The sequence below is a fragment of the Heptranchias perlo genome, chromosome 42 (genome assembly GCF_035084215.1).
Source record: "Heptranchias perlo isolate sHepPer1 chromosome 42, sHepPer1.hap1, whole genome shotgun sequence".
In the NCBI taxonomy this organism is placed as follows: Eukaryota; Metazoa; Chordata; class Chondrichthyes; order Hexanchiformes; family Hexanchidae; genus Heptranchias; species Heptranchias perlo.
Window position 1 is genome coordinate 2,359,279 of NC_090366.1, and position 72,089 is coordinate 2,431,367.

Sequence of the window (72,089 nt, forward strand, 5' to 3'; positions counted from 1 at the left end):
TCGATAAAGTCCCCCACAGGAGACTGGTCAAGAAGGTACGAGCCCATGGAATCCAGGGTGCCTTGGCACTTTGGATACAAAACTGGCTTAGTGGCAGAAGGCAGAGGGTGATGGTCGAAGGTTGTTTTTGTGACTGAAAGCCTGAGGCCAGTGGGGTAACACAGGGATCGGTGCTGGGTCCCTTGCTGTTTGTGGTCTACATTAATGACTTGGATATGAATGTAAAAGGTATGATCAGTAAGTTCGCTGATGATACAAAGATTGGTAGGGTGGTAAATAGCGAGGAGGATAGCCTCAGTCTGCAGGACGATATCGATGGGTTGGTCAGATGGGCGGAACAGTGGCAAATGGAATTTAACCCAGAAAAGTGCGAGGTGATGCACTTTGGAGGGACTAACAAGGCAAGGGAATACACAATGAATGGGAGGACCCTAGGCAATACAGAGGGTCAGAGGGATCTTGGTGTGCAAGTTCACAGATCCCTGAAGGCGGCGGAACAGGTAGATAAGGTCGTAAAGAAGGCATATGGGATACTTGCCTTTATTAGCCGAGGCATAGAATATAAGAGCAAGGAGGTTATGATGGAGCTGTATAAAACACTGGTTAGGCCACAGCTGGAGTACTGTGTGCAGTTCTGGTCGCCACACTACAGGAAGGATGTGATCGCTTTGGAGAGGGTGCACTGGAGATTCACCAGGATGTTACCAGGGCTGGAGCGCTTCAGCTATGAAGAGAGACTGTGAAGATTGGGTTTGTTTTCCTTGGAGCAGAGGAGGCTGAAGGGGGACATGATTGAGGTGTACAAAATTATGAGGGGCACAAATAGGATGGATACTAAGGAGCTTTTTCCCTTCGTTGAGGGTTCTATAACAAGGGGACATAGATTCAAGTTAAAAGGCAGGAGGTTTTGAGGGGATTTGAGAAATAACTTTTTCACCCAGAGGGTGGTTGGAGTCTGGAACTCACTGCCTGAAAGGGTTGTGGAGGCAGGAACCCTCACAACATTCAAGAAGCATTTGGATTAGCACTTGAAATGCCATAGCATACAAGGCTACGGACCAAATACTGGAATATGAGATTAGAGTAGACAGGGCTTGATGGCCGGCGCCTTCAGGGATCTGTAAACTTACACACCAAGATCCCACTGACACTCTGTATTGCCTTGGGTCCTCCCATTCATTGTGTTTTCCTTGCTTTTTTAGTCCCTCCAAAGTGCATCACCTCGCACTTTTCCGGGTTAAATTCCATTTGCCACTGTTCCGCCCATCTGACCAACCCATCGATATCGTCCTGAAGACTGAGGCTATCCTCCTCGCTATTTAGCACCCTACCAATTTTTGTATCATCAGCGAACTTACTGATCATACCTTTTACATTCATATCCAAGTCATTAATGTAGACCACAAACAGCAAGGGACCCAGCACCGATCCCTGTGGTACCCCACTGGCCACAGGCTTCCAGTCACAAAAACAACCTTCGACCATCACCCTCTGCCTTCTGCCACTAAGCCAGTTTTGTATCCAAAGTGCCAAGTCACCCTGGATTCCATGGGCTCGTACCTTCTTGACCAGTCTCCTGTGGGGGAATTTATCGAAGGCCTTACAGAAATCCATGTATACCACATCCACTGCGTTACCCTCATCCACACGCCTTGACACCCCCTCAAAAAATTCAATCAAATTAGTCAGACATGATCTTCCCTTGACAAAGCCATGTTGACTATCCCTGATTAATCCTTGCTTCTCCAAGTGGAGACTAATTTTGTCCTTCAGAATTTTTTCCAATAATTTTCCGACCACTGATGTTAGACTCACTGGCCTGTAGTTCCCGGGTTTTTCCCTACTCCCCTTCTTGAATAATGGTATTACATTAGCGGTTCGCCAGTCCTCTGGCACATCCCCTGTGGCCAGAGAGGTTCTGAATATATGTGTCAGAGCCCCCGCAATCTCCTCCTTTGCCTCACAAGAGCAAGGAGGTTATGATGGAGCTGTATAAAACACTGGTTAGGCCACAGCTGGAGTACTGTGTGCAGTTCTGGACGCCACACTACAGGAAGAATGTGATCGCTTTGGAGAGGGTGCAGTGGAGATTCACCAGGATGTTACCAGGACTGGAGCGCTTCAGCTATGAAGAGAGACTGGGAAGATTGGATTTGTTTTCCTTGGAGCAGAGGAGGCTGAGGGGGGACATGATTGAGGTGTACAACATTATGAGGGGCACAGATAGGATGGATACAAAGGAGCTTTTTCCGTTCCTTGAGGGTTCTATAACAAGGGGACATCGATTCAAGGTAAAAGGCGGGAGGTTTAGAGTGGATTTTAGAAAGAACATTTTCACCCAGAGGGTGGTTGGAGTCCGGAACTCACTGTCTGAAAGGGTTGTGGTGGCAGGAACCCTCACAACATTCAAGAAGCATTTGGATGAGCACTTGAAATGCCATAGCATACAAGGCTACGGACCAAATGCTGGAATATGGGATTAGAGCAGACAGGGCTGATGGCCGGCGCGGACACGATGGGCCGAAGGGCATCTATCCGTGCTGTATAACTCTATGACTCTATGACTCTATTAGAACATAAGAACATAAGAAATTGGAGCAGGAGTAGGCCAATCGGCCCCTGGAGCCTGCTCCGCCATTCAATAAGATCATGGCTGATCTGATCCCAACCACAAATCTAAAGAACACAAGAAGTCGGAGCAGGACCCGGCCAAATAGCCCCTGGGCCCTCTCCGCCACCCACAGGGCATTGACCGATCCGAACTCAGCTTCATGTCCAATTTCCTGCCCGCTCCCCATAACCCCTAATTCCCTTTACTTCTAGGAAACTGTCTATTTCTGTTTTAAATTTATCTAATGATGTAGCTTCCACAGCTTCCTGGGGCAGCAAATTCCACAGACCTACCACCCTCTGAGTGAAGAAGTTTCTCCTCATCTCAGTTTTGAAAGAGCAGCCCCTTATTCTAAGATTATGCCCCCTAGTTCTAGTTTCACCCATCTTTGGGAACATCCTTACTGCATCCACCCGATCAAGACCCTTCACAATCTTATATGTTTCAATAAGATCGCCTCTCATTCTTCTGAACTCCAATGAGTAGAGTCCCAATCTACTCAACCTCTCCTCATATGTCCGCCCCCTCATCCTCGGGATTAACCGAGTGAACCTTCTTTGTACTGCCTCGAGAGCAAGTATGTATTTTCTTAAGTATGGAGACCAAAACTGTATGCAGTATTCCAGGTGCGGTCTCACCAATACCTTATATAACTGCAGCAATACCTCCTTGTTTTTATATTCTATCCCCCTAGCAATAAAAGCCAACATTCCGTTGGCTTTCTTGATCACCTGCTGCACCTGCATACCAACTTTTTGATTTTCTTGCACTAGGACCCCCAGATCCCTTTGTACTGCAGTACTTTCCAGTCTCTCGCCATTAAGAAAATAACTTGCTCTCTGATTTTTCCTGCCAAAGTGCATAACCTCACATTTTCCAATATTATATTGCATCTGCCAAATCTCCGCCCACTCACCCAGCCTGTCTATATCCACTTGCAGGTTTTTTATGTCCTCCTCACTCTCTACTTTCCCTCCCATCTTTGTATCATCTGCAAATGTTGATATGTTGCACTCGGTCCCCTCCTCCAAATCGTTAATATAGATTGTAAAGAGTTGGGGACCCAGCACCGACCCCTGTGGAACACCACTGGTTACTGGTTGCCAGTCCGAAAATGAACCATTTATCCCAACTCTCTGCTTCCTGTTCGATAACCAATCCTCCACCCATGCCAGAATATTACCCCCAATCCCGTGATTTTTTATCTTAAGTAATAATCTTTTATGTGGCACCTTGTCGAATGCCTTCTGGAAGTCTAAATACACAACGTCCACTGGTTCCCCTTTATCCACCCTATACGTTATATCCTCGAAGAACTCAAGCAAATTTGTCAGACATGACTTCCCCTTCATAAAGCCATGCTGACTTTGTCCTATTAAATTATGCTTATCTAAATGTTCCGTTACTGTCTCCTTAATAACAGACTCCAAAATTTTACCCACCACAGATGTTAAGCTAACTGGCCTATAATTTCCAGCCTTCTGCCTACTACCCTTTTTAAATAACGGTGTTACATTAGCAGTTTTCCAATCTGCCGGGACCTCTCCTGAGTCCAGGGAATTTTGGAAAACTATCACCAAAGCATCCACAATCCCTACTGCCACTTCCCTCAAGACCCTAGGATGGAAGCCATCAGGTCCAGGGGATTTATCCGCCTTGAGTCCCATTATTTTACTGAGTACCATCTCTTGAGTGATTTTAATCGTATTTAGCTCCTCCCCCCCGAGAGTCCCCTGTTTGGCCAGTGTTGGGATATTCTTAGTGTCCTCTACTGTAAAGACTGAAACAAAATATTTGTTCAGCATTTTTGCCATCTCCATGTTTCCCACCATTAATTTCCCGGTCTCATCCTCTAAGGGACCTATGTTTGCCTTAGCCACCCTTTTTCTTTTTATATAACTATAGAAACTCTTACTATCTGTTTTTATATTTTTTGCTAATTTCTTTTCATAATCTAACTTCCCTTTCTTAATCAATCCTTTAGTTACTTTTTGCTGTCTTTTGAAGAATTCCCAATCTTCTATCCTCCCACTAAGTTTGGCTACCTTATATGTCCTTGTTTTTAGTCGGATACTATCCTTGATTTCTTTACTTAGCCACGGATGGCTGTCATTTCTTTTACACCCTTTTTTCCTCAGTGGAATATATTTATTTTGAAAGTTGTAAAATAACTCCCTAAATGAACACCACTGCTCATGTACCGTCTTACCCTTTAATCTATTTTCCCAGTCCACTTTAATCAATTCCGCTCTCATACCATCATAGTCTCCTTTATTCAAGCTCAGTACGCTTGTTTGAGAATCAACCTTCTCACCCTCTAATTGGATATGGAATTCAACCATGTTGTGGTCGCTCGTTCCAAGGGGATCCTTAACTAGGACATTATTAATTAATCCTGACTCATTACACAGGACCAGGTCCAAGGTTGCCTGCCCCCTTGTAGGATCAGTTACATACTGCTCAAGAAATCCATCCCTGATGCACTCAATGAACTCGTCCTCAAGGCTGCTCTGCCCAATTTGATTTGTCCAGTTAATATGATAATTAAAATCCCCCATAATTATGGCTGTTCCCTTATTACATGCCCCGACTATCTGCTGATTAATACTTCTTCCAGCAGAGTTGCAACTATTAGGAGGCCTATATACTACGCCCACTAATGTTTTTTTTTCCCTTATTATTCCTTATCTCCACCCAAACTGTTTCATTATCTTGATGCTTTGTCCCAATATCATTTCTCTGTATTACAGTGATTCCTTCCTTTATTAACATAGCCACCCCACCTCCCCTTCCTTCCTGCCTGTCCTTCCTGATTGTTAAATACCCTGGCATATTTAATTCCCAGTCGTTGTCACCCTGCAGCCATGTTTCTGTAATGGCCACAAGATCATACCCATACGTAGTTATTTGTGCCGTTAACTCGTCCATTTTATTACGAATGCTACGTGCATTCAGATAAAGAACTTTCAAATCTGTTTTGTGACGCTTAGTTCCTGCTTTTTCCTTTTTTAACACTTTACCTATTACTCCATACCTTCTGTCCCTTCCTGTTATGCTTTCCTCTCTCTCCCTGCTCAGGTTCCCAACCCCCTGCCACTTTAGTTTAAACCCTCCCCAACAGCACTAGCAAACACTCCTCCTAGGACAGCGGTCCCGGCCCTGCCCAGGTGCAGACCATCCGGTTTGTACTGGTCCCACCTCCCCCAGAACCGTTTCCAGTGTCCCAGGAATTTGAATCCCTCCCCCTTGCACCATTCCTCTAGCCACGTATTCATTTGAAATATCCTCCTATTTCTACGCTGACTAGCATGTGGCACTGGCAGCAATCCTGAGATTACTACGCCATCATCCGTGGTTTTGCCCTCTCCTTCATTCTGCCCATGTCCCTTTGTAACTTCCTCCTCCCATCATAGTTGTCCATGACCACCACAAAGCTCATTCCAAGAATGTCACCTGGGCTCTCTGCACTGCATTCCTGCGGTGTCTGAGTGACTAAATTCAAAGCTGCGTGTAGAGTTTGACTGCACTCACTCTCGCACCAACTCCGACAGAATTGAAATTCTACTCAGTCCACATCCTCCTCTCTTTTCCTGTCTCGTCTTCCAGAAATCTATGAAGTTAAATGAAGCATAAATGCAGAATATATCGGTCCAAATGTACGAGCCGAAAGGGATAGATTCAGAACACATAAAGCAGCTCAAAACTGGTCATCCATGAGGCACTGTGGGCCATCAGCAGCAGCAGAATTGGATTCCAGCACAATCTGTAACCTCATGGCCCGGCATATTCCTCACTCTACCACTAGCAACAAGCCAGGGGATCAACCCTGGTTCAATGAGGAGTGTAGAAGAGCATGCCATCATGCCAGGAGCAGCACCAGGCGTAAATAAGGTGCTAACCTGGCGAAGCGACAACTCAGGACTACATGAATGCTAAACAGTGGAAACAACATGCTATAGACAGAGCTAAGCGATTCCACAACCAACGGATCAGATCAAAGCTCTGTAGTCCTGACACATCCAATCGTGAATGGTGGTTGACAATTGAACAACTAACGGGAGGAGGAGGCTCTGCAAACATCCCCAGCCTCAATAATGGCGGAGTCCAGCACGTGAGTGCAAAAGACAAGGCGGAAACGTTTGCAACCATCTTCAGCCAGAAGTGCCAAGTGGATGATCCATCTCGGCCTTCTCCCGATATCCCAACCATCTCAGAAGCCAGTCTTCAGCCAATTCGATTCACTCCACGTGATATCAAGAAACGGCTGAGTGCACTGGATACAGCAAAGGCAATGGTCCCGACAACATCCCAGCTGCAGTGCTGAAGGCTTGTGCTCCAGAACCAGCTGCGCCTCTAGCCAAGCTCTTCCAGTACTGCTACAAAACTAGCATCTATTAGACAATGTGGAAAATTGCCCAGGTATGTCCTGTCCCCAAAAAGCAGGACAAATACAATCCGGCCAATTACCGCCTCATCATTCTACTCTCAGTCATCAGCAAATGATGGAAGGTGTCGTGGACAGTGCTATCAAGCGGCACTTACTCGCCAATAACCTGCTCACCGATGCTCAGTTTGGCTTCCGGCAGGACCACTCAGCTCCAGACCTCATTACAGCATTGGTCCAAACGTGGACAAAAGAGCCGAATTCCAGAGGTGAGATGAGAGTAACTGCCCTTGACATCAAGGCAGCATTTGACCGAGTATGGCACCAAGGAGCCCCAGTAAAACTGAAGTCAATGGGAATCAAGGGGAAAACTCTCCAGTGGCTGGATTCATACCTTGCACAAAGGAAGATGGTCGTGGTTGTTGGAAGCCAATCATCTCAGCCCCAGGTCATTGCTACAGGAGTTCCTCAGGGCAGTGTCCTCGGCCCAACCATCTTCAGCTGCTTCATCAATGACCTTCCCTCCATCATAAGGCCAGAAAATAGGGATGTTCGCTGATGATTACACAGTGTTCAGTTCCATTCGCAACCTCTCAAATAATGAAGCAGTCCGTGCCCGCACGCAGCAAGACCTGAACAACATCCAGGCTTGGGCTCATAAGTGGCAAGTAACATTCGCGCCAGATAAGTGCCAGGCAATGACCATCTCCAAAAAGAGAGAGTCTAACCATGTCCCCTTGACATTCAACGGCATTGCCATCGCCGAATCCCCCACCATCAACATCCTGGGGGTCACCATTGACCAGAAACTTAACTGGACCAGCCATATTAACACTGTGGCTACAAAAGCAGGTCAGAGGCTGGGTATTCTGCGGCGAGTGACTCACCTCCTGACTCCCCAAAGCCTATCCACCATCTATAAGGCACAAGTCAGGAGTGTGATGGAATACTCTCCGCTTGCTTGGATGATTTCAGCTCCAACAACACTCAAGAAGCTCGACATCATCCAAGATAAAGCAGCCCGCTTGATTGGTACACCATCCACCACCCTGAACATTCACTCCCTTCACCACCGGCGCACAGTGGCTGCAGTGTTTACCATCAACAGGATGCACTGCAGCAACTCGCCAAGGCTTCTTCGACAGCACCTCCCAAACCCGCGACCTCTAGCACCTAGAAGGACAAGAGCAGCAGGCACATGGGTACAACACCAATTGCAATTTCGCCTCAAGTCACACACCATCCCGACTTGGAAATATATCGCCTTTCCTTCATGGTCGCGGATTCAAAATCCTGGAACTCCCTTCCTAACAGCAATTTGGGAGAACCGTCATCAAACGGACTGCAGCGGTTTCAGAAGGCGGCTCACCATCACCTTCTCAAGGGCAATTAGGGATGGGCAATACATGCCGGCCTCGATAGCGACGCCCACATTCCATGAACGAATAACAAAAAAAATCCACATGTTCCGCTGAAAATTCTTTGCTGCCAGCAAGTTGCCCAACGCGGCCTTTCCTACTTGCCCCTTTGTAATTCAGGTAATTTTCGTGCCAGACAAGCTGCTCGCACAAAATGGCATTTTCTTATCGAACACCTATCGCGACAGAAGGGCATGTTCAGGGCAGGATACCACCAAGTGCAAGTCGGCATGTGCATGAAATGGACAGTGAGGTAAAAGACTGCCACAAGCTGCTGATGGACATGTTTCCTTTTCCAAAATTCACGCACTGAATCAATACAACTCCTGGAACAGTTGAGAGGCAACGCAGGTCTATCGTGAATCATTTGAAGCAACTGCCAGTTTAAAGTGACATTTCCTGCTGCTTCTGTCGGGATGAGGGAAACATTGTCGGTATCTGTGTACAGTTTGATTTTGTATAAGATTGTTCAGGGAAAGAACAAATATACCGGGGCTGTGAGATCATAGAATCATTGAAACATACAAAGGTTAGAGCAAGGATGGAGGCCAATCGGCCCATCGAGTCCCTGCTGGCTCTATGCATGAGCAATCCAGCAGTCGCACTCCCCCGACCTATTCCCGAAGCCCTGCATTTTTTTCCTTTCAAGTACTTATCCAGTTCCCTTTTCAATGTCATGATTGAATCTGCCTCCATCATCCCCTCGGGCAGTATATTCCAGTTCGTAACCAGTCTCTGTGTAAAAAGGTTTTTCCTCATGTCACCTTTGGTTCTTTTGCCAATCATCATAAATCTATGCACTCTGATTCTTGACCTTTGCACCAATGTGAACAGTTTATCTCTAACTACTCTGTCTGGACCCTTCATAATTTTGAATACCTCTATCAAATCTCCTCGCAACCATCTCTGATCCAATTGTAAACAATTTTACAACACCAAGTCATAGTCCAACAATTTTATTTTTAATCCCACAAGCTTTCGGAGGCTTCCTCCTTCCTCAGGTGGTGTGGAAATGACATTTTCGAATCATTCGCATTTTAAAATCACAGAACAATGCCTGGTGATTACTGCCCGTTGCCAAGGCAATCACAGTGAGCAGACAGAAAGGTGTCACCTAAAAAGGCCACCGAATATACAAACCCCCAAAAAAAGAGAGAGGGAGAGAAGGAAGACAGTCAATGACCCGTTATATTAAAAACAGATAACATTTGTTCGCTGGTGGGGTTACGTGTAGTGTGACATGAACCCAAGATCCCGGTTGAGGCCGTCTTCATGGGTGCGGAACTTGGCTATCAATTTCTGCTCGAAGATTTTGCGTTGTCGTGTGTCTCGAAGGCCGCCTTGGAGTATGCTTACCCGAAGGTCGGTGGCTGAATGTCCATGACTGCTGAAGTGTTCCCCGACAGGGAGAGAACCCTCCTGTTTGGCGATTGTTGCGCGGTGTCCGTTCATCCGTTATCGCAGCGTCTGCATGGTCTCGCCAATGTACCATGCTCTGGGGCATCCTTTCCTGCAACGTATGAGGTAGACAACGTTGGCCGAGTCACAGGAGTATGAACCGTGCACCTGGTGGGTGGTGTCCTCTCGTGTGATGGTGGTATCTGTGTCGATGATCTGGCATGTCTTGCAGAGGTTACCGTGGCAGGGTTGTGTGGTGTCGTGGACGCTGTTCTTCTCATCCCTGGAATCCTTCTCGTAAATCTCTTCTGCACCCTCTCTATGGCCTTCACATCTTTCCTAAAGTGCGGTGGCCAGAAATGGACACAATATTACAGTTGTGGCCGAAGCAGTGTTTTGTAAAGGTTCATCATGACTCCCCATACTTTTGTACTCCATGCCTCTATTTATAAAGTCCAGGATTCCCTATCTTTTTTGAAACTGTTTTCTGGTGCCCTGCCACCTTCATTGATTTGTGCACATATACCCCCAGATTTCTCTGTTCCTTTATTCCTTTTAAAGTTTTGACCTATAGTAGATGTTGTGTATTATTCATATTTAACCACAAGAGTATCTGCAACCAGCAGATGAAAAGAACGGAGAGATGAGAGTCCTGAGTATTCGGTGATATAAAGAATGAGAGTCGGAGGCCAATCTCCTCCTGTCCGATGTTAACCATACCCACAGTCACTGACACCAATCGCCTCCAGTCTGATATAAACCATCGCCACTGTTACTGAGACAAATCTCTTCCTGTCTGATATAAACCATGCCCACAATCACTTTCACCAATCTCCTCCTGTCTGACATAAATCAACGTCACAGTCACTGTCACCAATCTCCTCCTGCCTGACATAAATCAACGTCACAGTCACTGACACCAATCCCCTCCAGTGTGATGCAACCGAAACGAACAGTCATAGAATTATAGAAGAATCTTCGATAATTAACGACAAAAAATGTTATTTTGCTGAGCTTGAGGGTTCAGCGACTAATGAATGGTGTTAAGTTAATTAATGAAAGATGAAGAATTGTTGTAATCGCTATTGGTCAACCGATATCTTTCTGCTGCAGACTCACGGAAATATGAACATGGTTGCCGAGTGATAGTGACATTTGAAATAAATTATTGTGCTTTGTATGTGATGAATTTCCACCCATTCTCATTTTCCAGACTGTAATTTAACAATCTGGTTAAAAAATGTTGATTATTTATGACACCAGGAATCTGGTACAGCCGTTGTTAAATTATTAGGAACAAACAATTATCGCCCTTCTTCAGAGAAGAAGTTTACGCCTGGAGGCTCATGTGCATCAAATTCCCAATTAACATTTCCGCCCAGGATCGAACCGGGGATTTTTCACATGTGAGGTAAATGCGATAACCACAGCACCTCGGAAACCTTGGCTCAGTGTATCAGCCGCAAGTCAGAGGATGTGTTTACACAGAACGTGAACCGCTGAATCATCTCTCTCTGCACTGATTGGAAACGCGTTGCTTCTCCGTTAAGCAACATCACTTCTGTACCAATCTAAACGCTCTCAAATTTCTCCTCCGTTCTCTTTCACAAACATTTCACTGATCAAAACTTCACAACTCACCCAGGAAATAAAATTCATTTCAAAATCATTAAACTCCAGAATGAGCTGCGTGAACAGACTGACCAAACCTGTGTTCAGTCGGAAAGCTTGTGGGTGTATTGTCATCCTGAGGGACAGAGACAGGCCCGTGATACTGAGCGAAGGCAGGAACTCAGAAATGTTGCCATTCAGGTCCATAAGTGGGCAGACGCTCAGTCACAGTCATTCATTCCGACACAGACTCCGATATTTAATCAGTCGGGGATTGAGGCCTGCAGCCAGCAAACAAGAAGCCGTAGAATAAGGCAGAGAAGCAAACAGACGGATGGACAGGGAGACAGAAAGTCGGAGAAGCTGGCAGGGACTCAGCCCTGCAGAAAAGCAGAATGTGTCCTTTGCCTTTTACACTGATTTGTCAGTAATAATATAAAACCGCTTCTGGATCGGTACCTTCCTTTAATCCTGTGCAACGGCAGTGACAATAACTTTTGAGTATTTGTGGGTTGAGCCAAATCCGAGTCAGTTCCCCAGTCCCCGGGAGAAATTCCCTAATTCCTGGGCACTTTGTGATTAGCAGAAGTTAGCAGCAAAAAGTGTAATTAATGGGAATAGTGGGACTGAGAAATACTTAAACAACCGGCACCGTGTAAAACAGAGCTCCAAATATCGATTTAAATAAAGTTCTGAACTGACAGAGCGGAGGGCAGATGAGGATTGAATTAAATCTTAATTCACAAAATCTAAACAAGATTTACATCAGTGAATCTCTGAGGAGTGGGATTCCTGAGCCTATGTGTGGGCTGAAACTGCATCAGCCCCGTTCAGTAAAGAGAGACCGAAGGCAGGGCTCAGGGCTCAGGCCGGGACCGGCAGCTCTCCTCCGCAGCGGCTTGATTTGAGAGAGGGGATCCTACGCTTGTTTTGAGCCGGTCTGGCTGCTGCTGTTTCGGCCTCCCGTACTCTGAGAGCCCAGGTAGCGGTCGGTACCAATCTCCCTCCTCTGGATCCGTCTCCACCCGCTTGCTATGGAACTCGTGGCGTAACGGTAGCGTTTGAGTCCAAATTCGAAGGCTGTGTATTTGAATTACGTTGCGGTCACAGCATTTTCACAGCGGCTCAGGTCCTGCCGACTGATTTTATATCGGGACAATGTTTTCACGATGGGCTGTCCACTGTTTGTAAAATAATTATCATCAGAATTAAGTCTGATACATTAATGTGCACTTTATTTGTTAATTTCGATTCACACCCCACCATGTTATATAGAAACAGATCACAATGTTTAAGGGATGTGGTTTGTTCAATGTTTCTGCAATAACACTGTCAGCTGGTGTGAGAAGTAAAACATAGACCGTCCAACACGGGGCTCGAACCCATGACCGTGAGGCATATTTATAATCAGTTAGTTCAGTTGGTTAAAGCGTGGTCCTTCAACGACGAGGTCGCTGGTTAAATCCCCATACGGACTATTAGCGTTTTTTTTGTTTTTGGGGTTGAAGTAAATTTTAAAATCCAGACTTTAAAAACAAATATATCTACAGAAAAAGTCATTGGCAATGTTATTTTGAATACAATCCACTACAATGTTTGATATATCTTTGCCCCTGGGGCGGAGAAACACACCTGCCCTTTATTTTTCTTTCTTCCTTGACACATTACAACATGTGTCACTCAGTGTCTAACAATGTGAGGCAACGAGTTTTATTCCCGGTGTGTTAACTCCCTGTTACTTTGCTGGTAAACTTTTCACTCACGGCCTGTTCCCAAAAATGGTCAGAAGCACTAACAGACCGACAGAGCGTGTCTGACCGCCCCGAAATGTGGAAAAGCCATCAGTTTATGACAAATGCTTCAAATCAAATGTTCACCCGATAGCGAGACAGACATAAACTAGAGGAAAGGGCAGAAGGAAACAGGGTAATAAAAGCTAAATCATAGAATCATAGAAATGTTATAGCACGGAAGGAGGCCATTTGGCCCATCGAGTCCGTGCCGGCTCTCTGCAAGAGCAATCCAGCTCATTCCACTCGCCCGCCCTTCCTCCGTAGCCCTGCATTTTTCCCTTCATGTACTTATCCAGTTCCCCCTTGAAGGCCATGATTGAATCTGCCTCCACCACCCCCTCGGGCAGTGCATTCCAGATCCTAACCAATCGCTGTATAAAAAAAGTTCTTCATCATGTCACCTTTGTTTCTTTTACCGATCACTTTAAATTTATGTCCTTTGGTTCTTGACCCTTCCACCAATGGGAACAGTTACTGTCTATCTGATCTGTCGAGACCCTTCATGCTTTTGAATGCCATTATCAAATCTCCTCGCAACCTTCTCTCCTCGAAGGAGAACAACCCCAGCTTCTCCAGACTATCCACGTAACTAAAGTCCCTCATCCCTGGAATCATTCCAGTAAATCTCTCCTGCACCCTCTCTTTGGCCTTCATATATTTTCTAAAGTGCGGTGGCCAGAATTGGACACAATACTCCAGTTGTGGCTGAACTAGTGTTTTATAGAGTTACATCATAACTTCCTTCCTTTTGTACTCTATACATCTATTTATAAAGCCCAGGATCCCGTATGATTTTTTAACCGTTTTCTCAACCTGCCCTGCCACCTTCAATGATGTTTGCACGTATTCCCCCAGATTTCTCTGTTCCTGCTCCCCCTTCAGAATTGTAACGTTACGGTTATATTGCCTCTCCTCTCTTTTTCTTCCAAAATGTATCACTTTGCACTCCTCTGCGTTAAATTTCATTTGCCACGTGTCGGCCCAGTACACCAGCCTGTCTATATCCTCTTGAAGTCTATCACTATCCTTCTCACTGTTCACTACAATTTCAAGTTTTGTGTCATCTGCAAATTTGGAAATTGTGCCCTGTACACCCAAGTCCAATATATATTAATTAAAGCAGTGGTCCTAGTACCGACCCCTCGGAAACACCAATGTACACCTCCCTCCGGTCCGAAAAACAACCGTTCACCATTACTCTCTGTTTCCTGTTCCTTAGCTAATTCCGTATCCATGCTGCCACTGCCCCAATTATACAATCATAGAATCATAGAAAATTTACAGCACGGAAGGAGGACATTCGGCCCATTGTGTCCTCGCAGGCCGAAAAAGAGCCACTCAGCTTAATCCCACTTTCCAGCACTTAGTTCGGAGCCTTGTATCTCATGGCACTTCAGGTGCTCATCCAGGTACTTTTTTAAATAAGTTGAGGGTTTCTGCCTCTACCACCCTTTCAGACAGTGATATCCAGACCCTCACCACCCTCTGGGTGAAAATTGTTTCCCTCAGCTTCCCTCTAATCCTTCTACCAATCACTTTAAATCTATGTCCCATGGTTATCGACATCTCCACTAAGGGAAATACGTCCTTCCGATCCACTCTAGGCCACTCATAATTTTGTACACCTCAATTAAATCACCCCTCAGCCTCCTCTGTTGCAAAGAGAACAACCCCAGCTGATCCAATCTTTCCCTATAGCTCAAATTCTCCAGTCCTGACAACATCCTCGTAAATCTCCTCTGTACCCTCTCTCGTGCAATTACATCCTGCTATAAAGCAGTGACCATAACTGTACACAGCACTCAAGCTGTGGCCTAACCTTTGTTTTATACAGTTCCAGAAGAACCTCTTTGCTCTTAAATTCTATGCCTCAGCTAATAAAGGAAAGTATTCCATATGCCTTCTTAACCACCTTACCGACCTGTCCTGCTAACTTCAGGGATATGTGGACACGTGCTCCAAGGTCCCTCACTTCCTTTACACCTTTCAATATCTTCCCATTTATTGTGTATTCCCTTGCCATGTTTGCCCTCCGCAAATGCATTGCCTCACACTTCTCCGGATCGAATTCCATTTGCCACTTCCCTGCCTACCTGTCCAGTCTATTGATATCTTCCCGCAGTCTACAGCTTTCCTCCTCACTATCAAGCACATGGTCAATTTTTGGATCATCTGCAAACTTCTTAATCATGCCTCCTAAATTTAAGTCCAAATCATTAATATATACCACAAAAAGCAAGGGACCTACTACTGAGCCCTGCGGCACCCCACTGGAAACAGCCTTCCAGTCACAAAAAAACCCGTCGACCATTACCCTTTGTTTCCTGCCGCTGAGCCAGAATCTGAGTGGAAGATTGGTGTCTGTCACTGTGGATTTATATATCAGATTGGAGGAGATTGATGTCAGCGACTGCGGTCTTGGATTTTATCAGACAGGACGAGATTGGTGTCAGTAACTGTGGTGTTGGTTTATATCAGACTGGAGGAAATTGGTGTCAGTATCTGTGGGGTTTGCTTATATTAGACAGAAGGAGATTATTGTCAGCGATTTTGGGGTTGGTTTATATCAGAAAGGAGGAGATTGGTGTCAGTGATTGTGGAGTTGGTTTATAGTCAGAGAGACAGAAAAAAATACTGCACAACAGGAGGCCATTCGGCCCACCGTTTCGGTGCCGGCCGAAAGAATCTGGCTTAATCCCACTTTCCAGCATTTGGTTCATAGCCCTTTAGGTTTTAGGTTACGGCACTTCAGGTGCACATCCAAGTACTTTTTAAGTGAGTTGAGGGTTTCTGCCTTTACCACCCTTTCAGGCTGTAAGTTCCAGACCCCCACCACCCTCTGGTTGAAACAATCTCCCCCCAGCTCCGCTCTAATCCTTCTCCCAATGACTTTAAATCAATGTCCCCTGGTCACTGATCCCTCTGCTGAGGGAATTATGTCCTTCTTATCCAGTCTATCTAGTCCTGTCATAACTTTATATACCTCTATTAAATCTCCCCTCAGCCTCCTATGATCCAAAGAAATCAGCCACAGCCGATCCAATCTTACTGAGCTTTGCGGGACCCGACTGGAGACACATTTTCCGTCGCAAAAACACCCGCCGAACACTCCCCTTTTATTCCTGCCAACGACCCAATTTTGGATCCAACTTGCCACTTTCCCTTGGGTACCATGGGCTCTTACTTTTCTGACCAGTCTGCCAAGCAGGTCCTTGTCAAAACCCTTGCTAAATTTCATGTAGACTATATCAAACACCTTACCCTCATCGACCCTCCTTGTTACTTGCTCAAAAAAAAAATAATCAAGTTAGTCAGAAACTCCATTCCCTTAATAAATCCATGCTGACTGTCCTTGATTAACCCGTACCTTTCTAAATGACGGTATATGCTGTCCCTCAGAATCAATTCTAATAATTTGCCCACCACCGAGGTTACGCTCGAAAATGATGGTCAGCGCCGCAGCTATTTCCTCACTTATTTCTCTTAACAGCCTGGGATACACTTCATGCAGGTCTGGTTATTTGTCTACTTTCAAAGATGCTAAAAACTTTAACACTTCATCTCTCACTATGTTTATCCCATCCAACATTTAACACTCCTCCTCCTTAACTACAATCTCTGCACGTACCCCTCTTTTGTGAAGATAGACGCAAAGTTTTCATTGAGAACCGTGCCCACATCTTCCACCTCCACAAATAGGTTACCTCTTTGGTTTCCAATAGACCCCACTCTTTCCTTCGTTATACTCTTGCTCTTTATGTATTTATAAAATAGCTTTGGTTATTCCTTGTATTTACTTGCCAGTCCTTTTTCATGCCCTCTCTTTGCTTTCCCAATTTCCTTTTTTAAATTTCACCCCTGCGCTTTCGATACACCTCTGTGCTTTCTGCAGTATTGAGCTCTCCTTAACTGACGTAAGATTGCCTTTATTGTTGTATCCTATCCTGTATCCTACTTGTCATCCAGGGGGCTCTTGATTTGGCGTCGCACCCTTTTTCTTTGTGGGTACATGTTTGTTCTGAACCCTCACAATCTCTCCCTTGAATGAATCCCTATTATTGGCTGCTCTCCCCATGGGTGTGTGGGGCGCGGAGAATGTGGACTTTCCTGGTCAATGCTTTCTCCAGAGATTTTTGGAGGGGGGTGCTGTGTGTATTTGACTGCTGACAGCTCTCCCCATAGGAGTGTGGGGGAGAGAGTGTGGACTTTACTACTCACCGCTCTCCCCCTGGGTGTGTGGGGGATAGAGAATGTGATTTTGACTATTGACTGCATTCTCCAGGGGTTTTTGGGGTGAAAGTGGGTGGATTTGACTGCTGACTGCTTTCTAGGCGTGTGATGGTTTGAGAGTGTGGACTTAACTAATCACTGCTGCACTTGATCTTTTGGGGGAGTGTTTCGATTTTACAATTCACTGCTCTCCCCAGGGATGTGTAGGGGGAGAGTGTGAACTATATTACTCACTGAACCCCAGGAGTGTGATGGGGAGAGAGTGTGGACTTTACTACTCACTGCTCTCCGCATGTGTGCATGTGTGGGAGAGAGTGTGGACTTTAGTACTCACTGCTCTCCGCAAGTGTGCATGTGTGGGAGAGAGTGTGGACTTTACGACTCACTGCTCTCCCCAAGTGTGTATGTGTAGGAGAGAGTGTGGACTTTACTACACACTGCTCTCCGCAAGTGTGTATGTGTGGGAGAGAGTGTGGACTTTACACTCACTGCTCTCCCCAAGTGTGTGTGTGGGGAGAGAGTGTGGACTTTACGACTCACTGCTCTCCCCAAGTGTGTATGTGTGGGAGAGAGTGTGGACTTTACTACTCACTGCTCTCCGCAAGTGTGTATGTGTGGGAGAGAGTGTGGACTTTACTACTCACTGCTCTCCCCAAGTGTGTATGTGTGGGAGAGAGTGTGGACTTTACTACTCACTGCTCTCCGCAAGTGTGTATGTGAGGGAGAGTGTGTGGACTTTACTAATCACTGCTCTCCCCAAGTGTGTATGTGTGGGAGAGAGTGTGGACTTTACTACTCACTGCTCTCCGCAAGTGTGTATGTGTGGGAGAGATTGTGGACTTTACTACTCACTGCTCTCCTGGGGTTCATTGGTTTGAGAATGTGGACAGTCCTGATATCTCCTCTGCGTCCCGCCCCTTTAACACACCTGTCACCGGCACCTTGTATTGTTGTTTATTTTATTACATTAAATTCTCAGACATGGTGAAACATTTGGTGCAATTAGTTGCGACATATTATTTTACAACTTATACTGCTTGAGATATGAATTTGGACAAGCGCTTTAAATGATTTGATAAATTGCCTCTGGTTTATAGTGTTTCAGTGATTGCAGAACAGACAGTGTTAGGAGCCTGGTGGAGAGAGAATCAGATACAGTATGAGAGAGAACTCTTCTGATCGTCTCATTATTTCAGGAATTTAACACATGCAGTAAAGGGATATGTCACCACATTCTTCAACTGCTCTCTGAATTTAGTCTGTGAGACGGCATAAATACATGTGTTTGTGCAGCAACTCAGGAGCTGGAGCATGAATCCCAGTTCTTGTACAAAGTCAGGTGCAATCACAGACCCATACCCCAAAAACAACATCCGGCTCCATATACAAGTCAGAGTAAACACTGCCCACAACAGGATAAAGTTCCCTGATATAACGAACAGTAAAATTATGGATTTCCTTCGGCTCTCCATCTCTGGGTCTCTGGGGCTCTCCCTGCTGCTGTGAGTCCGGAGTCTCCTGCGGGCGCTGCTGGCCACTAAAATGTGTCTGACGGTGAAAGCATTGAGCAGCAGAATCAGAACGAATGGGACACACGGGGTGAGGATGTAATGAAGGAGTTCGATTGCTGCCCACACACGTGATTCTAAAACATTGTTTGTTGTCTCACAAAACCAGGGTTGATTGGAAAGTAAATACTGCTGCCTGAACATAAAGTACCAGAACATATTCTTCAAACAGCCCAGCACACTCACTGTTCCCAGAACCACAGCTGCCGTTTTCTCGGTGCAATATTTACTTTTCAGCTTCTCACAACAAATGGCCACAAAACGATCAAATGTGAAAGTAACGGTGAACCAGACAGAACAGTCTGTGGCCGCGAAAAGCAGGACGGCGTGGATATTACACACGGGGATTGAATCCAGGAACTGAAAATGAACCTGATAAGCAATCGGAATCTGCCTGAGTATCAGATCAGTGATAACGACCAGTAGATCGCCCACTGCCATGGCCAATAGGTACCGAGTGACAGATTTGGAGAGACCGCACTTTCCCCGAGAGAGGATCATAATCGTTAATAAGTTCACTGCAAGGAAGGGAAGTAAACAGGGAAATTATACATCAGGCTGGGACACAATGTAAATATTAGCTCCGTCTCTGGATCCCCTGTAAATATGAGTACTGGCTCTGGCTTCCCTGTAAATATTAGTACCGTTTCAGGATCCGCTGTAAATATTAGTACCGACTATGGATCGCCTGTAAATATTAATACTATCGGCGGATCGCCTGTTAACAATAGGGCGATCTCTGGATCCCCTGTAAATATTAATACTTGGCTCCCCTTCTAATATTACTGCTGTCTCTAGATACCCTGTAATTAATAGTAGCATCTCTGGGTCTCCTGTAAATATTAGCACCGTCACTGGATCCACTCTAAATATTTTTAACATTTCTGGGTCCCCTGTAAATATTAGTACCATCTCTGGATTCCCTAAAATATTAGCACCTTCTCTGGATCCGCTGTAAATATTAGTACCGACTATGGATCGCCTGTCAATATTAATACTATCCGCGGATCGCCTGTTAACAATAGGGCGATCTCTGGATCCCCTGTAAACATTAGTAGCGTCTTTGGATTCTCTGACAATATTAGCACCGTACCTGGATCACCTCTAATTATTAGCAAGAACTCTGTATCCCATGTAAATATCAGTAACGTCTGTGAGTCACCTGTAAACATGTGTACGATCTCTGGATTCCTTGTAAATGTTGGTGTGATTATTGGTTACCCTATAAATATTCGTATCGACTCTGGATCCCCTGTAAATATTAATATCGTCTCTGGACCCCGGTAAATATTAGTACGTCCCCTGGAACGCCATATGAATATTCGTATAAACTGTGGATCCCCTTTAAATATTAGTACGACTTCCGGGTCCCCTCTAAATATTCGTACCGTCCCTGGATTCCCTATAAGCATTAGCACTTTCTCTGGATCCCCTGTAAATATTAGTATATCACTGGCTCCCCTCTATATATTAGTACCGTCTCTGGATCACCTCTAAATATTAGCACGAACTCTGTATCCCATGGAAATATTAGTACAGTCTGTAGATCACCTGTAAATAAAAGTACAATCTCTAGATCCCCTGTAAATATTGGAGTGATCTCTGAATCCACTTTACCAATTAGTATTGACTCTGGATCCCTGTGAGTATTATTACCGTCTCTGGGCCACCGTAAACATTATTACCATATCTGGATCCCCTTTAAATATTAGTAATGACTCCGAATCGCCTGTAAATATTAGTGCCATCCCTTCATCTCCTGTATATATGAGTACCGTGTCGGGATCCCCTGTAAATATTGTTAAGGTCCCGGGGCCTCCTGTAAATATTAGTGCCATCTCTGGATCCCCTGTCAATATCTGTAACATCTCTGGATCCCCAGTAAATATTTGCACAGTGTCTGGATCCCCTGGAGATATTAATACCGTCTCTGGATTCCCTATAGTTATTAGTAACATCTCTTGATCCTCTGCAATTTTATTACATTGTTTGGACCCCTACAAATATTATTACATTCTCTGGATCCCCCGTAACTATTGGTACCATTACTGGATCCGCTGTAAATAGAAGTAACACATGTGGATCCCCTGCAAATAGTAGTACCTTTTCTGGATCTCCTTTAAATATTCGTATCGTCCCTGGATTGCATGTAAATATTGGTACCATCTCTGGGTCCACTGTAAATATTAATACCATCTTTGGATCCTCCGTAAATATTAGCACCGCCTCTGGATTACCTGTAAATATTAGCATGATCTTAGCAACCCTGTAAATATTTGCACAATCTCTCCATCCTCTGGAAGTATTAGTTCCGACTCTGGTTCCACTCTTAAGATGAATACCATCTCTATGTTCCTGTACATATTAATACTGTTTCTGGATCCCCTGTAAATATTGGTCCTTCTCTGGATCACCTGTAAACATTAGTACCGTCCCTGGATTGGAAGTAAATTTTAGTACCATCTCTAGATTCTACGTAAATATTAATGCCTTTTCTTTAAATATCCTTTCAAATATTAATAGCTTCTCCGGATCCGCTGTAAATATTAGTACTGTCTCTGGCTCCACTGCAAATATTAATAGCATCTGTACATCCCTTGCAAACATTAGTATCGTTTATGGATCCCTTTCAAATATTAATACCGTCTTTGTAACCCCTGTAATATTAGTACCGTATCCAGATCAACTGTAATTATTAATATGATCTGTGGATCCTCTGTAAATATTAGTACGATCTCCAGATCCACTGTAAATATTAGTGCAACTTCCGGATCCCCTGTAAATATTAATACCATCTCTGGATTCTCTGTAAATATTAGTATCGTCTCGGGACCCCTCTATGAATATTAGTACCTTCTCTGGATTCCCCTGTATATATTAGTACCCACTCTGGATCTCCTGAAAATATTAGTACCGTCCCAGGATCCCCCTGTAACTATTAATAACATCTGTGGATCCACCTGTAATTATTGGTACCCTCTTTCGATCCCCTTCAAATATTCGTAAAATCTCTTGATCCCCTGAAGATATTAGCACGACCTTTCGATGTCCCTGTAAATATTATTATCAGCTGTGGATCCCCGTAAAAATTACTATCGTCTCTGGATATCCTGGAAATATTGGTACATTTTCTGGTCCCCCAATAAATATTAGTTAAATCTGTGGATCCCCTGTAAATATTGGTGCGATATCTGTGGATCCCCTGTAAATATTACACCAGACTCTGGATATCCTCTAAATATTGGTAACATTTCTGGATCCCCTGGAAATATTAGTGCCGTCTCTGGACCCCTGTAAATATTAGTGCCGTCTCTGGACCCCTGTAAATATTGGTACAATATCTGGATCCACTGTAAATATGAGTAAAGTTTCTGGATCCGCTGTAAATATAAGTACAATCTCTGGATCCCCTGTAAATGTTATTACCGTCTCTGGATCCCCTAAAGATATTAGCAAGATATCTGGATGCCCCTGTAAATACTGGTATCATCTGTGGATCCCCTGTAAATATTATTACCGTCCCCGGATCCCCTGTAAATATTAATACCGTCTCTGGTCCCCTTTAAATAGAAATACCGACATTGGATTCGACCGTAAATATTAGTGCTATCTCTAGATTCTCTAAATTTTAGTACCATCTTGGGATCCCCTGTAAATATTCTTTCAGTCTCTGGATTCCCGACAAATAGTAGTACGATTCCTGCATCCACTGCAAATATTAGTATCGTCTGCGGATCCCCTGTATATATTATTACTGTAAGGAGTCTTACAAAACCAGGTTATAGTCCAACAGCTTTATTTAAAATCACAAGCTTTCGGAGGTTTCCTCCTTCGTCAGGTGAGTGTGGGATTCCATAAAGGTACAGCATATATAGTCAGAGAACAATGCCTGGTGATTTCAGATAATCTTTCTAACTGCCAGTTATCAATGCAATCAAAGGAGTGGAATAGTGTTCAGACAGAGAAACATTACATACAAGGCTACTGAATACACTAACAGTCAGAACATAAAGACAGAGAGAGAGAGAGAGAAACATTCGAAAGGCAGAGAAAGAGAGAGAATGAACAGTTGTATTAAAAACAGATAATTTTTTTTCGCTGGTGGTGTTACATGTAGCGTGGCATCAACCCAAGATCCCGGTTGAGGCCGTCCTCATGGGTGCGGAACTTGGCTATCAATTTCTGCTCGACGATTTTGCGTTGTCGTGTGTCTCGAGGGCCGCCTTGGAGAACGCTTACCCGAAGATCGGAGGCTGAATGTCCTTGACTGCTGAAGTATTCCCCAAACTTCGGGCTTCAAAACACACGACAACGCAAAAACGTCGAGCAGAAATTGATAGCCAAGTTCCGCACCTATGAGGGCGGCCTCAACCGGGATCTTGGGTACATGTCACGCTACATGTAACCCCACCAGCGAAAAAAAGTTATCTGTTTTTAATACAACTGGTCATTCTCTCTCTTTCTCTGCTTTTCGGATGTTTCTCTCTCTCGCTGTCTTTATGTTCTGACCGTTAGTGTATGCAGTAGCCTTGTATGTAATGTTTCTCTGTCTGAACACTATTCAACTCCTTTGATTGCATTGATAACTGGCAGTTAGAAAGATTATCTGTAATCACCGGGCATTGTTCTCTGACTATATATGCTGTACCTTTATCGAATCCCACACTCACCTGACGAAGGAGAAAGCCTCTGAAAGCATGCGATTTTAAATAAAGCTGTTGGACTATAACCTGGTGTTGTAAGACTCCTTACATTTGTCCACCCCAGTCAATCACCAGCATCTCCACATCATATATTATTACTCTCTCTGCAACCCTTGTAAATTTTAATATCGTCCCTGGATCCCATTTAGATATTAGAACCATCTCTAGACACCTTGTAAATATTACTGTGATCTCGGGATTCCCCTGTAAAATATAATTTCGTCTGTTGATACCCTGTAAGTATTAGTATAGTCTCTCGATCTGTGTACAGTTCTGGTCAACACATTACAGGAAGGATATAATTGCACGAGACAGGGTACAAAGGAGATTTACGAGGATATTGCCAGGACGGGAGAATTTTAGCTGTAAGGAAAAATTGGATAGGCTGGGGCTGTTCTCTTTGGAACAGAGGAGGCTGAGGGGTGATTTAATTGAGGTGTACAAAATTATGAGGAGACTAGATAGCGTGGATAGGAAGGACCAATTTCCCTTATTAAAGAGGTCAATAACCAGGGGGCATAGATTTGAAGTGATTGGTAGAAGGATTAGAGGGGAGCTGAGAATTTCTTTTTCACCCAGCGGGTAGTGAGGATCTGGATCTCACTGCCTGAAAGGGTGGTCGAGGCAGAAACCGTCAAATCGTTTAAGAAGTACCTGGATGTGCACCTGAAGTGCCGTAACCTACAAGGTTACGAACCAAGAGCTGGAAAGTGGGATTAGGCTGAGTGGCTCATTTTCGGCCGGCGCGGAAACGATGGGCCGAATGTCCTCCTTCTGTGCCATAATTTTTGTATGATTCTATGATTCTATAGTTCACCTATTAATATTATTACCGTCACCTGATACATTATAAATATTCTTATAACCTCTGGTTCCCCTGTCAATATTGGCACGATCTCTGGATCACCTGTAATTATTAGTACCATCATGCACCCCCGTAAAATATTAATACTGCCACTGGATCCGCTGTCAAGATTAGTAAAGTCTCAGGATTCCCTGAAAATATTACCACCGTCCCTAGTTCTCCTATAAATATTAGCACTGTCTCTGGATCCCCTGAAATATTATTAACGTCACTGGATACTCTGTAAATATTAGTGAAGTACCTGGATCCCCTGTATATATAAGTGCAGTCTCTCGATCACCTGTAATATTAACATGAACTCTGGATCCAATGTAATTGATGGTATCATCTGTGGATCTCATCTGTATATTCGTTCAGTCTCTGGACATCTTGTAAATATTAGTACTGCCTTTCGATCCCCATTAAATGTTAGTACCTTCTCTGGATTACCTGTCAATATTCGCACGAACTCTGGATCCCCTGGTGAGTAGTAGGATCTTCTGGCGATCCCCTGTAACTATTGGTACCTTTCCTGTATCCCCTTTAATTTTAGTACCGTCACTGGATTCCCTGTAAATATTTGCACTCTTCCTGGATCCCCTGTAAATATTCGTAACATCCCTGGGTCCACTGTAAATACTAGAAAGCTTCCTGGACCGCTGTAAAAATTAGTACCATCTCTGGATCTCCTGCAGTACCTGTAGTAATTAGTACCTTCTTTAGATCCACTGAAAGTCTAAGTACCGTATCTAGATCCACTGTAAATATTAGTACCGTCTCTGCATTCCCTGTTAATATTATTAGTCTCAGGATTGCCTGCCAAATATTAACATCATTCCTGGACGCTATGCAAATGTTAGCACAAACTCCGGATACCCTGTAAATATTAGTGTGTTCTCTGGGTCAAATTTAAATATTACTCTGGATCTCTTGCAGGAGATCCAGATTCGGTAATAATATTTACAGGGAATCCAGGGATGGTACAAATATTCACAGGTTATCCACATATAGTACCATTATTTACAGGGAATCCAGGGATGGTACAAATATTCACAGGTTATCCACATATAGTACCATTATTTACAGGGAATCCAGGGATGGTACAAATATTCACAGGTTATCCACAGATAGTACCATTATTTACAATGGATCCAGAGAAGGTAGAAATATTCACAGACGATCCTGAGACGTTATTAAAATTTACAAATAATCCAGAGATCGCACTAATATTTAAAGGGGATCAAGAATCAGTATTAAAATTTACAGGGAATTCAGAGACCATAGTAATATTTACATTTGACAGAGAGCACACTAATATTTGCAGGGTATCCGGAATTTGTGCTAACATTTTCACAGCGTCCAGGGATGATGTTAATATTTGGCAGGCAATCCTGAGACTCTAATAATATTAACGTGGAATGCAGAGACGGTACTAACATTTACAGTGGATCTGGATAGTACAAGATCTGGATTACAAGTACCATCTCTGGATCCCATATCAATATTAGTACGGTCCCTCGATTCCAGATAAATATTAGTTCCGTTTCTGGATGCCCTGTAACGAGTAACACCTCTACAGATCACCCGTAAGTATGAGCACAGTTTGTCAGTCACCTGTAAATTTCATTACCGCTTCTGGATCCCCTCGAAATATTAGTAAAGTCTCTGGCCCCCTATAAAGGTTAGCACCGTCAATGGACCCCCTTAATAATTAGTAAAATCTCTCGACCCCTGTAAATATTGGCACCTTTTTTGGACCCACGTAAATATTAGTAAAATCCCTGGATCCCCTCGAAATATCAGTCCACTCTACGGACCCCTGTAAGTAGAATTACCGACACGGCATCCCTATAAATATTAGTAACGTTTCTGGATCCCCTGTAAATATTAGTACCGTCTTTGTATCCGCTGCAAGTATCAGTACCGTCTCTGGATCCCCCATATATATTATAACCATTTCTGGGTCCACTGTAAATATTAGTATGATCTCTGGATCCCCTGTGAATATTCGTGCGTTCTCTGGGACCTTTTTGAATTATTAGTACCGCCCGTGGACCATCTAAAAAATTAATACCGCCTCTGGACCTCTTCAAAATATTATTACTGCCCATGGGTCCCCTTTAAATATTAGTACCGGCTCTAGACCCACTGTATATAGTCGCACGGCCTATGTATCCGCTATGAATATTAGTAACGTCTCTTGGTCCCCTACAAATATTAGTGCCGTCTCTGGATCCACTGTAAATATGAAATCCATCTCTGGATCCCCTGCAGATATTACAACTGTCTCCAGATTCCCTTTAAATATTACAATTGTCTCTGGATCCACCGTAAATATTAGTATCGTCTCCGTATCCCAACCAAATATTAGAAACATCTCTGGATCCCATGAAATATTAGTATGATCTCGGGGTCCACTGTAAACATTAATATCGTTCATGGATCCGCTGTAAATATTAGTAAAGCCTCTGGATCCCCTTTAAATATTATTACACCTCTGGATGCCCTGCCAATATTATTAATATCTCTGGGTCCCCTGTAAATATTATTATGATTTCTAGATCTCCTGTAAATTTAAATAACGTGTCTGAATTGCCCGTAAATATTGGGATGATTTCTGGATAACCTGTAAATATTATTGTGATCTCTGGATCACGTGTACATTTAATTAACGTCTCTGGATCGCCTGTGAATATTGTGACGACCTCTACGTCACCTGTAAATATTAATAAGGTCTCTGGATCCCCTATGAATATTAGTACCGTATATGGATCCCCTGTAAATGTTAGCACAAACTCTGGATCTCCTGTTAACATTAGAACTTTCTCTGGAACCCCTGTTAGCATTATTACCTCTCTGGATCCCCTGTAAATATTATCACCGTCTCTGGGCCCCTACGAGCATTATTATATTCTCTGCATCCGCTATAAATATTAGGGCCATCTCAGGTTCCCCTGTTAATAGCAGTACGATCACTGGATCTCCTGTAAATGTTAGCACACAATCTGGATTCCCTGTAAATATTAGCACCGTTTCTGCATTCCCTGTGAATATTAATTCGGACTCTGGACCCCCTGTAAATATAATTAAAATCTCTGGGACACAGAAAATAATATTATTATCTCTGGATCCTTTGCAAACATTTGAGTGATCTCTGGATCTCCTGTAAACATTAACTCTCTCTATGGATCTCCTGTAAATATTAGCACAGCTCTGGATACCCCTGTAAATATTAATACCATCTCAGTATCCTGTGTAAATATCAGTACCGTCACTGGATCCGATGTAAATATTAGTGTTGTCTCTGGATCCCCTGCAAATATTAATATTGCCTCGGGATCCCTCGTAAACATTAGCGCTCTCTCTGGATCCTCTGCAAATATTAGTACTCCCTTTGGTTCCACTGTAAACATTAGTACAGTCTTGGATCCCCAGTAAATATTAGCACCGTCTCTGGATCCCCCACAAATATTAGTACTGCCTTTGGATCACCAGTAAACATTTGCACCGTCTCGGAATCCCTGCAGATATGAAATTCGACTCTGGATCCCCTGTAAATATTAGCAGTGTCTCTGTATCCCCTGTAAATATTGCAACCATCTCTTGATCCCCTGTAAATATTAGAACCATCACAGGATCCTCCATAAATAATAGTAGCGCCTTTGGATCGTCTGTACATATTAGTACCATCTCTGTATCCCCCGTAAATAACTACGTATGGGTATGATCTTATGGCCATTACAGAAACATGGCTGCAGGGTGACAACGACTTAAATATACCAGGGTATTTAACAATCTGGAAGGACAGGCAGGAAGGAAGGGGAGGTGGGGTGGCTATGTTAATAAAGGAAGGAATCACTGTAATACAGAGAAATGATATTGGGACAAAGGATCAGGATAAGGAAACAGTTTGTGTAGAGACAAGGAATAATAAGGGGAAAAAACACTATTGGGCGGAGTATATAGGTCTCCTAATAGTTGCAACTCTGCTGGAAGAAGTATTAACCAGGAAATAGTCGGGGCATGTAAAAAGGGAACAGCTATAATTATGGGGGATTTTAACTATCATATTAACTGGACAAATCAAATTGGGCAGGGCAGCCTTGAGGACGAGTTTATTGTGTGTATTGGGGATGGATTTCTTGAGCAGTATGTAACTGATCCGACAAGTGGGCAAGCAACCTTGGACATGGTCCTGTGTAATGAGCCAGGATTAATTAACAATGTCCTAGTTAAGGATCCCCTTGGAATGAGTGCCCATAACATGGTTACATTCCATACAGGGTGAGAAGGTTGGATTTCAAACGAGCGTCCTGAGCTTGAATAAAGGAGACTATGATGGTACGGGAGCGGAATTGATCAAAGTGGACTGGGAAAATAGATTAAAGGGTAAGACGGTACATCAGCAGTGGTGTTCATTTAAGGAGTTATTTTAAAATTAAAAAAAAAAAAATTTCCACTGAGGAAAAAAGGGTGTAAATGTAATGACAGCCATCCGTGGCTAAGTAACGAAGTTAAGGATAGTATCCGACTAAAAACAAGGACATATCAGGTAACCAAACTTAGTGGGAAGATAGAAGATTGGGAAGTCTTCAAAAGACAGCAAAAAGTAACCAAAGGATTGATTAAGAAAGGGAAGATAGATGATGAAAATAAATTAGCAAAAAATATAAAAAACAGATAGCAAGAGTTTCTACAGTTATATAAAAAGAAAAAGGGTGGCGAAGGCAAAAGTAGGTCCCTTCGAGGATGAGAACGGGAAATTAATGGTGGGAAACATGGAGATGCAAAAATGCTGAACAAATATTTTGTTTCAGTCTTTACGGTAGAGGACACTAAGAATATCCCAACACTGGACAAACAGGGGGCTCGAGGCGGAGAGGAGCTAAATACCATTGAAATCACGAAGGCATTGGTACTCAGAAAATTAATGGGACTCAAGGCGTATAAATCCCCTGGAACTGATGGCTTACATCCTAGGGTCTTGAGGGAAGTGGCAGCAGGGATTGTGGATGCTTTGGCAATAATTTTCCGAAATTATCTGGACTCAGCAAACGTTCCGGCAGATTGGAAAACTGCTAATGTAACACCCTTATTTAAAAAGGGTAGTAGGCAGAAGGCTGGAAATTATGGACGAGTTAGCCTAACATCTGTGGTGGGTAAAATTTTGGAGTCTATTATTAAGGAGACAGTAGCGGAACATTTGGATAAACATAATTTAATAGGACAAAGTCAGCATGGCTTTTCGAAGGGGAAGTCATGTCTGACAAATTTGCTTCAGTTCTTTGAGGACATAACGTACAGGGTGGATTAAGGGGAACCAGTGAACGTAGTGTATTTAGATTTCCAGAAGGCATTCGACAAGGTGCCACATAAAATATTATTGCTCAAGATAAAGAATCACTGGATTGGTGGTAACATTCCAGCATGGGTGGAGGATTGGTTAGCTAACAGGAAGCAGAGAGTTGGGATAAATGGTTCATTTTCGGACTGGCAAACAATAACCAGTGGTGTTCCGCAGAGGTCGGTGCTGGGTCCCCAACTCTTTACAAGCTATATTAACGATTTGGAGGAGGGGACCGAGTGTAACATATCAAAGTTGTCAGATGATACAAAGATGGGAGGGAAAGTAGAGAGTGAGGAGGACATAAAAAACTTACAAGGGAATATAGACAGGCTGGGTGAGTGGGCGGAGAATTGGCAGATGCAATACAATATTGGAAAATGTCAGGTTATGCACTTTGGCAGGAAACATCAGAGAGCAAGTTGTTATCTTAATGGCAGCAACTGGAAAGTACTGCAGTACAAAGGGATCTGGGGGTCGTAGTGCAAGAAAATCAAAACGTTAGTATGCAGGTGCAGCAGGTGATCAAGAAGGCCAACAGAATGTTGACGTTTATTGCTAGGGGGATAGAATATAAAAACAGCGAGGTATTGCTGCAGTTATATAAGGTATTGGTGAGACCGCACCTGGAATACTGCATACAGTTGTGGTGTCCATACTTAAGAAAATACATACTTGCTCTCGAGGCAGTACAAAGAAGGTTCACTCGGTTAATCCCGGGGATGAGGGGGCGGACATATGAGGAGGGGTTCAGTAGATTGGGCCTCTACTCATTGGAGTTCAGAAGAATGAGAGGCGATCTTATTGAAACATATAAGATTGTGAAGGGGCTTGATCGGGTGGATGCGGTGAGGATGTTCCCAAGGTTGGGTGAAACTAGAACTAGGGGGCATAATCTTAGAATAAGGGGCTGCTCTTTCAAAACTGAGATGAGGAGAAACTTCTACACTCAGAGGGTGTTAGGTCTGTGGAATTTGCTGCCCCAGGAAGCCTTGGAAGCTACATCATTGAATAAATTTAAAACAAAAATAGACAGTTTCCTCGAAGTAGATGGACTTAGGGATTACGGGGAGCGGACAGGAAATTGGACATGAATTTATATTTGAGGTTGCGATCAGATCAGCCACGATCTTATTAAATGGCGGAGCAGGCTCGAAGGGCCGATTGGCCTCCTCTTGCTCCTATTTCTTACGTTCTTATGTTCTTAAATATTACTACCGTCCCTTTACCCCCTTTAAATATTAGCACAATTTATGGACAACCTGTAAATATTGGTACGGTTTCTGGACCCATTGTAATTATTAGTACCTATTCTGGATCCCCGTAAATATTACTTCCGTATCTGAATAAAATGTAAATATAAATACCGTCACTGGATCCCCACTAAATTTTAGTCGCATCTCTGGATTCCCTATAAATATTAGTACCTTTCCTGGATCCCTTGTAAATATTAATATCGACTATGGACCCCATGTAAATATTAGCACCATCGCTGGATATTATAAATGTCGCTTTGCCCCCTTTAAATATTAACACGATCTCTGAAACCCCTACAAATATTAGTATCAACTAAGCATTCCTTGTAATATTAGCACCGTCACTGGAACCGCTCTAAATATTGATACCTCACTGGTTCCCCTGGAAATATTAGTACCATTTCTGGATCCACTGTAAATATTGGTAACTACTCCAGATCCCGTAAACATTAGCACCGCCTCAGCATCTGCTATATCTATTCGTACAGTCTCCGGATCCCCATAAATATTAGTCGCATCAGTGGAATCCCAGTGAATATTAGCAGCATCTCTGGATCCATTGTAAACATTAGTACTCCCTCTGGATCCCCTGTAAATATTAGTACCGTCTGTGAACCTCCTGTAATTATGGGATCTCTCTCTTGATCCCCTTTAAATATTTGTGCGTCTCTGGATCCATTCCAAATATTAGAACGATCTCAGGATCCCTTGTAAATATTGTTACCGTCTCTGGATCCTGTGAAAATATTAGTATCGCCTCTGGATCCCCTGTAAATATTTGCACGATCTCTGAAATACTTGTAATTATTATAACCGCTTCAGGATTCCCTGTAAATAATGGTATCGTCTCCGGATATACAGTAAATATTAGTACTTTTTCTGGATCCACTGTAAATGTTAGTACCTACTCTGGATCCCCATAAATATTAGCACCGTCTCAGCATCCACTGTAAACATTAGTACCATCTTTGGACCCCCTACAAATATTAGTGACGTCTCTGGATTCTATGTAAACATTAGCACTCTCTCTGGAAGCATTGTAAATAGTACTATCGTCTTTGGACCCCTGTAAATATGAAATCCGTCCGTCTCTGGATAACCTATAACTATTGCAGCTATAGCTGGATGCCCTGTAAATATCAGTATCATCTCTGGATCCCTTGAAAATATTAGTACCATCACTGGATCCCGTGTAAATATTCGCATCTTTTCTGGATCCCCTGTAAATATTAGTTCCGTCTCTGCACCCCACCCTGTTATTAGTACAATTTAAGGATATTCCTCTAAATATTAGTACCGCTTCTGGACCCCGTATAAATATTGCAGGAACTCTGGATACACTGTAAATATTAGTACATTCTCTTGGTCCACCGTAAATATCAGTACCGTCTCTGGATCCGCTGTAAATATTACTGCCGTCTCTCGATCCACTCCAAATATTAATACGTCTGAGGATCTCCTCCAAATATTCGTACCGTTTCTGGAACCCATGCAAATATTAGTACCGTCTATGGATCTTTTGTAAATAATAGTAACGTTTCCGGTTCCCTTATAAATATTGGTGCCTTCTCAAGATCCATGTAAATATGAAATCCGTCTCTGGAGTCCCTGTAAATATTAGTACTGTCTCTGGAACCCCTATAAATATTGGTAGGTTCTCTGGATCACCTGTAAATATTACTACCATCTCTGGATCTCTTGTAAATATTAGTAACGTCTATGGATTCCATTTAAATATTCGTACCGTCTCTGAATTCCCTATAAATATTTGCACGATCCCTAGATCTCCTGTAAATATTAGTACAGTCTCAGGATCCCTTGTAAATATTAGTACCGTAGATTCCCTGTAAATATTATTACCGTCTCTGGAACTCCTGCTAATATTAGTACCGTCACTGGATCCCTCTCTAAATATTATTACCCTTCCTGGATCCTTCTCTATACATCAATACCGCCTCTTTAACCCTCTGTAAATATTAACACCATCTCTGGATCACCTGGAAATATTAATATCCTATCTGGCTCCACTGTAAATATTTGTACCGTCCCTGGGTCCCCTGTAATTATTATTACCATTTCTGAATCTCTCTGTAAATAGTACTTTCTCTTGATCCCCTGTAATGTTAGTACAATCTCTTTATCCCCTGTAACTATTAGTATGATTTCTGGATGCCACTCTTAATATTATCACCGTCTCTGGATCCTCTGTATTTTAGCAACGACTTTGGATCCCCTGTATATTATCACCGTCTCTGCATCCTCTGTATATTAATACCGTGTCTGGGGCCCTTTCAATTACTGACAGCCCAAGAACACTGTAAAACTGATGCACGCTCAGGGACCCTGAAATAAAGGCTCCCTTCCAGGGACCCATTGTGCATTAAATCTCACACCCATGAATCCCCGTAAATATATCTCCCTACCCTCTACCCGCATCAATTTATCTTCCACCACGGATGCCCCCCTTTCATTTTTGAGCTGGATTTTGGGACTTACCATGAAAACGACCTGCAGCGAATGTGGGACAGAGAACGAGAAGAATAGTAATACAGTCAAACATGGTTTATAGAATTAATAGCTGAATATTGAGATTTACCTGGGACATCAACAGCAGCCAGCGTGGAACAGGGAACGACAAGAACAGTAACACAGTTAAATATGATTTATTGAATTAATAGCTGAAGATAGAGTCTTACCTGTAACACCAACAGCAGCGAATGTGGGACGGGGAATGACATGAAGATTAATACAGCGAAACATGGTTTATAGAATTAACAGTTGGATATACTTACCAAAGATTCCAACAGCAGCGAGCAGTGGATAGTAAATTACTTGAGAACCAAAGAGCGCATAATATATCCGATCCTCTAATGGCAGTGAATCATAATATACATAGAGATATTCAAAAGTCCAGAATGGGCTGTTCCAATCCATTGTTCTCAGATTACGACCCATTGTTGTAACATTAAAATATTTTGTTCTCAAATTATGATCCACTGTTGTAAAATTCCAAACTATTGCTCTCAGATCTATTCTTTCCCTTCTGTAGAGCCGATGAGCACTGTTAATGCGGGAGGTGATGCTCCCATTGACACTATGGAATAGCATGTTGAAAGTAGATGCTTATTTATAACAGAGAGAAACACTCCAGTGACACAATTATGGTCCATGGAGACTGATATTAATTACAGTTACTGAACAAACAGATTCAGTTAACAACTTTAAACCCAACAATTTTTGTATCACAACATATACTTTTCCAAATATTACACAGATAGAAATCTCAAAGTCCAGTACATTATTTTAATAAATATTTGGACGAACAGAAACTATGAGACCCGCAGTCTAACAACACTAATGTGAAGGGAGAGCAGTTTCATTTACAGATTGCAGATTATTTCTGAGTGAAATCCTTTAATTTCAGACAGTTTCTACCCACTTCTCATGGGTTGGGTTCACATTCAGAGATGGAAACTGAACCATTCAACTGGTCAGTTTGGAGACCACCCTGAGAATATTGGTGCAATCTCTGAATACCCCGTCAGTATTGGCAAGTTTATGGATCCTCTTGTAAATATTAGGGCAGTCTCTGGATCAACTGTAGATAATGGCACAGTCTCTGGATTGTAATGTAATTATTCGGACAGTCTATGGATTTCCTGCAAATATTCCTACAGACGATGATAACGACTCCATATACTTCAAAAATATTGATCCGCTTCAGGACTTTTTGACACAGTCTGTGGACTGTCTGAATGTGCACACTGCCTCGTAACGCTGTAAATATTGAACCACTCCCACAGACCCATGTAAACACTAATATTGTCTGGGTATAATCCTTGCTATCCCTTTATGTATTGATTCACTCTCGCAGACCCCTATAAATTCTGACAAATTTATGGAAAGGCTGAATGTCTACGGTCCTTAGAACATAAGAAACGGGAGCAGGAGTAGGCTATTTGGCCCCTTGAGCCTGCTCCACCATTCAATAAGATTATGGCTGATCTTCGACCTCAACTCCACTTTCCCTCCCGATCTCCATATCCCTTGATTCCCCTGGAGTCCAAGAATATATCGATCGCAGCCTTGAAAATACTCAACGACTGAGCATCCACAGCCCTCTGCAGCAGAGAATTTCAAAGATTCACAACCCTCTGAGTGAAGACATTTCTCCGCATCTCAGTCTTAATAGGCCGACCCCTTATCCTGAGATTTTTCCTCCTAGTTCTGGACTCTCCAGCCATGGGAAACCACCTCTCAGCATTTACCCTGTCAATCCCCCTCAGAATCTTTTATGTTTCAATGAGATCACTCCTTATTCTTCTAAACTCCAGAGAGTTTAGGGCCATTCTACTTAATCTCTCCTCATAGGACAACCCTCTCATCCCAGGAGCCAGTCTATTGAACCTTCGGTGCACTGTCTCTAAGGGAAGTATATGCTTCTTTAGATAAGAAGACCAAAACTGTACACAGTATTCCAGGTGTGGTCTCACCAAAGCCCTGTACAATTGTAATAAGACTTCCTTACTCTTGTACTCCAACTCCTTGCAATGAAGGCCAACATGACATTTGTCTTCCGAATTACTTGCTGCACATGTATGCTATTTTTTTTTAAATTTCTTGTACGGAGACACCAAAGTCTCTCTGAACACCAACATTTAATAGTTTCTCTCCATTTAAAAAATATTCTGTTTTCCTATTCTTCCAACCAAAGTGAATTACCTCACATTTCCCCACATTATACTCGATTTGCTAGCTTTTTGCCCATTCACTTAACCTGTCTATATTCCTTTGCATAGTTGTTGTGTCCGCCTCACAGTTTACTTTGCCACCGAGCTTTGTATTGTCAGCAAACTTGGGTACATTTAACTTGGTCCCTTCATCTAATTCATTAATATAGTTTGTAAATAGCTGAGGCCCAAGCACTGATCCTTGCGGCACCACATTACCAACCTGAAAATGACCCGTTTATCCCTACACTCTGTTTTCTATCCATTAACCAATCCTCCACCCATGCTACTATATTACCCCCAACCCCATGAGTCCTTATCTTCGGTAATAACCTTTTATGTTTCACCTTAACGAATGCCTTTTGAAAATCCAAATATAATACTTCCACTGGTTCCCCTTCATCCACCCTGCTAGTTACATCAGCAATATCTCGAGTAGATTTGTCAAACACGATTTCCCTTTGATGAAACCATGTTGACTCTGCCGAATCATACTCTGATTTTCAAGTGCCCTGGTACCACACCATTAACAATGGATTCCAGCATTTTCCGGAAGACTGATGTCTAACTGATCTGTAGTTCCCTCTTTTCTCTCTCCATCCTTTCTTGAATTGCGGGTTTATATTTGCTACCTTTGAATCCGCTGGGACCTTGGCACCCTAATATATTGTGACTCACTCCCACAGACCCCTGTTCACACAGGCAAAGTCTGGGGGAAATCTGAATATCGACAGTCCTTCATATCCCTGTAAATGTCGCACCAAACTCTAAAACAGTCCTCTCCCCCAAAAGCAGTCACTGTTCACCCATTCCCAAAATCTGACACAGAACTTCCAACAAAATAGGTCAGAGTCCCCTCCCCACAAAATCTGACACAGTCCCCTTCCCTCAAAATCTGACACAACACCCACTCCCCCAGTATCTGACACAACACCCACTCCCCCAGTATCTGACACAGTCCCCTCCCCAAAATCTGACACAACACACAATCCCCATAACATTTGATACCGTCTCCTCCACAAAATCTGACACAATTGCCTCCCCCAAAATCTGACACAATCCTCTCTCCCAAATTCTGACTCAGCTCCCCCTCCCCAAAACTCTGAAACCGTCGCTCTTCCCTAAATTCTGACAGAGTTCCCCTCCTCCAAAATCTGACACACTCCCTTCCCCCAAAATGTGACACAGCGCCACTTGCTCTAAAATCCGAGACAGTCCTCGGCCCCCAAATACTCCAAGTTTGACACGGCTCCCCTCCAACCAAACTCTGACACTGCCCCCACAAATTCACAGAAATGTCCCCTCCACCAAAATCTGATACACACCCCTCCTTCCAAAATCTGAGACAGCTCCCCATCCCACAAAATCTGAAAGAGTTCCCCTCCCACCAAATCTGATACAGTCTCTTCCCCGAAAATCTGACACAGTTTACGCTCCCCTCAAATCTGAAACGGACCCTCCCACAGGGCTCGAATTTAGCAGGCCTGCGGGTTCCCAGCGGGTGGTCCTCCGGGAGCGTCGAAAACGCGGACGGGTAATTGTGTGCGTCCCCCACGCGATCGCGGGATAATTGGACCCATTAAGGCCTGCTTCCGGGTTCTGCGCTCCCCAGCTGCGTGCCGGCCGGCTGCGCATGCGCAGTACCGTCGACGCGATGTAGGAGCTCCAGTTAAAGGGGCAGTCTCCCAAAGCCCCTCCTGCTGCAAGCAAGAGGTCTGGGAGAATGGCTCAACCAAGGGGAAAGGCTGCACCCCGTTTTTCAGATCTGGCACTGCAGCTGATGCTGGAGGGCGTGAGGAGGAGGAGGGAAACACTCTTCCCTGAGGATGGGCGCAAGTTCCCTGCCGCCGCAACCAGGAAGGCATGGGCAGAGGTGGCGGCGGAGGTGAGCAGCAGGGGCAACACCCCAAGGACTTGGGAGCAGTGCCGCAAGCGCTTCAATGACCTGACTAGGTCTGGCAAGGTGAGTACACCAACGCACCCTCCCACATCCCGTCCCCACCATCACGCCAAGCAGATCACAACCCCCTCCTGCACAGCCACCACTGCGCTCCATCAGCAATCCTCACAGCCACTCATTCACCATCCTCGCCGTGCACGCAAGTACCCACCGTCCCTGACCCCACCCGAACACTACCACACACCCCAATCCCCATGCAATGGGATGGGCACGTGGCCCACACTTCCTCCCATCCGTTCCGCGCCACGCTCAACCCAACCACACCGATGCTCGATGCGTCTCACAATGCAAGACGCACCCACTCACACATCTGTGTTTTGCCTTCACAGGAGAAGAGGAGCAAGAACAAACGCGAAAGGGCACGCACCGGAGGTGGGCCGCCGCAAGTGGTGGAGCTCACCGACGCAGATGTGGAGGCGCTCGACCTCGCCCGCACGCGACATTGCCTGTCGGTGGCCGATGGCGAGTGTGTCGCTGCCGAAACGGCCGGTAAGGGAAAGCTGACACTCAACACCCATGATCGCGAGTGACCGTATCATCACCTGCCATCAGGCGCACTGTCAAGTTGGTCCACATGCCTCAAAGTGCCCTCTGTTCTCTTGCAGGTGCGTCTTTGGATCAAGCGAGCATGGAGGGCGATTCCTCAGAGGACATGGCGGTCTCTGAGGGTGCATCGTCACATCAGAGCCAACCATCCACCAGCGCAGAGACACGCACCTCGGTGGGTCCCCCTCGCCAACTAGTTGGGGTAGCACTTGGTGAGTCACTGCGCACGAGTGAGCATGAGCAGACCCTGGTGGCAGGGGCAGCCGCGGAAGCTCCGCGACGGAGGGAGCACTCATCTCCAGGCTCTGCTCAGCCGGACCCAGATGCTGAACCCAGGGGGCCACCAGAGAAAAGGAGAGTCGTCGAGGGCCACCAGCTAATTGCTGAGGTGCTGGCAGAGGTGCCGCGCGCATTGTCCACAATAGCGCAGGCGATGGAGGAGTCCACCTCCTGCATGTGGGCATTGGTGGCGCAGGCACAGGAGGGTACCGGCGACACAGTGTCGCGGGTAGGTGCGGGACTGTCTGCGGTGGAGGACAGGCTGGCCTCCCTCGAGCGTCACGCACAGCTCCACTTCGAGTCCTTGCAGGCCCTCACAACGTCTGTACGGATTCAGGGTGAGCAACATTCCGACGCCACCAACAGGCTGAGGGATACACTAGGGGTGGCCTTGCAAGGCCTCACACATGCCATCCAAACTGCCGTCCAGCAGGGTGGAAGGGGTGATGTGGGCCGAGGCCAAGAGAGGGATGATGGTGACCGGGGACATGGAAGCGGGGACGCCTCTCAAGGCGTCCCCACGTCCCACCCGTCGCCCACCTCTCAACCAGCACCCGCAATGGTGCCTCCTCTCCAGGTGGCCGAGTCTGCCCCTGCCCCGGTGCAGGAGGAGCAGTCTGTGGAGGTGCCCTCACGGGCACCGAAACCCAGGGGCCGTCCGCCAAAAGCATCTACCCGGTCAAGGCAAGAAGACGAGCAACCTGCCACTACCTCTGCTGGAGCCACAGGGGTAGCACCACGTAGGGGTTCCCGGAGAAGAATTCCAAAGGCCTTATAATCACAAAGGGAATACACCAGGGTGTTTATTATTTTGTACTTTGTTTCTTAAATGATGTCACATTCCACATATTAAATAGTCTATTCTCACCACTCCTGCCACCTCTCGTCCATTCTTCCGCGGCTTGTGCAGTAGTTGCGTTCCGTGGAGGCCATCATGACGGCGAGCACCTGCTGCCACCCATTGGGCACACTGCTGTGGGTGCAGGATTACTGGCAGCACTCTTCAGTGGAGGGGGCTGGTATGGCCGCTCGCATGTGCAGGTGAGGAGATGCGAGCGCCTCGCAGTGTCTGACTCTAGGAGAACCGTTGACGTATGAGTGCGTCCCTGGCCCGGCGACCATCCCGGTGAGTCGCGGCTCGGCGCATGGGTCGTCCAACATCCTCGGGCGCGTCCTCCTCCTCCGCCTCCTCCGCCTCCGCCTCCTCCTCCTCCTCCTCCTCCTCCTCGCCCTCGCCTTCCTCAATGTGGGTGGCAGGTGTGGATGGGGCCTCCTCCAGCGGCACCCCTCTCTGTTGGGCCATGTTGTGCAGGGCACAGCAGACAACTATGATTCGTCCCACTCTGAATGGTGTGTATTGGAGCGCTCCCCCAGAACGATCAAGGCACCTGAAGCGCATCTTGAGAAGCCCTATGGTCTGCTCAATTGTAGACCTGGTAGCAGTGTGGCTGTCATTGTACCGACGCTCCGGCTCGGTGATGGGGTTCCTCAGAGGTGTCATGAGCCACGTGTGGAGGGGATACCCCTTGTCGCCGAGGAGCCAGCCGTTGCCGGCGTTGGGTGCCTGCAGGATTGGCGGGACGGCGGACTCCCTGAGGACGAAGGCATCGTGGCAGCTGCCGGGGTATCTGGCGCACACGTGTAGGAATCTCTGGCGGTGGTCACAGATGAGCTGGGCGTTCATGGAGTGATACCCCTTCCTGTTGATGAACAGCCCTGGCTCATGCGGAGGTGCCCGTATTGCGATGTGGGTGCAGTCGATTACACCCTGCACCCGTGGGAAGCCGGCCATGGCATGGAATCCAACCGCCCTCTCCATCTGGCTGCGCTCGTCCATGGCGAAGTTGATGTAGTGGGAGGCCCTGCGGAACAACCCATCGGTGACCTGCCTTATGCACTTGTGTGCAGAGGACTGACAGACCCCGGTGATGTCCCCGGTGGCACCCTGGAAGGAACCGGATGCGAAGAAGTTGAGGGCAGTGGTGACTTTGACGGCGACAGGTAAGAAGATGCTGCTTGGTCCATCAGGGAGCAGCTCGTCGTTAAGGAGGCTGCAGATGTCGGCGACTACCTGGCGATTGACTCTGAGCCTCCGTATGCACTCCTCCTCGGAGAGGTCCATGAAGCTGAGCCTCGCTCTGTACACCCTGTGCGGAGGGTAGTGCCTCCTGCGACGCATCTCTCTCTGCGGTTGCCCTCCCTCCTGCTGTGCAGGTGGGTGTGCCGCAGCACCGTGTTGGGGGGCCCCACCTCTCCGAGGCGGACGGCGTGGACTGCGAGGCTGCTGGGGCTGGTCATCCTGTTCGTCCTCCGACGATGTCAACGCACCACCCATCTGGCAGGTGTTGGTGTGAGGGGTTGTGCAGGGTAGGTGGGTGGGTCCTCGGACTGGGGCTGCGGTTTCGTGTCGGTCTGTCCTCTGGCTTGGCGGGGGTTGGTGGAGGGCAGGGGTTGCCCTATGTGACGCGGTGGCCTCCTGCGTGGGTGAGGGCGCTCCCCCGTGGAGCGCACCTTGGCACCTGGCACAGGCTGCTGGCTGCAACACGCCTGGTTTGAAGGGTCCTGTTTCCCCCAGTGTGGGAAACTGACTGCTTTGACCGTAAAATCCCACACTTCCTCTTTTGACAGCTGCTTCAGCTCATTAACTGACCACAACGAGCAAGTTAAGTGCTCTCAAGTGGAACCCCGCTGGCTTTAATTGCCTGCGGGATTCCCACCAGCGGGGCTTGCGCGCGCAGCCCCGCACGTCAGCGCGGTACTCGGAAGTGGCCGGGATTTCGTCCGAATCCTGTCACGTGATCGGAGATCGGGATTTTCGGGGCCCCCCCGCTGGAAACCCGCAGGTAACCCGACCCTAAAATCGAGCCCACAAAATCTGACACAGTTCCCTTCACTAAAATCTGAAACAGTCTCCTCCCTCCAAAATCTGACACACTCTTCCCCCACAAAACCTAAAAACAAACCCCTCCCCACAAAAACAGACACAGACTACTCCCAATAAAATCTGACACAGTCCTTCCCCCAAAAATGAGACAGCTCCACCTCCACCAAAATCTGGCCCAGTTCCCTTTACCAAAATCTGACACAGTCCCCTCCCACAAAAGCTGTAATAGACCACTCCCCACAAAATCAGACACAGATCACTCCCCACAAAATCAGACAGATTGCCCTTCCTCAAAATCTGGCACAGTCCAATCCACCAAAGTCTGAAACAGTTCCCTTCACCAAAATCTCACACAGACCCCTGCCACAAAATCTGACACAAGTCCGTTCCCCCAAAATCTCACACCGTTACCTTCCCCCAAAATATGAGAGAGATCCTCCCCCAAAATCTGTTAGTCCCTTCCCCCCAAAATCTAACTCAGCTCCCGCTCCCCCCACAGCAGGACGCAGTGCCCTATGCCAAAATCTGACACAGATCACCCCACAAAATCTGACATAGTACCCAACCCCAAAACCAGACAGAGTCCACTCAACTCAAATCTGACAGCCCCCTCACCCAAAATCTGACTCAATCCCTTCACGAAAATCTGACTAAACTCCCCCTCCCCTCAAAATCTGACACTCCCGTCCCCCCAAAATCTGACACAACTCCCCTCAACCAGAAACTGACACAGTCCCCTCGTCAAAATACGACACAGCCCCACCCTCAAAATCTGAATCAGCCCCTCCCCCCAAAATCTGACACAGCTCCCACTCCCCCAAAATCTGTTGCAGTCCACTCACCCAATTTCTGATACTGTTCCCTCCCTCAAAATGTAAAACAGCTCCCTGTCCCCTTAAATTCTGGCACAATCCCCTTCTAACAAAATCGGACACGATCCCCACCACCCAAAATCTGACACAGTGGGGTCGATCTTTTCAGGGCAGTGGGTTCTCAGCAGGGGGTCGACTGGGCGCGTGGGTAATGTGACCGTTGAAATCAGTGTGCTCCGCACGCAATTAAAGGGTAATTGGAGCCACTTACCTTTGCCTGTGGGTTTCCCGCCGGTCAGCTGCGCGGCGTGCGGACTGCGCATGCGCAGTATGGTCTGTCAGCTGGAGGAGATCTATTTAAAGGGGCAGTCCACCTGACGATCCGGATTCTTTCCCCTCAGTCTGGTTCAGTAACAACTGAAGTCGAATACATTTTAAAGTCCAACACATCTTTAATAGCAGGGTTCTTAGTCTGCAGCATTGATTTGGACTCCTGATAGAGTCCCTCTATGCTGGCAGAGCAAGAACAACAACATACAGAAGTCCACACGTTTTTATACAAATCAATAGGGTTGGGACATACTTAACGAGGGTCAACACCAATCATAAGCCGGGCACAGGTTTCCATGCGAGGTTACATTATTTCCGACCAATCATAAATCGTCCATGTGCTGATCATGCTGCTGTTAGACATCAAAGGGGATAACTTCCTCACTTTCCAACTTAGAATGTTCTTCCCTGTTCCTTCTGTTCCTTATCTCCCAACCTGGAATGTCTTTCAACTTTGGCTAAGCTCGTTCCCTATATTGATCTGCCATAAACATGGAGACATTCAGACCAGTCCTTGACTCACATCAAAGACCTATCATTGATAAGACAATGCAGGCCTGCTGACTAAGCAAACATATGGCCCAGCAGGAGGGCCAGGTCACTTGTATCAATCTCAGTTACTAACTAATTAACCCTTTCTAACCATTTTGCATTCTGCTTCTTTGCCACGTAGGCATTTTAATATTTTACCGAAAACTGACCACGTAGGGATTCTCACACCAATGCTCCGACTGCAGCAAACAACCAATGCTGCACCATCGAGCACGCCAGAGGGAAGGCAGGCCCAAGATTTTCAGACTCCTCACTCCAGCTGCTGCTGGATGGGGTGAGGAGGAGGAGGGAAATATTTTTCCCGTCTGATGGGAGGAAGTGCCCTCCCTCCACCACGAAGAAGGCATGGCTGGAGGTGGCCGAGGAGGTCAGCAGCAGCGGTAATGTGACACGAACCTGGGTACAGTGACAGATGAGATTTAATGATTTAACCGGGTTGGCAAAGTGAGTATACTTACGCATTCTCCCTCACTCCGTCTCCCACATCACTCCCACCACCACACAACTCATTCTGCACTGCCACCACAACGCTCTCGCATCACTCCTCACATCCACTCAACTATCATCCTCATCTTGCCTGCACGTACTCACCGCCCCTGTCCTAATTCGAACACTACCACGCAACTCAATCCTCATACAATATCATGGCGATGTTGCACACTGACTATCCCATGCATCTCCCTCACTCTCAACCCCACCCACACCAATGCATGCAGCGGCTCACCATGCAAGCTTCACTCAATCACGTCTTTGTGTTTTGCCTTGATAGGAGAAGAGATACCAGAACTTCCGGGAGAGGGCATGGACCTGAGGGGGCCCGCCACACCAGGTGGTCCTAACGGACGCGGAGCATCAGGCGTTCGACATCAGCCGCACGCTGGAGCGCCTGTCCGTGGCGGATGCCGAGGCTAGGATTGCACAAACGGCCGGTCACAGAAAGCTAACACTCAGCACTCAAGGTAGCGCATGATCTTAGCATCACTTGGCATCAGCTGCACCTCAATATCTGTCCACGTGCATAATATTGCTTTCTGTTCGCTTGCAGGGCCATCTGCGAGCGCCATGAGTGTGGAGGGCGATTCCTTAGAGGACCTGCCGGTCTCTGAGGGTCCATCGTCGCATCTGAGCCATGCATCCACCAGCGCAGATACATACACCTCGGTGGGTCCCCGTCCTCACTTAGTTGGGCTTGCACATGTTGAGTCACCACGCACATGTGAGCACGAGCAGACCCTAGTGGCAGGGGCAGCCGTGCAGAGTCCGCGGCGGTCGGAGCACTCTTCTCCAGGCTCTCCTCAGCTGGATCCAGATGCTGAACCCTGGGGGCCAGACATGAAAAGGAGAGTCATCGAGGGGCAGCAGCACATTGCCGAGGTGCTGGAACAGGTGCCACGCACACTCTCCACAATCGCGCAGAGGATGGAGGAGTCCAACTCCTGCATGAGGGCAATGGTGGCACAGGTACAGGAGGGTAACTCCGAGATAGTGTCGCAGGGACGTGAAGGCATCTCTGAGATAGTGTCGCGGGTCGTTGCGTGAATGTCTGCGGTGGAGGAAAGGCTATCCTCCATCGAGCTTCAAGCACGGCTCAACAATGAGTCCATTCAGGTCCTGACAAGGCAGTTCAGATTCAGGGTGAGCAACATTCTGCTGCCTTGAACAGGCTGACAGATACTTTACAAGTCGATTCCAAGGTCTCACACAAGTCCTCCAAACTGCCGTCCAGCAGGGTGTAAGGAGTGATTTGGGCCTGGGCCACGAGAGGGATGATGGTGAAAGGGCACATGGAAGTGGGGACGCCACTCAAAGCTCTCCCACGTCTCACCCGTTGCCGCCCTCTCAAACAGTACCGGCAATGCTGCCCCCTCTCTCTCGGTGGCCGAGTCTGTCCCTGCACAGATGCAGATGGAGCAGTCTTTGGAGAGGCCCTCACGGGCACTCAAACCCAGAGAGGGTCAACCCAAAGCATCTCATCGGTCAGGGCATGGAGAAGAGCAACTTGCCACTACCTCTGCTGAAGCAACAGGAGTAGCAAAACGTAGGGGTTCCCGGAAATGCACGGCGAAAGTTTTGTGAGCTCAGAGGGTATGCACAAGGGTGTCTCACGATTTGTCATGTTTTTAATTTCTTTTGTTTTGTTTCACATGCAAAATAAATATTATTATTATCACCACTACTGCCACGTCTTGCCCATTCTTGACTGGCTCGTGGAAAAGGTCCCTTTCATGGGGTTCACCATGAACACTCACACTTGATGCCACCCATTGTGTCACTTCAGAGTGGTGGAGATGTATTTGCAGGGCTCTTTTGTGCGGACGACTGAGACGCCAGCGATGGCCCCGGTGGCACCCTGGAAGGATGCAGAGGAGAAGTTGTTGAGGGCAGTGGTGACTTTGACAGCGACAGGTAAAAATATGGTGCTCAGGCCAGCCGGCTGCAGATCGGCATGAAGGGGGCTGCAGATGTCCACGACTGCATGTAGATTGACTCTGAGCCTCTGTGTGCACTGCAGCTCAGAGAGGTGTGGGAAGCTGAGCCTCGGTCTGTAGACCCTATTGCGTGAGTTGTGCCGTCTGTGATGCATCTCTCTCTGCGGTTGCCCTACCTCCTGCCCTGCAGGTGGATGTGTCGCATCAGTGTTTTGTGGGGCTCCACGTGTCAGAGGTGGACGGCGTGGCCGGCGAGTCTGGTGATGCTGTTCACCCTCCGAGGAGGTCAAGCCTGCATCTACGGCGGCCCGCATCCGGTAGTTTGACCGGGTCCGCAAGGTAGTTAAATGTGTCTGGACACCGGGGTAAGTGTGCAAATTTATGCATTTGATCGTTAGCAGGAAGGTGGTGGAGGCCAAACTTTGTCCAAAGTGACAAAGTGACCTCCTGCAATGAGTGAGGGTCTCCCCTCCCCCACCTGTCAAATGGACCTTTGCAGCTGCCACATCTTGGTGGCTGCAACACGGCCATTTGAACTGGGAGTGTTTCCCCCAGTACGGGAAACAGTCGAAGTTAATTGCAAAATCCGATCCCTCCTAAAATATCAGGTCAATCAGGTCTGTAAACAACCTGAAACACCTGTTCAAGTACTTAAGTGGCACCCCGCCGGCTTTAATTGCCGGCGGGAGTCCCACATGCGGGGGCTGCGCGCGCATGTGAGCGCGTCACTGGGGAACCAGGAAATTGGGAGGGTTCGAGCCGGGCTCAGGACCCGCCCCAGGAATCCCGGATTTTCGCAGCTCTCCCGCCACCAACGCACCCGATCGCGGCTGCGAAAATAGAGCCCAGTGCCTCCTCCCTCAAAATCTGACCCAGACCCTTTTTTCCAATATCTGACACAGTCCCCTCCCCACAAAATCAAACACAGTCCCCTCAAACAAAATCTGACGCAGCGCACTTCCCCAAAATCTGACGGGGCCCCTTCCAAAAAATCTGACACACTAACCTTGAACAAAATCTGAAACAGCTCCCCGTTCTCTCAAAATCTGACACATTCCACTCCCACCAAATCCTGACCTAGTCCCCAAACCCAAAATCTGACACAGCTCCCCTTCCCTCAAAATCGGAAACTGTCCCTTTGTCCAAAATCTGACTCAGCCCCTCCCCCAGATTCTCACACAGTGCCCTCCCCAAAAATCAGATAGAGTAACCTCCCCAAAATCTGACACTGCTCTCCTCCCCCAAAAATCTGACACAGTCCACTCCCTGAAAAATCTGACAGAGCGTTTCTCCCCCAAAATCTGACGCAGTCCCTTCTCCCAATATCTGACAACGCTTCCATCATTCAAAACCTGACAAACCTCCTCTCAAACAAAATCTAACAAAATTCCCTCAACCAAAATCCTACAGTCTCCTCCTAAAAAATCTTTCACAATGCCCTCCCACAAAACCCGACACAGTACCCTCACCAAAAATCTGACACAGTCTCCTCCCCCATAATCCGACACAGTCCACTCCCTCCAAAATCTGACACAGTCATCCGCAACAAAATCTGAAACAGACCCCCCCAAAAAACAGACACAGACCGCACAGCACAAAATCAGACACAGTCCCTCTTCTCAAAATCTGACACAGCCCCCTCCCCCAAAGTCTGACACAGTCCCCTCCGACAAAATCTGACACAACTCCGACTATCACAATCAGGTCTGCCCAAAATAAGACACGTCTCGTCCAACCAAACACTGACACTGCAGCCTCAAATTTATCAAAATGTCACCGCCCCCTAAATCTGACAGAGTCCCCCCTCAAACCTAAATCTGACAGTCCCCTCCCCACAACATCTGACACAGTACCCTTCACCAAAATCTGACACAGTCCCCTCTCGCCGAAAATCCGACACACTCCTCTTCCACAAAATCTGAAACAGACCCCTCACCACAAAATTAGACACAGACCACTCCCCTCAAAATCTGACATAGTTCCCGCCCTCAAAATCTGATACAGTTCCCTTCACCAAAATCTGACACAGTCACTTTCCCCCAAAATCTCACATCGTTACCCTCCCACAAAATATGACAGAGTTCATCCGCCAAAACCTGACAATCCTTTCCCCCAAAATCTGACAAAGCTCACGCTCCCCACCACAGCCGGACACAGTCCCCATCACAAAATCTGAAACAGATCCCTCCCACTAAATCTGACATAGTACGCAATCCAAAAACCTGACACAGTCCACTCAGCCGAAACCTGGTCGTCCCCGCCCCCAAAATCCGACTCAATCCCTCCACGAAAATCTGACACAGCTCGCCCTCCGCCCACAATATCTGGAACATCCCTTCCACCAAAATTCTGACACAGCTCCCACTCCCCCAAAATCTGATGCCGTCCATTCAGCCAATATCTGAAACTGTTCCCTCCTTTAAAATATAACACAGCTCCCTGTCCACTTAAATTCGGGCACAGTCGCCTTCTAACAAAAGCTGACACAATCCAACTACCCAAAATCTGACACATGGACTCCTCCATTAAAAACTTACCCAGTCTCTTTTCCAATATTTGACGAAGTCCCCTGAACACAAAATCAGACACAGTCCCCTCAACCAAAATCTGATACAGTCCCCTTCCGCAAAATATGACGAGGTCCCCTTCAAAAAACTGACACAGTATCGTTCCACAAAATCTGAAACAGCTCCCCATTCCCTCAAAATCTGAAACATTGCACTCCCACCAAAACTTGACAGTCTCCAACCCCAACATCTGACACAGCTGCCCTTCCCTCAAAATCGGAAACAGTCTCTTTGTCCAATATCTGACACAGTCCCCTTCCCCCAAGTTTTGATAGTACCCGCAACCAAAATCTGACTCAGTCCCCTACCCCAAATTCTCGCACAGTGCTCGCCCCCAAAATCAGATACAGCAACCTCCCCTTAATCAAGCTCTGCCCCCTCCCCCAAAATCTGAAACAACTCTCCTCTCCACAAAATCTGACACAGTCAACTCCTTGAAAAACCTGATACAGTCCGTTCTGAAAAAGCTCCTCTCAAACAACATGTGACACAATGCCCTCAACCCAAATCCCACAGTCTCCTCCCCCAAAATCTGTCACAGTACCCTCCCCCAAAATCCGACACAGTTTCCTCCTCCAAAATCTGTCACAGTCCCCTCCCCCAAAATCAGACACAGTTTCCTCCTCCAAAATCTGTCACAGCCCCCTCCCCCAAAATCTGACATCGTCCACTTCCCTTGAATCTGAAATTCCACTCAACCAAAATCTGACACAGCCCCTGCAAACAAAATCTGACTCAGTCACCTCCCCCAAATTCTCATACTGTCCCCTCCCCAAAATCTGGCAAAGAAAACTCCACAAAATCTGACACAGCTCTCCTCCACACACAATCTGACACAGTCGATTTCTCCAAAAATCTGACCTAGCGCCACCCCCACCACATCTAACGCAGTCCCCTCACCCAAAATATCGCTCCGTCCCCTTCCTTCCAAAATCTGAGACAGTCTCCTTGCCCAAAATCTGACGAAGTTCCCATCAATGAAAATCTGACACAGACCCCTCAACCTAAATCCGACACGGTGCCCTCCACCAAAATCTGAGATATTTCACTGCCCCGAAATCTGAAATTCCGCTCACCCAAAATCTGATTCAATCCCTTCCCTAAAATCTGTCCCTACTCACCCTCCCCTCAAAATCTGACTCATCCCCCTCCCACAAAATCTCACACAGTCCCTTTCATCAATTTCTGACACAGTCCACTGGCAAAATCAGGCACTGTTTCCTCCAAAATAATCTGACACCGTTACCCTTCCCAAAAATCAGACCGTGTTCCCCTCCCCCAAAATCTGAAACAGTGCCCTCCCTTAAAAACTGACACAGCTCCCCGTCACTCCAAATTCTGCCGCAGTCCCGTTCTAACAAAACCGGGCACAATCCCCACCGCCCAAAATCTGACACAAGTCTCCCTCCCTCAAAATCTGACCTAGTCCACTTGCCTAATATCTGACACCGTCCCCGCCACACATAATCTGACACAGTCCCCTCCCAACAAAATCTGAAACATTCGCCTCCCCCAAAGTCAGACACAGTCCCCTCCCCCAAAATCCTACACGGTGCCCTCCCAACAAAATCTGGCCAAGCCTCTCCCCCAAATATCTGACAAAGCTCCGACGTCTTCAAAATCTGATACGGTCCTCTTGTCCAATATCTCACACAATACCATCAGATCAAAATTTGACAATGTCCCCTCAATCAAAATCTGACACATTGCAGCAACTCGCAAAAGCATCTTCAACAGCACCTCCAAAACCCACGACCTCTACCACTTAGAAGGACAAGATCAGCAGGTACATCGGAACAAAGCCACCTGCACGTTCCCCTCCAAGTCACACGCCATCCAGACTTGGAAATATATCGCCGTTCCTTCATCGTCGCTGGACCAAAATCCTAGAACTCCCTTCCTAACAGCACTGTGGGAGAACATTCACCACACAGACTGCAGCGGTTCAAGAAGGCGGCTCACCACCACATTCTCAAGAGCAATTCGGGATGTGCAATAAATGCCGGCCTCGCCAGCGACGCCCACATCACATAAACGAATAAAAAAACACTCCCAAAATCTCACACAGCTCCCCACATCCTCAAAATCTGACAGTCCAGTCCCACATAATCTGACACTGTCCCTTACCTCAAAATCGTACACAGTCCCCTCCCTCAAAAACTCACACAGTCCTCTCCCTCAAAATCAGACACCGTCCGCTCGAAAGAATCTGACACAGTATCCTTCCACAAAATATGAAACAGCTCCCCGTTCCCTTCAAAATCTGACACATTAAACTCCCACCAAAACCTGACATAGTCCCCAACCCCAAAATCTGACACAGCTCCCCTTCCCTCAAAATCCGAAACAGTACCTTTGTCCGTATCTGACACAATCCCCTGCACACAAGATTTGACACACTCACTTCAATCAAAATCTGGCATTGTCGTCGCAACAAAAACATGACTCAGTCCCCTCCCCCAAATTCTGACACAGTGCACTCCCCCAAAATCACATGCAGCAACCACCACAAAATCAGGCAATCTCACCTCCACCAAATTCTGACACAGTGCACTCCCCCAAAATTAGATACAGCAAAACTCCACAAAATCAGGCACTGTCACCTCCACCAAAATCTGACACAGTCCACAATCCCAAAACTTGGCAAAGCATCCCTCCCCTAAAATCTGACAGATCTCTCCTCCCCACACAATATGACGCAGTCGACTTTATCCCCAAAAATCTGACAGAGCTCTCCACCACCGCCCCCCCCCCCCAGATCTAACGCAGCCCCCTCACGCAAAATCTAGCTCCGTCCCCTCCCTCCAAAATCTGACACAGTCTCCTTGCCCAATATCTGAAAAAGTTCCCATCGATCAAAATCTGACACAGTCCCTTCAACCAAAATCCGACACGGTACCCTCCCTCAAAATCTGAGACATTCCACTCCCCTAAATCTGAAATTCCGCTCACCCAAAATCTGAATCAGTCACTTCCCTAAAATCTGTCACAGCTCCCCCTCCCCTCAAAATCTGACTCAGTCCCCTCCCATAAAATCTCACACAGTCCCTTTCTTCAATTTCTGACACAGTCCTCTGGCCAAAATCAGGCACTGTTCCCTCCACAATAATCTGACACCGTTATCCTTCCCGAAAATCTGACAGTGTTCCCCTGCAACAAAATCTGAACCAGTGCCATCCGTTAATATCTGACACAGCTGCCCGTCCCCTCAAATTCTGGCACAGTCCCCTTTTAACAAATTCGGGCACAATCCCCACCACTCAAAATCTGACACAAGTCTCCCTCCCTCAAAATCTGACCTAGTCCCCTTGCCCAATATCTGACTCAGTCCAGTCCCACATAATCTGACACAGTCCCTTACCCCAAAATCTGACACAGTCCCCTCACTCAAAATCTGACAGAGTTCAACTCACCCAAAATCTGGCAATCACTTCCCCAAAATCTATCATATCTGCCGCTCCCCCCAATATCTGTCACAGTCCCCTACCCCAAACTCTGATATTGTTCATTCACCCCAAATCTGACAGTGCTTTCCGTCAAAATCTGACTCAGTTCCTTCCCACAAAGCCTGACACAACTCCACCTCCGCTCAAAATCTGACTCAGTCCAATTTCCGAAACAGTCCACTCCCCAAAATCGTACACTGTCCCCTCCACAATAATCTCACAGGGTTACTCTTCCTCAAAATCTGACAGTGTTCCCCTCCCGCAAAATCTGACATTGTCCCTTCCCCCAAAAATCTGACACAATTACCCCTCGCACCAAAATCTGTCACAGTCAACTCCCCCAATATCTCACACCGATCTCTTGCCCAAAATCTGACAGATCTCTCCCTCCCCAAAATCTGACTCAGTCGCTTCCCCCAAATCTGACACAGACTCCGCCCCGAAAATCTGACACAGTCACCCACTTCAAAATCTAACACAGCCCCCTCCCCACAAAATCTGACACACTTCCCTCGCCTTAAATTCTGACACTGCTCCCGGTCCCGCATAATCTGACACCTTCACCCTCCCCCAAAATCTGACAGAGTTCCCCTCCCCCAAAATATGGCAGTCCCTTCCAACAAAACTTGACATATCTCCCGTTCCTCCCAAAGTCTGATACAGTTCCCTGCACCAAAATCTGACACAGACACCTCCCGCAGTCCACTCACCCAAAACATCACAGAAAATGCAACTTTTTGCGAGCAGCTGTCTTGACTGGACTGCACTGAACTGGAAGACTGAAGACAGTAAATAAATGAAATCAGTACTTCAAGCAGAAAACATTATTCACTCACACATCCTGACACATGACGGTCTCTCTGCTTGAATTATTGTTTCATTCATTAGAACATAGGAACACAAGGAGGCTATTCAGGACCTCGAGCCTGTTCCGCCATTTAATTCGATCATGGTCGATCTGTATCTTAACTTCATCGACCCGCCGTGTTTCCATAACCTTACCGAACAAAAATCTATCAATCTCAGTTTTGAAATTTTCTTTTGTTGGGGTGGGGGAGAGTCCCAGATTTACTCTACCTTTTATGTGAAAAGTGCTTCCTGACTTCACCCCTGAACGGCCTAGATCTAATTATAAGGTTATGGCCTCTTGTTCTGCTCTCTCCCACCAGAGGAAATAACTTCTCACTACCTCAACTTGATCGATAATACATTTTAAGGAAAGGAAGCTGCCCATTAAATTACATAAAATGTACAGCACAGAAAACAGGTCATTCGACCCAACAGGTCCATGATCCATGCAAGTGTTTCAGAAGCTGCACACGAGCCTCCTCCCTCTCCTTCATCTAACCCAATCAGCATATCATTCCATTCCTTTCTCACGCATGTGTTTATCTAGCTTCCCCTTAAATGCATCAATGCTAGTTGGCTCAAGTATATCTTGTGGTAGCGACTTTCACATTCCAACCACTCTCTGGGTAAAGAAATTTCTCCAGAATTCCCTGTTGAATTAATTATCTTAAATCTTATATTTGTGGCCCGTAGTTCTCTTCTCCCTGGCAAGTGGAAACATCTTCTCCACATCGACTCTTTCATAATCTTGAAGACGTCTATCAGATGATCCCTCAGTCTTCCCATTTCAGTTCTGGTATGATGCTATTAAATACTTATTTGCATCTTTTCCAGTGCCTCTATATCATTTTTTATAATATGAAGACCAGAAATGTTCACAGTACTCCAAGTGTGGTCTAAACAAAGTTATATACATATTTAACATAACTTCTCTGCTTTTCAATTCTATTCCCCGAGAAATGAACTCCGGTGACTGGTTTGCTTTTTATGCCTTTATTAACCTGTATCGCTACTTTTAGTCATTTGTATATCTGTATCGCAACGTCCGTCTCCATTGCGTCATTTAGACTCTTATTATCAAAGCAGTGTGTGGCCCCCAATACTTCCTGTTATACAAGTGGCTCCAGCCCCACCCGAATTCATGATGCTTAATCCACTCAGAGCTGGATTGGCGAAAAACTCTCAAGAGGGACGCTCATAATTTGCTCTGCGCAAAAGTTAATCTGCTGGACTTCCAGATCTGCCAGACTGCATGTTACACACGTACGAACATACGAATTATGAGAAGGAGTAGGCCATGCGGCCCCTCGGGCCTGCTCCGCCATTTGATAAGATCATGGCTGATCTGATTGTGACCTCAACCCTACTTTCCCGTCTACCCACGATAACCCTTAACTCCCTTGTTTATCGGGTATCTATCCAACGCAGCCTTAAAAATATTCAATGACCCTATGAGCGAAGAAAAATCTCCTCATCTTCGTCTTAAATGGGAGAACCCTTATTTTAAATCTGTAGCCCCAAGTTCTAGTCTCTCCCACAAGGGGATACATCCTTTCAGAATCTACCCCTTCATGTTCCCTCAGGATCTTATTTGTTTCAATAAGGTCACATCTCATTCTTCTAAATGCCAGTGTATACAGGCCCAACTTGTCCAACCTTTTCTCAAAAGATAACCCCCTCACCCCAGGAATCAGTCCTGTGAACCTTCTCTGAACCGCCTCAAAAGCAATTATGTCCTTTCTTATATAAGGAGACCAAAACTGCACACAGTATTCTAGATGTGGTCTCAACAATGCCCTGTTAAACTGTAGCAAAACGTTTCTTTTGTGTTCCATTCCCCTTGCAATAAATGAAAAAATTTAATTTGCCTTCACAATCACTTGCTGTAACTTTATACTAACATGTTGTGATTCATGGACGAGGACACCCAGATCCCTCTGTACCTTAGAATTCTGCAATCTCTCTTCATTTTAATAATATACTGCTTTTCTATTCCTCCTGCCAAAATGGACAAGTTCACACGTTCCCACTTGAATCCATCTGCCATTTTCTGCCCACTCACTCAACCTATCTATATTCCTTTGCATATTCCTTATGTCCTCTTCACAACTTATTTTTTTATCTACCTTTGTGTCATCAGCAAATTTAGCAACCATACATTCGGTCCCTTCATCCAAGTCATTGATATAAATTGTAAATCGTTGAGGCCCCAGCATTGATCCCTGTTACATCTAACCAACCTGAAAATGTTTCTTCAGGCAGGATTCCAACTGAACACATGCAGCCCTCTGCAGTGCGAGAATTGATGTTTTAGGCGTAGAATTCTTGCTTGCAGCAATTCGATTCCTGTAAAAATAGCTCCTGAAGTGTAGGATGGAAAGTATCGTGTCTGAGTGGTGCAGGGCACTAGTTTAACGCTCCAGTTACATCCAACAATTCGTGGACGGATCAAAATCATAGCCTGTGGCTCCAAAACCGGAGTCTCGCTCCTGTAAACAAGTCGTACTAAAGTGCTTCTTCAAACCTCTCAGTTGCTATTTTTACACGTTAGTCAGGAGGAACCACAGGGCAACACTAAAAAGGAGATGGATCTTGGAACAGACCAATTCAACTCTGGACGAAATGTTCAAAGCGACAAGGAGTGGTTGCTTCAGGTGACACTCGAACTAACAACCTCGGCATTTGCCAACCCGACATGAAGAGCACATACTGATCGATTGCGCCGATGGAGCCCGGTCTCTTTAATCACCTGTCGCACTCTGCTGGAATGAATTTTAACGTGAGAGGCCCTTACCTGTGGAAACGTGTCCTGTAATCCTCGTTTTCAGTTTTTTTTATTTGATCATGGAATGCGGGCATGGCTAGCGAGGCCGGCATTTACTGCCCATCGCTAATTGCCCTTGAGAATGTAGTGGTGAGCCGCCTATTTGAACCGCTGCAGTCCGTGTGGTGAAGGTTCTCCCACAGTGCTGTTAGGAAGGGAGTTCCAGGATTTTGACCAGGCGACGACGAAGGAACGGCGGAATATTTCCAAGTCGGGATGGTGTGTGACTTGGAGGGGAACGTGCAGGTGGTGTTGTTCCAATGTACCTGCTGTTCTTGTCCTTCTAGGTGGTAGAGGTGGCGGGTTTGGGAGGTGCTATCGAAGAAACCTTGGCGAGTTGCTGCAGTGCATCCTGTGGATGGTACACACTGCAGGCACTATGCACCGGTGGTGAAGGGAGGGAATGTTTAGGGTGGTGTATGTGGTGCCAATCAAGCGGGCTGCTTTGTCCTGGATGGTGTCGAGCTTCTTGAGTGTTGTTGGAGCTGCACTCATCCAAGCAAGTGGAGAGTATTCCATCACACTCCTGACTTGTGCCTTGTCGATGGTGGAAAGGCTTTGGGGAGTCAGGAGGTGAGTCACTCGCCGCCAAATACCCAACCTCTGACCTGCTTTTGGAGGAACAGTATTTATATGGCTGGCCCATTTAAGTTTCTGTTCAGTGCATAACCCCCAGGATGTTGATGTTGGGAAATTCGGCGATGGTAATGCTGTTGAATGTCAAGGGGAGGTAGTTTGGCTCTCTCTTGTTGGAGATGGTCATTGCCTGGTACTTGTTTGGTGCGAATGTTACTTGCCACTTATGAGCCCAAGCCTGGATGTTGTCCAAGTCTTGCTGCATGCGGGCTCGGACTGCTTCATTATTTGAGGGATTGCGAATGAAATTGAACACTGTGCAATCATCAGCGAACACGCCCATTTCTGACCTTATGATGGAGAGAAGGTCATTGATGAAACAGCTGAAGATGGTTGGGCCTCGGACACTGCCCTGAGGAACTCCGACAGCAATGTCCTGGGGCTGAGATGATTGTCCTCCAACAACCATTAACATCTTCCTTTGTGCTAATCATGACTGCAGCCAATGGAGAGTTTTCCCCTTGATTCCCATTGACTTCAATTTTACTAGGGCTCCTTGGTGCCACACAGTTAGTCAAATGTTGCCTTGATTTAAAGAGCAGTCACTCTCACCTCACCTCTTGAATTCATCTCGTTTGTCCATGTTTGGACCAAGGCTGTAATGAGGTCTGGAGCCGAGTGGTCCTGGCGGAACCCAGACTGAGCATCGATGAGCATTGGTGAGGAAGTGCCGCTTGATAGCACTGTCGACGACCCCTTCCATCACTTTGTTGATGATTCAGAATAGACTGATGGGGCGGTAATTGTCCAGATTGGATTTGTCCTGCTTTTTGTGGACAGGACATACCTGGGCAACTTTCCACATAGTGGGTAGATGCCAGTGTTGTAGCTGTACTGGAACAGCTTGGCAAGAGGCGCAGCTAGTTCTGGAGCACAAGTCTTCAGCACTACAGCCGAGATGTTGTCGGGGCCCATAGCCTTTGCTTTATCCAGTGCATTCAGCCGTTTCTTGATATCACGTGGGTTTAATCGAATTGGCTGAAGACTGCCTTCTTTGATGGTGGGGATATCGGGAGGTGGCCATGATGGATCATCCACTCGGCACTTGTGGCTAAAGATGGTTCCAAACGCTTTAGCCTTGTCTTTTGCAACTCACGTGCTGGACTCTGCCATCATTGAGGATGGGGATGTATACAGAGCCTCCTCCACCCGTCAGTTATTTAATTGTCCAGCTCCATTCACGACTGGACGTGGCATGACTGCAGAGCTTTTATTTGATCCGTTCATTGTGGAATCGCTTAGCTCTGTCTGTAGCCTATTGTTTCGTTGTTTAGCATGCATGTGGTGCTGAGTTGTAGCTTCACCAGGTTGGCAGCTCATTTTTTGGTCCATCTGGTGCTGCTCCTGGCATGCTCTTCTGCACCCCTCATTGAACCAGGGTTGATCCCCTTGCTTGTTGCTAATGGTAGAGCGAGGAATATGCAGTGCCATGAGAATACTGATTGTGCTGGAATACAATTCTGCTGCTGATGGTCCACAGCGCCTCATGGATGTCCAGTTTTCAACTGCTAGATCTGTTCTGAATGTACGCCTTTTAACACTGTGTTAGTTCCGCAAAACACGTTGGATGGTGTCCTCAGTGGGAAGACAGGACCTCGTCGCCACGAGGACTGTGCGGTGGTCACTCCCACCAACACAGGTAGATTGGTGAGGACGAGGTCAAGTAAGTTTTTCCCCCGCGTTGGTTCGTTCAACAGCTGCCGCAGGCCCAGTCTGGCAGCAATGTTCTTCATGACTCGGCCAGCTCGGTCAGTAGTGGTGCTACCGATCCACTCTTGGTGATGGACATTGAAGTCCTCCAACCAGAGTATATTCTGTGCCCTTGCTATCCTCAGTGCTTCCTCCAAGTGGTGTTCAACATGGAGGAGGTCTGATTCATCAGCTGAGGGAGGGCGGTAGTTGGTAATCAGCAGGAGCTTTCCTTGCCCATGTTTGACCTGATGCAATGCGATTTCTTGGGGTCCAGAGTCAATCTTGAGGATTCCCAGGGCCACTGCCTCCTGACTGTATATCACTGTCCCGCCAACTCTGGTGGGTCTGTCCTGCCGGTGGGACAGGACATACCCAGGGTTGGTGATGGAAGAGTCTGGGTCGTTGGCTGAAAGATATGATTCTGTGAGTATGTCTATGTCAGGCTGTTTTTTGACTGGTGTGTGGGACAGCCCTCCTAATTTTGGCACACGTCCCCAGATGTTAGTGAGGAGGACTTTGCAGGGTGCACTGGGCTTAGTCTGCCGTTGTCGTGTCCGGTGCCTAGTGGTCCGATGCCGGGTGGTCCGTCCGGTTTTATTCATCTTATGACTTATTTGGCGAGATTGTACAACTGAGTGGCTTGTTAAGCCATTTCAGAGGTCAATTAAGAAACAACCACTTTGCTGTGGGTCTGGAGTCACATAAAGGCCAGACGAGGTAAGGACGGCAGGTTTCCTTCCCTAAAGGACATTCGTGAACCAGATGGGTTTTTACGACAATCCGGTATAGTTTCATGGCCACCATTACTGATACTAGTATTTTAATTCCAGATTTTATTTAATTAATTGAATTTAAATTCCCCAGCTGCTGTGGCGGGTTTTGAACTCATGACTCCGGATTATGAGACCGGGCATCTGGATTACTAGTCCAGTAACATAGCAACTATGATACCGTGCCCCTCATTCCTCTATAATTGCCCTTATTTTAATTTAATGCAGTAATTTCAGACCCAAGATCCTCGCTCTCAAACTGGATGTGAAATTTTATCGTGTTTTGATCACTGCTTCCAAAGGGATCATAGGAACATAGGAACATAGGAACAGTAGTACGCCATTCAGCCCCTCGTGCCTGCTCCGCCATTTGATAAGATCATTGCTGATCTGTGATCTAGCTCCATATACCTGCCTTTGGCCCATATCTCTTGATAGGTTTGGTTGCCAAAAAGCTATCTATCTCATATTTAAATTTAGCAATTGAGCTAGTATCAATTGCTATTTGCGGAAGAGAGTTCCAAACTTCTACCACACTTTGTGTGGAGAAATGTTTTCTAATCTCACTCCTGAAAGGTCTGTCTTAATTTTTTTGACTGTGACCCCTACTCCTAGAATCCCTAACCAGCGGAAATAGTTTCTCTCTATCCACCCTATCCGTTCCCCTGATATCTTATCAACTTCGATCAGATCACTCCTTAACCTTCTAAACTCTAGTGAATACAACCTTTACATTGAGATCATTAATTAATCCTGTTTCGTTACCCATTACCAGATCCAAAATGGCCTGTTCCCTGGTTGCTTCCACGACATATTTGTCTAAGAAACAGTCCCTAATATACTCTGTGAACTCCTCCTCAGGGCTATCTTTGCTGATTTGATTTGTCCGATCTATGTGAAAGTTAAAATCTCCCATGATTATTGCATTACCTTTTTTACAAGCCCCCCTTATTTCCTGATTAACATTTTCCCTAAAGTGTAGCTTCTGTTAGGTGGCAAAGATATTACTCCCATCAGTGATTTCTTTCCCTTGCTATTTCTTACCTCCACTCAAATTGTTTCAACATTTTGATCTTCTGAGCCAAGATCATTCCTCACTATTATACCAATTTCATCCTTTATTAACAGAGCTCCCCCCTCCCCCCCCCCCGCAACTTCACCTTTTTCCCTATCCGTCCGAAATGATAAATAACCCTGAATATTTAGCTCCTAACCTTGTTCACCTTGCAACCACATCTCTGTAATGTCCACCAGATCATACCGATTTGTTTCTATTTGTGCCGTCAATTAATTTATCTCATTACGAATGCTATGCACATTCAGGTAAAGAACATTTAATTTTGTCTATTTACCATTCTTTCCTACCCCGGCCCCATTTGCCAGAGCACTCTTATATTTGTACGCTCTGTCGCTCCTGACATTTTATTTTTATCATTCCCCCCATCACTTTCCTGTACAACTGCCTTGTCTTTTCTCTTTATCAATCTAAACTTCGCCCCACCTCAGCCCTCCCCACTTTTATTTAGTTTAAAGCCTTATCTACCGCCCTTGTTATTCGGTTTGCCAAAACACTGGTCCCAGCATGGTTCAGGTGAACACTGTCCCAACGGAACAGCTCCCTCGTTCCCCAGTAATGTTGCTATTGGCCGGTGAATCGAAACCCTCTTCACCCACACCAAACTTCGAGCCACGCATTCATTTCTCTGATGTGATTTATCCTGTGCTAATTTGCTCGTGGCTCAGGTAATAATCCGGAGATTATCACCTTTGTGGTTCTGCTTTTTAATTTAGTTCCTAGCTGCTCAAACTCCCTCAGCAGAACCTCTTTCTTTGTCCTACCTATGTCCTTAGTGCCTACGTGGACCACGACAAATGGATCCTCGCCCTCCCACCCCAAGTTTCTCTCCAGCCCTGAGGAAATGTCCTTAACCCTGGCACCGGGTAGGCAACACCACCTTCGGGACGATCGCTTCGGGATATTAACAGGTGAAGCGAATAGGTAAAAATTGGCAGATGGATCATAATGTGGGAAAATGTGAAGTCATCCACTTTGGGAGGATAAATTAAAAAACGAAATATTATTTGAAGGAAGAAATACTACAAAATGTTGCGGTACAGAGGGATCTGTGTGTCCTCATACATGAACACAAAAAGTCAAAATACAGGTGCAGCACGTAATCCGGAAGGCAAACGGAATATTGGCCTTCATTATAAGGGGGATGGAGTATAAAAGAAGGGAAGTCATGCTACAACTTCACAGGGTGCTGGTGAGACCACACCTGGAGTACTGCGTACAGTTCTGGTTCCCTTATTTAAGTAAGGACATACTTGAATTGGAGGCAGTTCAGACAAGATTCACTAGGTTGATTCGGGGTATGGAAGGGTTGTCTTATGAGGAAAGATTGAACAGGTCGGGTCTATACTCATTGGAATTTAGAAAAATGAGAATAGATCTTATTGAAACATATAAGATTCTGAGGGGACTTGGTTGGGAATATGCTGAGAGGATGTTATCCCTCTTGGGGGAATCTAAAACTCGGAGGCATAGTCTCAGAATAAGGGTTCGCCCGTTTAAGACGGAAATGAGGAGGAATTTCTTGTCCCAGAGGGTCGTGAATCTTTGAAATTCTTTACCCCAAAAATCTGTGAAGGCTCAATCATTGAATACATTGAGGGACGAGTTATACAAAATTTTGTTCAACAAGGGAGTCAAAGGATATGGGGAAAAGGCGGGAAAGTAGAGTTGAGGTAAAAATCGGACCAGTCATGATCTCATTGAATTGCGGAGCAGGCTCGAGGGGCCGAATGCATACTCCTGCTCCTTTTCTTTATGGTCTTATGGTCCCGTTAAATTCACAACCATGTGTTGTTTATCCATCAACAATAACATCCGCTTGATTCTAGCCCGAGTGTTTATAATATGACAAATTTAATAGATTGACTTAAAACAGAATTGCTCTACTGCTGTCTTCAATATTATTTTCAATAGTATTATAGATATTGTACAACAGTCCACAGATTAGATTAATGCCAAGCAAACAATACAAACCGATCCGCTCAATAAACACAAGTTGTGCAGATTTAGTCTTTGTGGACTGCCTGTGGAAATGTGCGACCGTCCAACCAGTCTTGAGAGCTCTAACCTTTTGAAGGGAGCAAGCTCTATTTTTGTACTATTCGGCTGTGTTGTTCTGTACGTAAGCACTGCTGGTCTTATCTCCTCTTCCTACTTTGCTGACTCTCAGAAACCACCAAGAATTGTTTAATGTCTTGGTGTTTAAGTGGCCTTTTCCCATTATCAGGTCTTAGTATGTTTATACTAGGTGAGGTCAACTTGTCTCTTGAATCTTACTGTTTTCACTGTTACAATGCCTCCGCGCTCTTTCTGTCCGACCTTTGCCCTCTTTTCTTCTATTCTTGTTTTAAACCATATTCCGACAGCCTATTTTGTGGTACTTCATCAATGCTTTTCGAAAGTCCAATTAGACATCAACCGCACTACCCTCTCAAAACCCCTCCATTACTTCATCAAAGAACTCAATCAAGTTCAAACACAATTTTCCTTCAACAAATCCATGCTGACTTTCATTTATTAGCCCATTCTTTTCAAAGTGCAAACTAATTTTGTCCTGGATTATTGTCTCCAAATGTTTTCCCACCAACGATGATAAGTTGATTGGCCTGAAATTGCAGGGTTTGGTCCTCTCCCCTGTTTTGAACAGTTGTGCAACATTTGCAAAGCTTCAGTCCATCGGCACCGTCCACATATCTAAGGAGGATTGGAAGATTGTGGCCTGAGCCCCTGCAATTTTTTATTTATTCGTTAATGGGATGTGGGCGTCGCTGCCGAAACCAGCATTTGTTGCCCATCCCTAATTGCCCTTGAGAAGGTGGTGATCAACCGCGTTCATGAACCGTTGTTGTCTGTGTGGTGAAGGTTCTCCCAAAATGCTGTTAGGTGGGGAGTTCCAGGCATTTGGCCCAGCGACGACGAAGGAACAGCGATATATTTCCAAGTCTTGATGGTGTGTGACTTGGAGGGGAACGTGCAGGTAATGTTGATACCATGTGCCTGCTGCTCTTGTCTTTCTAAGTGGTAGAGGTCACTGGTTTGGGAGGTGCTGTCGAAGAAGCTTTGGCGAGTTGCTGTAGTGCATCCTATGGATCGTACACACTGCAGCCACGGTGCACTGGTGGTGAAGTGAGTGAATGTTTATGGTGGTGGATGGTGTGACAATCAAGCGGGCTGCTTTCTGTTGGACGGTGTCAAGCTTCTTGAGTGTTGTGGGAGCTGCATTCATCCAGGCAAGTGGAGTGCATTCTATCACACTCCTGGCTTGTGCCTTTTAGGTTGTGGAAATCCGTGGGGGACTCAGGAGGTGTGTCATTGACCGCACAAGACTCAAGCTCTGACGTGCTCTTATAGCCACAGTATTTATGTGGCTGGTCCAGTTAAGTTTCTGGTCAATGGTGACCTCCAGAATGTTGATGGTGGGCGAGTCATCGAGGGCAATGCCGTTGAATGTCAGGAGGAAGTAGTTAGTCTCCTTCTTGTTGGAGATGGTGATTGCCTGGCACTTGTCTGGCGCGAACGTTACTTGTCCCTTATCGGCCCAAGCCTGGATGTTGTCCAGATCTTGCTGCATACGGGCACGGACTGCTTCATTATCTGAGGGGTTGCGAATGGAACTGAACACTGTGAAATGTTCAGCGAACATCACCATTGCTGACCTTATGATGGAGGGAAGGTCATTGATGAAGCAGCTGAAGTTCGTGGGGCTTAGGATGCTGCCATGAGGAACTACCGCAGCAATGTCCTTGTGCTTAGGTGATTGGCCTCCAACAACCACTGCCATTTTCCTTTGTGCTAGGTATGAGTCTAGCTCCTGGAGAGTTTTCCCCCTGATTCCCATTGACTTCATTTTTACTAGGGCTCCAATTTTCGATTCCAAACCACCAGGTAAGATCCATTTTTATATCAATGAAATTGACTCTCATCCAGTTAAGCATTTTCACATTTGATTTTTCCTTGTCCTTCACTATAACTATTCTAAACCTATTGTTAGTATGATCACAGTTCCCCAAATGCTCCCCCACTGTAACATGATCCACCTGCACCACATCATTCTCCAGAAATAGATCAAGCATTGTTTCCTTCCTGATTGGGCTAGAAAGACACTGTTCTGGAAAGTTCCCTTGTATGAATTTAAAGGATTGCTCACCTGTTTGCCATTTACACTCTTACTGTACCAATCTATTTTAGGGATAATCCAAGTCGTGCATTATTACTGCACTATAGTTCTTGAAACTTTCTGTAATTTTCCTGAACATCTGCTCCTCTGTTTACTTCCCAATATTTGGTGACCTACAGTATACATCCAGCAGTGTAATAGCTCCTCTATTGTTCCTTAATTCTAACTAAATAGATTCTGTCTTTGACCCCTCAGCTGCATTATACCTTCCCAATCCTATAATAGATTCTTTGATTCATACTGTCACCTCCACCGTCCTTTCCTTCCTAGTTTTCATGAATACATTGTAGCCAGGAACATTATGTATCCAATCGTCCACTTCTTTGAGCCAGGTCTAGGTTATTGCTTCTGTATCATTGAGCCTGCAGCTCACTAACCATATTGACCATGCTACGTGCATTTAAGCACATGCACTCCAATCCCATCTTCGTCTGCCTCGTATTTACCCCCTGTCTGATCAATCCTATTTCTGAACTATCCTTTACTCTCGTGCTATCTGTTCCTCCCAGTCCTCTGTTTTGTCCTGATCCCCATCTCCTGCCAAATTAATTTATACCCTCACCCACAGCACTGTTTAAACTAAGCGCGAGGACATTGGTCCGAGCTCTGTTGAGGTGCAACCCGCCCATCTTGAACTGATCCCTCCTGCCCCAGAACCGGAACCAATGCACCAGGACTCTGAAGCCCTCCCTCCTGCACCATTTCGCCAGCCACGCATTAACCTCTCTTATCCAACTATTCCTATAGCGAGTGGCACTGGGAGTAATCCAGAGATTTCTGCCTTTCAGGTCTTACTTTTTAACTCCCTTCCTACCACCTGAAACTCTGACTGCAGGACCTCGACCCTGTCCCTTCCTATATCATTCGCTCCCAACAACTTCTGTCTGTTCCCCTCACTCCGCAGAATGTTCTGCACCCTCTCAGTGATGTCCTTTACATTTGCACCATGGAGGCAACACGGCAGGGTGGTTGCAGAAATGATTAGTTTAGTTTAATGCTTCAGTATTCCTTCATGTATTTATATTAGTGTGAGATGCTTCATTCAAACCGTTTTTATGTCTATTAATTCATTCAGCAACAATGTTCCCTTGCCAATTGCTGATATTAAAAAGACATCATGCAGATTTTAATAGCAAACCGACTTAATACAAAAATAATGTATGGTAAATAATACCCTAACTTCAAGCTACCCAATTGTGTGACAAAAAGCAAAAGTCCAAATTTTCCGAACCATAGTTACAAATTGCCCAGATTAATTGGATTGACAAGTATGATACCAGATCTGAAATGATTACTTATCAGGAAAGGCTGAACAGCTTGGGGTTATTTTCTCAAGAAAAGAGAAGGCTGAGGGGTGACCTGATAGCGGTCTTTAAGATTATGAATGGCTTTGATAGGGTAAACGTAGAGAAAATGTTTCCACTTGCGGAGTAGTCCAAAACTGGAGGCAATAAATATAAGATAGCCACTCATAAATCTAACAGGGAATTCAGGCGAAACTTCTTTACCCAGAGAGTGGTAAGAATGTAGAACATGTTACTACAGGGAATAGTTGGGGCAAGTAGCATAGATGCATTGAAGGCGAAGTTCGATAAGCACATGAAGGAGAAATGAAAAGAAGGAATGCTAATAGGGTTAGATGACGTAAGGAGAGAGAAGGCTCGTGTGGAGCATGAACACCAGCATGGACCTCTTGGGCCGAATGGTCTGTTTCTTTGCAGTTAACTCAATGGAACGCAATGTAAGTTGATATAATTGGAAAACCGAATGGCCACAGTGAAAGAGGGCAGCCACATCCCAGAGTGCAGTAGACCACCTCTGAGAGGGAGACTAACATTTGGAATGTATTTACTGAATGAACACAGCAGAGTGAAGAATATCAACAAAACAATATGAGATCTATAGGTCTGGTAGTACAAAATCCTGGAACACCCTACCTAACAGAAATGTGGGATAACCTTCACCAAAAGGAATGCAGCGGTTCAAGAAGGCGGCTCACCACCACCTTTTCAAGGGCAATTAGGGATGGTCAACAGATGCTGGCTTGGCGAGCGACGCCCACATCCCATGAACGAATAAAAAAAATAAAAGTGGCTCTGATAGTGTTTGAAGGATCAACATCATTGCTCGGACAATACATCTTCGAATTTTCATTCGTTAATTAATGATATTCGAATTGTCCAGTCCTTGGGGTTTTCAAATGCAATCTCAGCACCAAATATATTCTATCACAATAGAGACTGAATGTCGTAATCTGCTTGTTCAAACATACAAAACTAATTTGAACGATGTCGCATTCTCAATGTTTCCATGGAGATCCCACAGCTATAAATTAAAGGCTGTGTATCACCTCAGACTTGCATTCAGAGAGATTGTCTGCAGCACGAAGTGACAATTTGCTTAACATAGAAAATGCTTGCGACATATTACAGTTTCGAGAAAATATTCTACCTTATCCTTGCCGTCATTGGTGTTCCTGGTAAGTGACTGTAACCATTTAAGTTGTGTAAAACCATGTGTGAGCTGCTTTCTGGTTTTGCCCTTTGACGGATAATGTTATATCTTGATCGAGTTGTGAAAGTTATACCGTCAACGGATCAGTGAGATAATTTCAATCAAGAATGAAAGTTCAGGATCCTTGTCTTATCTAAATCTATATTTCAGTTTTAGTCTCATGGCCAAGTTACGTTATAAAATTATTACTTTTAGCGGAAGCTTGTGGAATCTTGCTCCTGCATTCAGTGCTAACAACGGACCGGTTGTATTTCAAACTGGGAGTATCTGTCAGTGTGGAATTATAATGAATGTGGTTCATTCATCGGAGTGCAACACCTCACTCCAGCGGTCATTTTTACTGGGAGTATCATAATATCCACGTAGTTACAGGAGGAGGCCGTTCGGCCCATCGTGCCTCTGCCGGCTCTTTCAAAGAATCGTAGAATCATAGGACCGCGACAGCACAGAAGGAGGACACTGCCTGCTTTTTTAAAGAAAAAATCTAATAAACCCCATTACCCTGCTCTTTCCCATTGTCCCTGTATTTTTCCCTTCTAGTTTTTTATCGAATTCCCTTTTGAATGTTAAGATTCAATCTGCTTCTACCACCATTTGAGGTAATGCATTTCAAATCATTGCAACTCGCTGCATTAAAAAAATGTTTCCTCTTGTGTTCCCCGGCTCTTTTGCCGATCACTTTAAATCTGTGTCCTCTGGTTATCGACGCTTCCGCCACTGTATCTGTCTCTGCAGAACTGCACTGAGTGCAGGTCATCAACCGGAGCGGAACAGCTAAATCCATTGTCCATGTATTACTGGAAGGATCTGTCATTGCATAATGTTATCATGTGTGCTTCCCTAACCAGAGTATAACACCTCATCCCAGTGGTTATGTATTACTGTGAATGTCTTTCACTGTAGAATTGTACCGAGTGTGGATCACTATCTGGAGTATAACACCTCATCCCAGTGGTCATGTATTACTGGGAATGTATTTCACTGTAGAATTGTACCGAGTGTGGATCACTATCTGGAGTACAAAACCTCATCCCAGTGGTCATATATTACTGGGAATTACTATCATTGTAGAATTGTACAGAGTGTGGGTCACTAGCTGGATTGGAACACCTGACCCCAGTGTTCATGGATTACTGGGAATATCTGTCACTGTGGAATTATACTGAATGTGGTGATTAGCCACAGTCGATCACCTGACTCCCGAGGCCACGTATCGCTGGGAGTAGGTGTCAATGTAGAATTGTACTGAATGTGGTTCATTAACCGGAGAAGAACACCTGGCAGCAGTGTCCGTGCATTACAGGAAGTGTTTATCATTGTAGAATTGTTTCGAGTGTAGGTCACTCAGTGGAGTGATAGGCCTGACAACAGAAACCAGGTACTACTTGAATTATCTGTCACTGTAGAATTGTACTGACTGTGGGTTGTGACCGGAGTGGCACATCTGACAACAGAGACAAAGGGATCAATAAAGGAAAGACGGCACTGATTTGTTAAAGGCAAATCACGTTTAACAAACATGATTGAGTTTTTTTTAATGAAGTAACAGACAGTTGATGAGAGCAATGCGGTTGATGTTGCGTATATGGACTTGCAAAAGGCTTTTGATAAAGTGCCCCATAATAGGCTTGTCAGCAATATTGAAGACCATGGACTAAAAGGGGCAGTGGCAGCATGGATACGAAACTGGCTAAGTGGCAGGGAAGAGAGAGTTTTGGTGAACGATTGTTTTTCGGATAGGAGGGAGGTGGAGAGTGATGTTCCCCAGCGGTCAGTACTAGAACCGCTGCTTTTTTGATATATATTAATGAGTTGGTCTTTCTTGAATACAGGGCACAATTTCCAAATTTGCGGATGACACAAAACTTGGAAGTGTACTAAATGTTGAGGAGGATAGTGATAGAGTTGAGGAGGACATAGACAGGCTGGTGGAATGTGCGGACACATGGGAGATGAAATTTAATGCAGAGAAGTGCGAAGTGATACATTTTGGAAGGAAGAACGAGGGGAGGCCACAGGAACTCAATGGTACAATTGTAAAGGAGGTGCAGGAAAAGAGAAAACTGGGATAGTATGTGCACAAATCTTTGAAGGTGGTAGAATTATTTCAGAAAGCGACTAAAAAGGATACGGGATCCCGGGCTTTATAAATAGAGGCACAGAGCACGAAAGCAAGGAAGTTAAGTTGAACCTTTATAAAACACTGTTTCGGCCACAACTGGAGTATTGTGTTCAATTCTAGGCACCGCACTTTAGGAAGGATGTGAAGGCCTCAGAGCCGGTGAGGACAAGATTTACTCGAATGGTTCCAGGGATGAGAGACGTCAGTTGTGTGGATAGACTGGAGTGGAGAAGTTTGATAGAAGTGTTCAAAATCATGAAAGGTTCAGAGTCGATATTCAGAGGGCACAGATTTAAGGTGATTGGCAAAAGAACCAAAGACAACGTCAGGGAACGTTTTTTTTATGCAGCGAGTGATGATGATCTGGAAGGCGCTGCCTTGTGGAAGCAGATTCAATCGTGGCATTCAAAAAAGAAATTGGATAAATGCTTGTAAGTACATTTTTGCAGCTCTTCCGGGAAAAAGCTGGGGAACGGAACGAACTGGATTGCTCTTACAAAAAGTGGGCACGGTCTCGATGGGCCGAATTAACTCCTTCTGTGCTTTAACAATTCTATGATTCTATAGTTCTCTGTATTACTAGGAGTATATCAGTCATTGAAGAATTGTACTGAGTGTGGGTCACGAACATTCCACCCCCCTCCGCACCCCCCCCCGCCCCGCCATTACTGCAGCCAAGGAGAATTCAGCTTAGTAGAAATGTTTCTTTTAAATCTGAGGCGATTTGGCGCAAAATAACTGTGCCAGCTCTTTGAAAGAACTATCCAAAGAGCCCCAGTCCCCTACTCTTTCCCCATACACCTGTATTTTATCCCTTCAAGTATTTAGATAAATCCCTTTGAAAGTTACCATTGAATCTGCTTCCACCGCACTGTCAAGCAGTGCATTCCAGATCATTACATTCGCTGCGTTAAATAAATGTTTCCTTATGTCGCCTCTGGCTCTTTTGCGCATCACCGTATATCTGTGTCCTTTGGTTACCGACCCTTCTGCCACTGAAAACAGTTTCTCCTTACTTACTCTGTCGAAACCGATCATGATTTTGAACAGCTCTTTCAAATCTCCTCTTAACCTTCTATGTTCCATATCGAACAAGCACAGCTTCTCCAGTGTCTCCACATAAATCATGTCTCTCATCCCTGGCACCATTCTCGTAAATGTCTTCTGCATCCTCTCTAAGGCCTTGACATCCTTCCTAAAGTTTGGTGCCCAGAATTTAACACAACACTCTAGCTGGGTCCTAACCATTGTTTTATAAATGTTTAGCATAACTTCCTAGTTTTTGTAATCTTCGCCCGTATTAATAAAACCCAGGATCACATTTGCTTTTTAACAGCCTTCTCCACTTGTCCTGCCACCTTCAAAGATTTGTCTGAGTGCACGCCCAGGTCTCTCTGTTCCTCCACCCCTTTTAAAATTGTACCATTTAGTTTATAATGTCTGTCCTCATTCTTCCTACCAAAATGCATCACTTCACACTTCTCTGCGTAAAATTTCATCTGCCATGTCTCTGCCCATTTCACCAGTCTGTCTATGTCGTCCTGAAGTATGTTACTATCCTCCACATTATTTAGTACATTTCTGAGTTTCGTCTCATCTGCAAACTCTGAAATAATGCCTTCTCCACCCAAGTCCAGTTCATTAATATATATGTCCCTCAGCCAGTTTGGTTTGCACGCTGACACTGTCCCATTAATTTCATTGGCTTCATTTTTGCCAACAACTCTATTATGAAGAACTTCATCACTTGTCTTTTTCAAGTCCATATACACAACATCAACCACACTACCCTCATCAACCCTCTCCATTACTTCATCAACGAACTCAATCAAGCTAGTCAAACACGATTTTTCTTTAACAAATCCATGCAGACTTTCATTTATTAGCCCATACTTTCCAAGTACCAATTAATTTTGTCCCGGATTATTGTCTCTAAACGTTTCCCCACCACTGACGTTCGGGTGACTGGCCTGTAATTGCCGGGTTTATCCCTCTCCCCTTTATTTGAACAGGGGTGTAACATTTTGCAATCCTCCAGTCCTCCGGCACCATCCCATATCTAAGGAGGAGTGGAAGATTGTGTCCAGAGCTTTCACAATTTCCACCCTTACTTCCCTCAGTAAACTACGATGCATCCCATTTGGACCGGGTGACTTTGCTACTTTGAGTACTGCCAATCTTTTAAGTACATCCTCTTTATCCATTTCTATCCTGTCCAATATCGCTACTATCTCCTCCTTTACTGCTACAAAGACAGTATCCTGTTCTTCAATGAAGTTCGATGCAAAGTATTCATTTAGAACCTCAGCAATTCCCTCCGCCTCCAGAAGAAGATCTTTTCTGTCCATAACAGGTCCCACACTTCCTTTGACAACGCGTTTGCTATTTATGTATAAATCTAGCTGTATGTAAATGTTTATCTTTAATTCAATCCAGACGGATTCTGTTTCTGTCCTTCTGTTCGTTATGTCCGTTTTTCCCTTGCAATTATGTCATCCCTAATTGGTACAGCTGTTACAGCTCCCTCCACCTCCCATCATCTTCTTCCCTCACTTATTCTTTCTGGTTATGTTATAGCCTGCAATATTTAGTTGCCAGTCCTGCTCTTTATTTAGCCATGTTTCATTTATTACATCTGGATCCTTACTATGGATTATTGCCTACAGTTTCCCAGTTTTATTTTTGACGCTGTTTGCAGTGCTCTCCAGGCAGTTTAATTCATTGTTAATAGTTGTTCCTTTTACTTTATTATTAACAGTCTTTTTATATTTCTGTTTTCTGATTGTATTTGTTACTTGACCGTTTATGTTACCTTTATTCCAACACTGGTCTGACCATTACACTCATCTCCTGCTTCAGTTATCCTTAGGCTGTGTTATGCTACCAGATCCCTCCCCCCAATCTTGCTAGTTCAAAGCCTTATCCACCGCTCTATTTATCCATTCCACTCGGACACTGGTCCCATTCCGGTTCAAATGGATCCCGTTCCAAAGGTACAGCTCCTTCCTCTCCAAACACTGGTGTCAGTTTCCCATGAAATGGAACCCTTTCCCTCCGACATAAGCCTTTCAGCAACGCATTAACCTGGTTGATCTACCTATCGCTATGCCAATTAGCACGTGGCTTGGATAGTGAACCTAAGATTACAACCGTGAGGTTCTCCTTTTTAATTTAGTTCCTGGCGTCTGATATTCTCCTAGCACGAAATCCTCCTTGTTATTCCTTATGTCATTGGTGCTGACGTGGACCAAGAAAACTGGACCCTCTCCTTCCCTTTCTAAGTTGCTCTCCAGTTGCTCCGAGATATCCTTTACCTTTTCACCAAGTAGGCAACACAGCCCCCTGTAGTCTTAATTGCGAATATCGAGCCCCCGATTATTGAACCCCCGATGACTAGAACCTTTCTATTCTGAGCCTCTCCAACCCCGCTTGGAGGGTCAATTGCTCCATGGTCAGCCTGGGCGTCGTCCCTGTGGCCTTCATCCTTATTCTCACAGATATCAAGTGCCTCGCACCTGTTGGATAGGATCAGTTTCTGCGTGTCCTCCTCCCCTGCATCCCCCTCACTTATGTGACAAAGTATCTTTACCTCAGAGTCCAGTTCAAAGGCTCTGAGCCGGAGTGTCTCAAGGCAGAGACATTTAGTGCAGATGTGGCAATCCGGGATAGTCTCACTGTCCACAAGCTCCCACATATAACAATGCCGACACAAAGCCTGTAATGCAATATAGAGTT

General features: G+C 45.6%; 1 protein-coding gene across 1 annotated transcript; it reads right to left on the reverse strand.

Annotated features, from left to right (window-relative positions):
• Positions 1–18,632: 18,632 nt before the first annotated feature.
• Positions 18,633–42,694, reverse strand: LOC137306104 (probable G-protein coupled receptor 139). The gene is made up of 2 exons (XM_067975167.1): positions 42,643–42,694; positions 18,633–19,531 (listed from the first exon to the last, which is right to left on the reverse strand). The coding sequence occupies exons 1-2, from the start codon at positions 42,692–42,694 to the stop codon at positions 18,633–18,635; spliced, it is 951 nt and encodes a 316-aa protein (XP_067831268.1).
• Positions 42,695–72,089: the final 29,395 nt, after the last annotated feature.

Coding starts and splice junctions, on each gene's coding strand:
- LOC137306104 (XM_067975167.1), bottom strand. CDS start 42,694: ATGCGCAGTCCGCACGCCGCGCAGCTGACCGGCGGGAAACCCACAGGC. Junction 19,532..42,642: donor CGGGAAACCCACAGGCAAAG/GTAAGTGGCTCC, acceptor CCTTCCTTGCAG/TGAACTTATTAACGATTATG.